This window comes from Barbatula barbatula, assembly GCF_947034865.1.
Source record: "Barbatula barbatula genome assembly, chromosome: 5".
In the NCBI taxonomy this organism is placed as follows: Eukaryota; Metazoa; Chordata; class Actinopteri; order Cypriniformes; family Nemacheilidae; genus Barbatula; species Barbatula barbatula.
Window position 1 is genome coordinate 5,828,506 of NC_136769.1, and position 51,080 is coordinate 5,879,585.

General features: G+C 42.3%; 2 protein-coding genes across 4 annotated transcripts; both read right to left on the bottom strand.

The window, feature by feature from the left end:
• Positions 1-4,971: 4,971 nt before the first annotated feature.
• LOC306893963 (Fc receptor-like protein 2) lies at positions 4,972-32,305 on the bottom strand. Of its 3 annotated transcripts, XM_079456158.1 has the most exons (16): positions 32,170-32,288; positions 23,670-23,705; positions 22,518-22,787; positions 21,292-21,579; positions 20,729-21,004; positions 20,120-20,401; positions 19,899-20,036; positions 19,661-19,819; positions 19,286-19,573; positions 18,949-19,200; positions 18,780-18,881; positions 6,352-6,447; positions 6,161-6,217; positions 6,005-6,073; positions 5,842-5,928; positions 4,972-5,509 (listed from the first exon to the last, which is right to left on the bottom strand). In XM_079456158.1, the coding sequence occupies exons 1-16, from the start codon at positions 32,249-32,251 to the stop codon at positions 5,463-5,465; spliced, it is 2,529 nt and encodes an 842-aa protein (XP_079312284.1). In that variant the 5' UTR covers positions 32,252-32,288; the 3' UTR covers positions 4,972-5,462. The 3 variants fall into 3 exon arrangements, with proteins under 3 accessions (XP_079312284.1, XP_079312285.1, XP_079312286.1); XM_079456159.1 differs by lacking the exon at positions 18,780-18,881 and having other exon boundaries at positions 32,170-32,305; XM_079456160.1 differs by lacking the exons at positions 18,780-18,881; positions 32,170-32,288 and adding an exon at positions 25,454-25,510.
• Positions 32,306-34,362: 2,057 nt separating this feature from the next.
• Positions 34,363-40,302, bottom strand: LOC306894879 (uncharacterized protein; the record flags this gene model as incomplete). Its single annotated transcript, XM_079457716.1, has 11 exons — positions 34,363-34,508; positions 34,591-34,842; positions 34,928-35,215; positions 35,303-35,461; positions 35,541-35,678; positions 35,762-36,043; positions 38,645-38,836; positions 39,363-39,623; positions 39,722-39,796; positions 39,883-39,988; positions 40,126-40,302. The coding sequence occupies 11 exons, from the start codon at positions 40,300-40,302 to the stop codon at positions 34,363-34,365; spliced, it is 2,076 nt and encodes a 691-aa protein (XP_079313842.1).
• Positions 40,303-51,080: the final 10,778 nt, after the last annotated feature.

Genomic DNA, 51,080 nt, shown 5'->3' on the forward strand with positions numbered 1-51,080 from the left:
AGTCACTGCTATTAGATTTATTTGACAAACACAAATCTATTTACACTACAGTTAATATACAACTAAGAGGCAAAGATACAGAAAGAGGAAGTATAAAAAAACTGATGAACATGTCTATAAATATCAAACTGCTGCATCTTTAGTGTGAAATGACGCTCACAACTTGCGGTTAACACGTCTCATCTGAACATCATACGTGTTTTATGCTAAACTTTTGTGGTCTGATATATTTATAGATTTATTGTCAGAACACAAAAGTGGCTTAACACCAATGTCACATTTTCATTTGCAAAGCTCTTTACAAGTTTTCAAACAGCTTTACAGAAGAGTCACATATTTATCTTTCAATGAAACTTTCTTAAAGGGCAAGTATCAGTAAAACTATTGCTGATATGAAGCATTTTCTGAATCTCTAACCTCATGAATGTAGATTTTAATCTTCAGTTTGTGACACTTTTATTTTGCAGAGATGATTGACAGCTGATTGTGGCCTGTTGTGAAGAGATGAGCGGTTACTTTCATATTCTGCCCAACAAGAAAAATAGACAAAGCCATCTCATCAAGCTTTATTAAGAGAGGAACCGAAACCAAATCTTGGACAAAAAAGGAATACTAAAGACTTGACATGGGTTACCAGAAACCATCCACAAAACCATATCACTGACTTCCCCAAAAGATTTGTTTAACTTAGCGATTGTCTTTAACACATTATTTCTGATGAACACGGAGAGAGATATTTGAAAGATGCTTATAACCAAACAGAATTATTTTTCCATTTATTTGTCAGGGACAATGCAGCGCACATTATTACATACATAATTATCATAGACAAAACAATAAAAATATGTGTAAAAGGTTTCTAGCCAATAAGCTAATTTGCAACCCCAGTCCCTGGTCAAACCTTTCTAAAAACATAATCCAAATATATTTATTATAAAAAACTACATAGTGTAAAAATGTACACATTCACACAACAAATAGTTTATAAGCACAAACATTAACATTTTACACAATCACAACCACATTGCGCAAAACAACACATCACTTAGGCACACGGTACAGACAATGCATTACAAACAGAATTCCTCAGTGGCAACATGTTTGATTTTCTTTCAGCCAGTGTTTCACTTTTCTATTAAATGTTTTCAGGTCGGTTTCTGTTTTTAAGTCCGTTGGTAAATCATTCCAAAAATGGGTCCCTATTACAGAAAAACTTGACTGGCCAAAAGTAGTTTTGCGTCCCTCTGCTATGCAGTTGCCACCCACTGCTCTCCTAGTGGCCACTCTTCTTGTGTTTATTTTTGTCACATAAGGACAGAGTACGGCTGGAGCTAAATTATTAATTTAAGAAAAGATAACTTAATAAAACTTACAAAATTTAAAAGCTTATATTTCTGTACAATCAAACAGTGTTGCCACATGATTGGTTTCTGATCCATTATTTTCAGTGCCTGTTTGTATAATGATATGATGGGTTTGACCGATGTCTGGGATGCTTGGCCCCATACAGTAACACAATAAGATAAATGGGAAAGTATCATAGCATGAAAAAACAGCAAAGCTGCCTTGCTAGGCATATGATGCCTAATCAATTTAAAACAATTCAGGTTTGTCCAGACAGTCTTAAAGAGTTTGTTAATGTGTTTATTAAATTTGAGTTGGGAATCCAGAATAATACCTAGAAATGTAAATTCCTCAACTTCCTCTATGGCTTCTTGGTCTAATTTAATAGTACATTTAGCTTTTCCACTAATTGAGAAGCACATAGATACCGTCTTTTTGACGTTAAGCGTCAGATGATTTTCTTTAAGCCACTGGGATACACCCTCCATTTCCTTGGTTAGGGTCTCTGCAGAGGGTCTCTGCTACTTTAGTTGGTGTCCTAGCTGATGCATAAATTACTGTATCGTCAGCATACATTTGGCTGACTGACAGCGATATTTTAAAGAATGCAGGACAGCAAACTGTTCTGAGGCACTTTGACTACCATTACATTTACATTTAGTCATTTAGCAGACGCTTTTATCCAAAGCGACTTTCAAAGAGTTCAGGGAGCAATAAGCGATGTCATAAAAGAGCAACAGTACGATATGTGCTAATACAAAGTGACTAGTTTCAACAAAAGCTAGACCACAACCTGTTGAGAGAAGAGAGGGTTAGTTAGTTATTTTTTTGTTTTGTTTTTTCTACTATGGGAGTCAATGGGTGTTGAGATCTGTTTGGTTATCAGCATCCTTCCAAATATCTTTCTCTGTGTTCTTCAGTCCAAAGAAATTTATAAACATTTGGATCAACTTGAAGTTGAGATTTTTGGGTGAATCCATCCATCCATCCATCCATTTTATTCCGCTTATCCGGGGCCGGGTCGCGGGGGCAGCAGTCTAAGCAGAGATGCCCAGACATCCCTCACCATAGACACTTCCTCCAGCTCTTCCGGGGGGACACCGAGGCGTTCCCAGGCCAGCCGGGAGACATAGTCCCACCAGCGTGTCCTAGGTCTTCCCCGGGGTCTCCTCCCGGTCGGACGGGCCTGGAACACCTTCCGAGGAAGGCGTCCAGTAGGCATCCGTAACAGATGCCCAAGCCACCTCAGCTGACCCCTCTCGATGTGGAGGAGCAGCGGCTCTACTCCGAGCTCCTCGCGGGTGACCGAGCTTCTCACCCTATCTCTAAGGGATCGCCCAGCCACCCTGCGGAGGAAGCTCATTTCAGCCGCCTGTATCCGGGATCTTGTCCTTTCGGTCATGACCCAAAGCTCATGACCATAGGTGAGAGTAGGAACGTAGATTGACCGGTAAATTGAGAGCTTCGCCTTGCGGCTCAGCTCTTTCTTCACCACGACGGACCGGTACATCGACCGCATTACTGCAGAAGCTGCACCGATCCGTCTGTCAATCTCCCGTTCCCTCCTCCCCTCACTCGTGAACAAGACCCCGAGATACTTAAACTCCTCCACTTGAGGAAGGAACTCCCCACCAACCTGAAGTGGGCAAGCCACCCTTTTCCGACTGAGGACCATGGCCTCGGATTTGGAGGTACTGATTTTCATTTTTGGGTGAAGTATCCCTTTAATATAAAGAAGATAAATGATTGAAGAAACCTGGAATATTTTGCCACATCGGCACTTTCACAATTGTTGATTTTGAAACAAAAAACTTTACGTTCCAGAGACAAGGAGGCAAAAGAGCCAAAACAAACCTCTTTGTTCAGAACATTCTCTTCTAACACGATAAGTTCATCTGCATTTCATTTGTGCGGTCCAGGACGCCAGCAGGAAACTATCGGCGGGAGTGACGGGGCAGAGGAGACTACTAATGAAAACAGCTCTACGCGGAGCACAGGAGACGAGGTAAGGTCTTCAGATCTGTGGCTGTGGGCTGTTGGCTGTGGGCTGTTGGCTGTGGGCTGTGGGCTGTTGGCTGTTGGCTGTGGGCTGTTGGCTGTGGGCTGTTGGCTGTGGGCTGTGGGCTGTGGGCTGTGGGCTGTGGCTGTGGCTGTGGCTGTGGGCTGTTGGCTGTGGGCTGTGGGCTGTTGGCTGTGGCAAAGAATGTTTATTTTAGGCTAGACACACTAGACCTAAGGCAGTCTGAGCTGGCACTAACATGCAACGGTCAGACACAGGACGAGAGAAACAAAAAATAGGGAACCGGTGTGAAATGATAACTGGAATGAATAAGCTAAGGGGAAAATGGGCAGCAGGTGCGCGAGTGAAAACAAAGTGAATCACCAGTGAGGGGAAAACCCTAACAGGGAAACACAAGGGAGGGGTGAATGACGTAGACACTGAGCACGTGACCTGCCGTCAAACAACGGCGAGCACGTGCTCGACAAAACATCAACACACCTCTAGTGTCAGACAGCGACCAGACAAGACAGAAGTCACAACAGCTTCTGGAATAAAATTTACAAATTCTAGCCATGTATCGAGATCCCAATACATTTAATTATACGAATGAACCCGTTCAGATCCAACTTTCCCTTCAGAGATATATTTTATATTGGTTTGTCCTTATTTTTCAAAGCTTAGTATATTAAATCACGTGAACCCTTTGAATTGATGACATAGACAAAATGATTAAGACATAATAAATACAAATAAAGTGGCTATGTAATGTACAGTATTTTTATATACTGTAAATATAAATAAATCAGATGAAGTAAAGGAACGCGTGAAGGATTTGATATGCAAGGAATGAACAAAAGTCAGTGTTTTACATTATTAGAAAGCAGCATGTGGATCAATGGACCCAAATCAAAAACCCCATCAGTTCTGAAGAAAATCAAGCACATCATAATCCTTTATTTAACACTTAACATTATAACTGAGAATTCTATCAAACGTTTTCATTTGTCTGTATCAGGATGTTTGTAAGGCACACACTTCACATACAGTAGCTTAATGTTCACACCACACCGTGAACCAAAACTATCAAAAACCAGATATACAAGCTGTGCTGCTGTTTTCTTATTTAATTTCCCTTATTTAATACACCAGATCTGTGTATGAGCTGACATGTTAATATAATCCTTGAATAAATATTAAACTGAACATGACCTGCTGTCCATTAAGGCTTTAATATGACTTCAATATTAAGCGGAGAGTGTAGATGAACACATACCTTTCCAAAAGTTCCTTAAAGTTCAGTAAGTCATCTTGGTTAACATCACTGGACATCGACTCACCATACAGATCATAGTCAACTTCTACTGAAATATCCAAAACCTTTAAACTCTTCAAAACAGTTTCAATAACATATTTCAAGTGATAAATGTTATTAAGAATTGAATGCCAATGTCTTAAATATTGAATTTGTTATATTTACATATTACCTCACTGTTACTGAAATATCAGAACGATCTTTAAAAGTGTTGTAAGATACTTGTATGTAAATGTAAAAGTTGAGCAAATACATGAAACTGTGCATGACTGCAATTCACAGTCACTTAAACACAAAACACAGATACACAGGTGGTGTTTAATTTGATTTATTCTCATAAAAATCCAAGGTGAGAATAACTGCAAGCATCAATATTGGAAGAAACTTGGATGGCAATATGTGCACCAAATGCACAGAACACATACAGTATAGAACTGAACAGAATATGCCGACATGTTTTACATTATTAAAAAAATCTTATAAAACTGTTCACTAATTGTGATTATCACAAAACAAAAATATAACTATTATATAAAAGTATTTTTTTCAAGATTTATACAAACAGATTATAAACTGAAATATTCAAGCATATGATTGATATGATTGACTAAATGTTGTCTTCTGTCTTCACCAGATTACATAGAAAAGTCACTCATACATGTCATACATGTGTCTCCAGCCAATGAACTGAATCCACAGTAAATCACTGCACGAATGGTCATGACAGAAAACATGTGGCTATTAAAAAAGAAAGATTATCAAGCATCTACTGTGATGTATTGATGTCTTTCTCCTCTGGTTGTTTTATTTAATCTGAGCATAAATCACATCATTCAATCCAGAAGAAATATCTGAAACAACAAATGAAAGTAGAAACATCATTAGATACTGAGATTATTTTTATTCAGTTGAGACTTCAGTGTCGCCACTTTCACTCTTATTCCTTAAAACTGACACAAAGTTATGAAACCCCATTAAAAACAAGTTCAGCTCTGAGGAGTGTTGTTTAAACAATAAGAGACTCAATATGAACTTCTTGTTTAGTGTTGTACTATGAAAACATCTGAAATAAACAATCAGAAATTTTATTCCAAGCTGCTCTACAGAGAGCTACAATAAAAGACAAACAAGTGTTAATAAAATACCTAAAAACATTTTGAAAATCGGATGGTTTTTGCTTTACCTTTCTTCTCTTTCTTTTTCTTCACTTCTTTCTTAGGCTTCAATTCAATGTCAGCATAGGTGAGATCAGCTGCTCCAGTCACATTATCTACAATAAAGAATAAAGACGTGATGAAGACTTTTATCTTCACAGTGTTTCATTAAACTCTTCTGGTTCTTTCTACCTTTGCTCTTGTGTTTCTTTTTCTTGATGTCGACCTGTGAATACAGCACATCACCGCTCACAGTCACTGCTAAAGAAACATGATTTCACAATTAAAACCTTTAAAACTGTTTCACTGTCATGAGATGAAATACATTAAATGACATCATGATGTTACCTGTGCTTGAGTTTCTATTATCTGCTGCATCAACCGAGTCATAAATATGAGCATCTTCTGTTAAAAGAGTAAGAAACCATTTGTCAAAGCTTTACATCTTACAAAAGTAACTTTTTAAAGTAATAATGTTTAACAATGTTTCAATTGTTTAAAAGATTTGTGTCAGTGACCATAAGTTGATGTTGACTGACCAGACTGCAGTGGGGTGTCTTCACTTTGTTTCTGATCTGATGTCTGACTGATGTTCTGCTGTGCACTGACACCAGAGGAAGACTCAGAGACTTTACCTACACAAACCCACAGAAGAAGAAAATAAAGTTGTAAAATCACTGTTCCCCTTCAGTCGGTCTCTCGACGTTGTGAGAGACTGACTGGGGTTTGGTCTTGAGAACCTACCTTCTCGGAGATAATTAATTATAAAACGCCAATGGGCTTGGCGAATGGCACGCGCACGCCAGTCTCCGCCCCGTACATACGGGTATAAAGGAAGATGGCGGCGGTTCACTCACCCTTTGTTCTTCGGAACCTGTGTGTTTGCTACACGCGTGTACATGCTACACGCTACAGGCGATACTCGGCTTCGAAACTGATTTTACCTGCTGGATTTACGACGCGGAGCAGCGGACCTCTCCTTTCGGTGAACTTCCCTTGGGCGTTTCGGCAGAAGGCTACAGACCTTAAGAGGTAAGTCCCTCCGGCTACGAGCATGCGATAGACTCATCCCGGAGTCTGACGGCCATGATACCTGCGTCACTTGCTTGGGGCAACCACCCCGTCTGCCTCCCAGGCGTCTTCAGCCGCTGTTTCGGCGTGGCTGACCGCTTTGGCGAGCGGCGGGGGTGATTTGGGGACTCCCATGGATGTCGCTCCGTCAGCTTCATGCTCGCAGACCGTCCATACCCCTGCACGCTCACCTGGTTCGTCCCCTACGAGCGGCAGACGGCCGTCTCATAGTGGAACGACTCCGTATAGGGATGATGACTCCATTTCTGTCGCTGCATCGGACAGCTGCCTGCTGGCATCTGATGCGGAAGACTCCTCTGATCTCCTGTGGTCAGGCAGTCGAGTGCCGGAGGAGACTGACGCTGAGATGTCGGCTATGCTCTCTCGGGCAGCCGCGTACATCGGGTTGCAGTGTATGGCTCCACCCTCCCCGAAACGCTCGCTGCTGGATGCATAGTTTCTGGGAACGGGGCGTGGCCAAAAACCGCGCCCCGCCCCGGTGCCGTTCTTCCCGGAGGTGCATGAAGAGCTCTCCAAGTCTTGGAATGCGCACTTTTCAGCGCGTACCAGGCAGGAGGGCTCGGCGGCTGTGGCTTTCCTGAATGGAGGAGCGGCTAGAGGCTACGTTGACGTCCCCCGGGTGGAGTGTGCAGTCGCGGGCCACTTGTGCCCGCAGACAGCTGCCACTTGGAGGGGTCGACCTAGACTCCCGTCCAGAGCATGTAAGCTCTGTTCGACACTCATGTCGAGGGCTTACAGTGCTGCTGGACAAGCCGCTTCTGCTCTCCATGCTATGGCGGTCCTCCAGGTCTTTCAGGCGAAAGTCCTGAAGCCTTCTGGACGCGCCCATCTCGCAAGCCGGGCTGTTACCTGGTGATACCGTGGAGGACATAGCGCAGCAGTTCTCCGCGGTTCAGAAGCAGACCGAGGCGATCAAACAGATCCTGCCGCGCCGCGACGTGGCCACCAGCCGCGGCGCTACCATTGGGCCCGGGTGGGCCTGGGCCCACCCATTTTAGGTCTGGGCCCGCCCATTTTCACCCAGGCCGAGGAAAGCTTTCAGCGGCTAAGAGAACCTTCTACCCCACGTGTGGACTCTTAAGCCCGCCCACAGGCTGCATCGTCACCAGCTAGTGATCCAATGAAATGAATGACATTAGGCTTGTTTGAGATGCGCCTTGCCTCGCCTGAAATGTAGGTGAGAGTAGGCGGCTGCAGTAAGGGGAGGGGTCAAAAAAGACCTTTGAAGTCGGACACTTCGTGAATCTCGCTGTTTTGTCGCTTGCAAACGTGAACAGTGGAGGAGATCGCGTTCGCGTTTTTTATCGCAGACGAAGTGGATGTAATTGAAATACCACTGTTTTTACATTAAGATGGTTACAATAATAATCACTGAATGTACTGTCAAATGATGTACAAATAAACAGCTCACAAATAAACAACACAACAACATCTAAGACATTTTCAAGGATTGTATAAACAAATGGTAAATGAAGTAAAAAGCAAGTTGCTTTTGAGAGACAGAGGTCATAACAAATGTTTATCATATTTAATAACACGCAGGTTTCTGCCACCATTTCACGTCCATAGTATTTTTCCATACCATGCAAGTCAAAGCTGTATTGTAGCAAACGTTCTTCAGAATTTCTTCCCTTGTTTTAAGACCCTGACACTTCTCAGATGAAATCACACAAAGATGAGGCATAATGACTAAACAGTCCATTTAGATATGTATTTAGATATGTATTGATATGTATTGATTTATTAATTCACACAAACATACAATAGAATAAAGTGAAAATTACAACAAGGAAGAATTCTAATGAAGAGAAATATAAAATAAACGCATGTCCTAATTCTTAACTTCACTAGGCGTGTTTTGTTTTTGTTTAGTTTGCATGTAAATATAAATAAATAGATGCGTAATCTAATTCTTAGAATGAAGAGAAAATGTATCAGTTGACATTCTCAGCCAATGAGCTTGAAGCTGTGTCGTCAGTCAGTCGTTTCCCATCATGCTTTTGAACAGTGAGCAACTGCGCTCGACTGCTCAATCCGACACAGCCGCCTCGCCGTCGCGAGAGTTTTTTGGCACACGTCAGCATGACATCAGAGCAAGGCGGACGTAACTCGGACACTTTTCTAACCGGCATGCAGCTCGCGGTGATCACCGGTGATCGGTTCTGCGCAGATTTTGCTCATCTCAAACAAGCCTATTGGCGCGCAAGCTTTTCAAGCAAGCTCAATGAATGAAAAAGAGTAGAAAAAAAAGAAGAAAAACTAGCCGCTACTTTTTCTTCTTTTTTTTTCTTCTCTCTTTTTTTCTGTAGCCTAGCCAAGTTTTTCTTTGCACACGGTAGCTATGACTGACTACTGAGTCGCTGTCCTCTGTCCAAAGCGCTGAAAGGAGATAAAGGGGAACCCGTTTTTTGGGCTTATTTTAACTGGCCCATCCAGTTTTCTGGAGGCCCACCTACAATCGAAATCCTGGCGCCGCTACTGGTGGCCACCAGCAGGTCGTCACGTTCCCGGCCGCAGTCTGCTTCCCAGCAGCCCCGCCCTCCCGTGGTGGCACCTCCGGTTCCAGGACCCTCCCATAGGACGACCCACCAGAGACGTCGAGCCCCGCGGAAGAAGGCATCTGTCCCCCGTCAGCAGTCCGCCAAGAGTTCTGCTAAGCGGCCCTGACGGGACGAACCTGGGGGAAGTTTCATTGGGTCTGATGCTGGCCTTTCCAACGCTGGATCGGGGAAGGACGCTGCCTGCCGCGTCTCCATCAAGTCCTTTTCAGGGCCCGGCACCCACATACTCACAAAGAGAGAAATTTCCCCTGGGTTTTCCTCCACAGCACTCTCGTCCAGACGGTGTCTTGGATGGATCGGGCCGCCGACCGCAATCTCCCCCGGACGTTGCGTCAGGCCGCCTGAAGCAGGTAAACATACAGAGCCGTCAACCTCCCGGGGGGTCCCCCCTGTGCGAGGTGACCGCACTGTCAGCCACCGAACCAGCCTCCCCCGGCACGGTGAAGCAGATTGTCCCTCTGGTCCCGTTGTCGTGGTTCTTGGGCGCTTGGCAGCGCACCAGCCCGTCACACTGGATTGAGAGGACAGTACTGTACACCTCGGTGCGAGGAGAGAATGCTTCCGTACTTCGGCGGAGGTCGCCGCCCTTCTGGCGAAGGGTGTGGTCGATCCCGTCCCTATAACCGAGATGTCGTCCGGGTTTTACAGCCTGTACTTCATCGTGCCCATAAAGGGCGGCGGGCTGCGGCCCATTTTGGATCTGCGTCGCCTGAACAAGCACCTGCACAAGCTGCCGTTCAGAATGCTGACGCAGAGGCGCATCCTGGGCTCGGTACGTCACCAGGATTGGTTCGTGGCAATCGACCTGAAGGACGCGTACTTTCACGTCTCTATTCTTCCCCGACACCGGCCGTTCCAACGGTTCGGGTTCGAGGGAAGGGCGTATCAGTACAGGGTCCTGCCATTCGGTCTGGCCCTGTCTCCACAGGCCTGTCAGGGAGCCAGGCGTGCGAGTGCTAAACTATCTCGATGATTGGCTTATCTTGGCACACTCGCGAGATGTGTTGTGCACACACAGGGACCTTGTGCTTCGGCACCTAGACCCTGACTGCGGTGTCATATCAACTGCCTAGAGTTGCTAGCAGTCCATCTGGCACTGAGGAGGCTCCAGCCCCTCGTGCAGGACAAACACGTGCTAGTCCGGTCGGACAGCACGACTGCCGTGGCGTACATCAATCACCAGGGCGGCATACGCTCACGGCAGTTGTCGCAACTCGCCCGACGCCTCCTCCTCTGGAGTCAGCAGGTGACCAAGTCCCTGCGGGCCACGTTTCTCCCGGGCTACCTGAACCAGACAGCCGATGAGATCTCTCGTCAAGGCACTCCCCGCGGAGAGTGGCGGCTCCATCCCCGCGCAGTCCAGCTCATATGGGAGCGGTTCGGTCAAGCACAGGTGGACCTGTTTGCCTGCCCGTACTCCACCCATTGCCCGCGGATGCCCTAGCACACAGTTGGCCGCGGGACAAGCGGAAGTACGCCTTCCCCCCAGTGAGCCTCCTTGCACAGGTCCTGTGCAAGGTCAGGGAAGAGGGGCATCAGGTTCTGGTAGTGGCGCCATACTGGCCCAACCAGACCTGGCTCTCGGATCTGGTAGATCTGACGACGGCTCCCCCTGGCCCATTCCCCTGACGAAGGACCTGTTGTCGCAGGGGAAGGGCACGGTTTGGCACCCCAACCCGGGTCTCTGGAATCTCCACGCCTGGCCCCTGGACGGGACGAAGAGACCCTAAGGGGCTTGTCGGTAGCGGTCCGGGAGACTGTTCTGCAGGCTAGAGCCCCTGCCACTAGGCGGTTGTACGCTTATAAGTGGCGCCTCTTCTCGTCCTGGTGTCCTCCCCGGGAGGAGGACCCACGGAGTTGCCCGATCGGGTCGGTGCTGGCCTTTTTACAGCAGAGACTTGAGAGTAATCTCTCCCCTTCCACTCTGAGGGTGTATGTTGCTGCTATTGCCGCACATCACGATCTCGTGGAGGGTAAGTCTCTCGGTCAGCACGACTTGGTCACCAGGTTCCTCAAGGGCGCGAGAAGGGTGAATCCACCTCGACCGCGCTTTGTACCCTCTTGGGACCTTAACGTGGTCCTACTGGGCCTTGGTACGGCCCTGTTTGAGCCCCTCGGAGTTGCCAGTCTCCCTCATCTGTCGATGAAAGCTGCACTCCTGACGGCGCTTGCCTCCATCAAGAGGGTTGGGGGACCTACAGGAATTTCCGTGTCCCAAGGGTGCCTAGAGTTCGGGGCCGGCGATTCTCACGTTGTCTTGAGACCCCGCCCCGGTTACGTGCCCAAGGTTCCCACCACTCCCTTCCGGGACCAGGTGGTGAACCTGCAGGATCGCCCAAGATCGCCCGTGCCCGCTTGCAGTGAGGGCCCACTCCACTCGGAGTGTGGCCTCCTCGTGGGCACTGGCACAGGGCAACTCTTTGGCAGACATCTGCAGTGCTGCGGGTTGGGCTACGCCCAGTACCTTCGCAAGGTTTTACAATCTTCGCGTGGAACCAGTTGCAGCCCATGTCCTCAACGCCCCCGGCGTGTAGGATGGACTCCTGGTTTGGGCGTATGCCTGCGAAAGCGCCTTCTCCCCTCCTCTTGTGAGACTAGTGCGCTATTTTAGCCTCCCTACTTTCCCCTCTCGGGCGAAGTATAGGCATTCCATCCATCACTAAGCATTGCACTTGGTAACAGACTGAGCGGAGCCGTCTGTTAGAACCAGGTCCGTTATAGGTAGAGTCATCCCTGCAGACCCCTGTACTTGGACTAGTGCCCCATACGTAGTGACTCCCCTCTGGGTCGTCCCGTGTGTTGAATTCCTCACTCAGGATTTCCCAACTGGTGAATCTGTGACCTCCCCGCCGGTGGTAATCCCACCTGGATTGTCCCCCTATTCGGGCTAACACCTTTCCGCATGTTGTTCTCCCCGCCGGGGAGACCATGTTAGTGTCTCCACATGTAACCTCCCCTCCGGGTAGGATGTGGCCTCCGTAACACACTCTTCTAAGAGGAGAGCACTGTTTCCCCAGTGTTCGGCTCCGGACAGCTCCTTGCTACTAGAGGCGTACGCACTGTCCGTGAGGCCGTCAGGCTTCTCAGTATGACCAATACTATGTGGCTGGAAGATTACGTCTCGCGGTAGCACTCTTGTGACTCGCTAGCCCAGTCAGGGTCGCTCCGCTAGAGGTCGTTATGTCGGTGCAAGCGCTGTGGCGTTTAAGATAGATCCCCAGTCAGTCTCTCACAACGCCGAGAGACCGACTGAAGGGGAACGTCTCGGTTACATCTGTAACCTCCGTTCCCTGATGGAGGGAACGAGACGTTGTGACTTCATGCCACAACGCTACACCGAATCACTGCAGTGAAGGGGAGTGCCCTCTCAGGTTCCTCAGTACAAAGGGTGAGTGAATGACCGCCGCCATCTTCCTTTATACCCGTATGTACGGGGCGGAGACTGGCGTGCGCGTGCCATTCGCCAAGCCCATTGGCGTTTTATAATTAATTATCTCGGAGAAGGTAGGTTCTCAAGATCAAACCCCAGTCAGTCTCTCACAACGTCTCGTTCCCTCCATCAGGGAACGGAGGTTACAGACGTAACCGAGACGTTATGTCAAACATGTATTCAAAATACACAGAACTTCCTCAAATCAAAGGTGAAGTTTGTATTTGCCAACAAAATGGCGAAGATATTGCTTTAACAAATTACAACAGTCCTTATCTGACACTTGTCCTTGGTTCCCTTTCTGTCGGTCTCTCGACGTTGTGTCGACAGAATGGGGTTTGACTTGAGAACCTACCTTCTCTGACTGACTTGAACAGGCCAATGAAAATTGGCGAATGAAATTTGCATGCCGGACTCCGCCCCCGGATATCCGGGTATAAAAGGGAGCCGGCGTGCCGCATTCATTCACCTTTTGTTCTTCGGAGCCTTCGCATCCTGATGCTGACGACTCTGCTCGTCTGGCCGTCCCGGAATAGGCGGTACGCCGCCTTGTTCCTCCGTCACGTAGTCGGACACGGGGCATGACGACGATGAGATGTCGCTCACAGCATCGGAGGGCGACCTCCTGGCATCCGACATCGACGATTCCTTGGAGCTTCCTCCCCCGGGGGGTCGAGCTCAGGATGAAGCGGACGTCGAGATGTCAGCCATGCTTTCCCGGGCCGCCGCGAGTATTGGGCTGCAGTGCACCGCACCGCCAGGTAAGTCCGCCCAACACTCGCGGTTGGACACGTGGTATCTGGGGACCGGCCGTGACTTTAAGCCACGGTCGGCGCCGGTACCATTCTTCCCGGAAGTGCATGAGGAGCTCAGTCGGACCTGGAACGCCCCCTTCTCGGCGCGTGCACGTCAGACTAGCTCGGTCGCCCTGACTTCCCTCGATGACGGGGCAGCTAAGGGCTACGTCGACATCCCTCAGGTGGAACGTGCAGTCGCGGTGCACTTGTGCCCGCAGACAGCTGCCACCTGGAGAGATCGACCAAGGCTCCCTTCCAAGGCTTGTAAGTTTTCGGCATCGCTGGTGTCGAGGGCTTACAACGCAGCGGGTCAAGCTGCCTCGGCTCTTCACGCCAAGGCGTGGAAAGAGTTGCACGAGGGAAAGTCCGACCCGGGGCTTATGCAGGTCCGCACTGCCACTGACATCGCTCCTCGGGCGACGAAGGTGACGGCGCGAGCCCTGGGTCGTACGATGTCCACACTAGTGGTCCAGGAGAGACACCTTGGGTTTAACCTTGCGCAGATGCGGGACGCTGAGAAGGTTCGCTTTCTCGACGCTCCCATCGCGCAGGGTGGGCTGTTTGGTGTTACGGTCGAGGGCAGCTGTTCTCGACTGTAAAGAAGCAGACGGGGGCGTATCCTGCCCCGCCGCGACCCGGCCGCCTATCGTCCGTCGAGGCCCCGCCCCTCTCCGACTCAGACTCCGGCTCCAGCGCCCCCTGCACAGGCGGCCTCCCGGAGAAGGATGTCGAAGAGGCGAGCACCATCCCGTCACCAACCTCCGCGGAAGCAGAAGTTTTCTGACGGGGTGAACCCAGGGAGATCGAGTTCACCGGGCCCGACCCAAGCAACTACATCGCTAGAGGGTCGGACTGGGACGGTGCCTGCCCCGTCCCAGCAACACCAGCCGGGCCCCTTTCAGGGCCTGGTGCCCACATTCTCGCAGAAAGAGCTTTCTCTCTCCCTGGGTCTTTCTCACAGCCGCTCTCACCCTCCGCAGGACGGTGCTCGGCAACCCCACGTTGTGTTTCGGCGAGACACACGGTTGGGTATACTGTCAGTGGCCACCAGCACCCTCAGTCAGACGGTGCGGTATGCCGCGATATCGCCCGACAGGCACCTCGGCAGAGCCGCTCTCCTCCCCGGGGTCCCCCCGCGTCGAGGGAGCCGTACTGCCAGCCATCGAACCACCCCCCACGGGGGCAATGACTCAGATCGAACCTCTGGTCCCCCTGTCTCGGTACCTGGGAGCCGGGTTGGCTCTTCCCAGACCAGCACGGTGGCTAGAGCGAACGATCCGTCTCGGCTATGCGATTCAGTTCGCCAAACAAGTTTCGGGGCATCCTCTTCACATCAGTGGGAGTAGATGCCCCCGTGCTTCGGGCCGAGGTCGCTACCCTTCTGGCGAAGGGGGCGATCGAGCTCGTCCCTCTGGCCGAGATGTACTCCGGGTTTTACAGCCCGTATTTCATTGTCCCCAAGAAAAGTGGCGGGTTGCGCCCCATCTTGGACCTGCGTACCCTGAACAGGCACCTACACAAGCTGCCGTTCAGGATGCTAACGCAGAAGCGCATTCTGACGTCCGTCAGGCGTCAGGATTGGTTCATGGCGATCGACCTGAAGGACGCGTACTTCCATGTGTCCATCCTCCCTCGTCACCGGCCGTTCCTACGGTTCGCTTTCGAGGGACAGGCATATCAGTACCGCGTCCTCCCATTTGGTCTGTCCCTGTCTCCTCGAGTCTTTACGAAGGTCGTGGAGGCCGCCCTCACTCCCCTCAGGGAGCAGGGGGTGCGCATACTCAACTATCTCGACGACTGGCTCATCTTGGCGCACTCGCGAGATCTGTTGTTTACACACAGGGACCTGGTGCTCCGGCACCTAGACCATTTGGGGTTGCAGGTCAACCGAGAGAAGAGCAAGCTCTCCCCTGTGCAGAGCATCCTTTTCCTCGGTATGGAACTCGACTCTGTCTCCATGACTGCACGTCTTTCTTCCGAGCGTGCCCAGTCGGTGCTGACCTGCCTGAGGAGCTTCAGGCAGCAGCCAGCGGTCCCCCTGAAACGTTTTCAGAGGCTCCTGGGACACATGGCGTCCTCGGCGGGGGTGGTCCCCCTCGGGTTGATGCACATGAGACCGCTACAGCACTGGCTACAGAGCAGAGTTCCTTGGAGTGCGTGGCACACCGGCAGCAGGCGCGTCCCGATCACGCCCTTCTGCCAGCGCACCCTAACCCCATGGTCTTCAATGACCTTTTTTCGGACAGGGGTCCCTCTTGGGCAGGTTTCGAGGCGCGTCGTGGTGACGACCGACGCCTCCCTGCAGGGTTGGGGTGCTGTGTGCAACGGGCACGCAGTGTCGGGTCTCTGGACGGGCCCCCGCCTGCGCTGGCATATCAATCGCCTAGAGTTGTTGGCGGTGCTGCTTGCACTGAGGAGGTTCCTTCCCCTCGTGCAGGACAAGCACGTGCTGGTCCGGTCGGACAGCACGACTGCTGTGGCGTATATCAACCGACAGGGTGGTATTCGTTCACGGCAGCTATCGCAACTCGCCCGACGCCTCCTCCTGTGGAGCCAGCAGGTGACGAAGTGCCTGTTAGCCACTCACATCCGGGGCGACCTGAACCAGACAGCCGATGCGCTCTCTCGTCAGTCGACGCCCCGTGGAGAGTGGCGGCTCCACCCCCGCGCAGTCCAGCTCATTTGGGTGCAGTTCGGGCAGGCACAGGTGGACCTGTTCGCCTCCCTGGACACCACCCATTGCCCGCTTTGGTACTCCCTGACCGAGGCCCCCCTCGGCACGGATGCCTTGGCGCACATCTGGCCGCGGGACAAGCGGAAGTACGCCTTCCCCCCAGTGAGCCTCATTGCACACGTCCTGTGCAAGGTCAGGGAAGAGGAGCATCAAGTGCTACTAGTTGCGCCTTACTGGCCCAACCGGACTTGGTTCTCGGAGCTAATGCTCCTGACGACAACTCCCCCCTGGCAGATTCCCCTGACGAAGGACCTTCTTTCTCAGGGGAAGGGCACGTTGTGGCACCCGAGACCAGACCTCTGGAACCTCCATGTCTGGCCCCTGGACGGGACGAGGAGATCCTGAGTGGTCTACCCCCAGCGGTGGTAGAGACCATTGTTCAGGCTAGGGCCCCAGCCGCGAGGCGGTTATACGCATTGAAGTGGCGCCTCTTCTCGTCCTGGTGTTCTTCTCGTGGAGAAGACCCACGGATATGCTCGATCGGGAGCGTGCGGTCCTTCCTGCAGTCGAGACTCGAGAGCAATCTCTCCCCTTCCACGCTGAAGGTTTATGTAGCCGCTATTGCCGCTCATCACGAACCAGTTAGTGGGAAGTCTCTGGGACAGCACGACCTGGTCATTAGGTTCCTGAGGGCCGCGAGGAGGCTGAAGTCAGCCCGTCCGCGCTCCGTTCCCTCTTGGGACCTCAATGTGGTCCTGGCGGGCCTCCAGAGGCCCCCCGTCGAGCCCCTCGGAGATGCCGCTCTTTCTCATCTCTCGATGAAGACGGCTCTCCTAGTGGCGCTCGCCAAGAGGGTAGGGGACCTACATGCATTTTTCGTGGCCACGGATTGCCTAGAGTTCGGGCCTGGTCAATCTCACGTTATCCTGAGACCCCGGCCTGGCTACGTGCCCAAAGTTCCCACCACACCCTTTCGGGACCAGGTGGTGAACCTGCAGGCGCTCCCTTCTGGGGAGGAAGACCCAATCCCTTCCGTGTTGTGTCCAGTGCGCGCGCTGCGCCTCTGCCTGGACCGCACGCAGAGCTTCAGGAGCTCTGAGCAGCTTTTTGTCTGTTTTGGAGGTCAGCACAAGGGGAGGGCTGTCTCCAAACAGAGGTTGGCGCACTGGATCGTGGACGCCATCACTATGGCTTACCGATCACAGGATCTCCCGTGCCCGCTTGTAGTGAGGGCACACTCCACCAGGGGTGTGGCCTCCTCGTGGGCACTGGCTCAGAGCGCCCCTCTGGCAGACGTATGTAGAGCTGCGGGTTGGGCTACGCCCAGCACCTTCGCGAGGTTCTACAGCCTCCGCGTGGAACCGGTATCAGCCAGAGTCTTACGAGACACCGCCAGGTAAGTCCGGCAGCCGGTGGGCGTACGCCTGCGATAGCACTCCTCCATAGGTGAGACGTGGTGCTATCCAGCCTCCCCTCTTCCCCCCACGTGGGCGAAGAGTAGGCATTCCATCCATCACTAAGCACTCCTCGGCGGCGGGCTCGGCGGAGCAGCCCTGCCTCCCTTGGCCTGTTTCTGAGCTCTAGCAGTGACTCAAACAAGGCCTAGTGCTCCACACGTAGTAACCCCCCCACAGGGCGGTTCCGTCTGTTGTCTTCTCATGAATGGCTCTCAATCGATGGCCCATGACCTCTCCCAGGTGTACTTCACCTTCCGTAGCGTGTTCCCTCAGGGGGGAATGACGCTTCCCAGTGGCCTTACGGTGCCGGGCGGCTTCTCGCTGTTAAGAGAACTAGGCCGCCGTCCGTGACGGCCGGTGGAAGGGGCTCCCATCTTTTTTGAAAGCTCTGGACTCCTTCCCTTCCGCTGGAAGGTTGCAATTCATGCTAAGCGCTCACGTCTGACACGCCCAGGCCAGTCAGCGTCGCTTCGCGAGGAATTGTGACGCGGCACAGCGCTGTGGCGTTTTCCGAGGAACCCCATTCTGTCGACACAACGTCGAGAGACCGACAGAAAGGGAACGTCTCGGTTACGTATGTAACCTCCGTTCCCTGATGGAGGGAACGAGACGTTGTGTCCTTCATGCCACAACACTGGCTGCCCGCTGCAGCAGTCGGGGCAAGATCCTCAGGCTCCTCAGCACAAAAGGTGAATGAATGCGGCACGCCGGCTCCCTTTTATACCCGGATATCCGGGGGCGGAGTCCGGCATGCAAATTTCATTCGCCAATTTTCATTGGCCTGTTCAAGTCAGTCAGAGAAGGTAGGTTCTCAAGTCAAACCCCATTCTGTCGACACAACGTCTCGTTCCCTCCATCAGGGAACGGAGGTTACATACGTAACCGAGACGTTTGTCTGTGCACAACGGCACGTCACAAACATCACATTGAATTTTATGAGTGTAGAAGATTTGAACCTTTTTTGTTTCTGTAGCACCACAGCAGAACCAAGACAATGATGAAAAACATGACGCTCAATCCAACAACCACTCCAACCTTCAGACCACGAGACGAAGAGTCTGGACAGAGGTATTCTTATACAAAGCAGAAATATTTTATGTTTATACTTGTACAGGACAGTATCACCTGTGACTGAGATCCAGCTCTTTGGAGACGCTCCTCTCTCTGGGTGTTTACAGTAGTAGAAACCCTCATGTGACTTTGAGACTGTAGAGATGATCATCGTGTCTCCTGTAGTCTGATTCTGCACCTCTGATCCATCTTTATAGAATTCAGCTCTGAGGTTTGACGGGTTTTTATGTCGATATATACAGTGAAGAGTCAGAGAATCTCCTTCAGTCACAGGATGAACAGGACTGTCCAGAATCACATCACCGTCTACACAACAGAGGAACAAATGTAATGTAATGTAATAATAGTGATATTTTGTGTTAAGCTAATAAATACAGAATTATAAACTCACCGTGTATTGAGATATTAACAGGATGAAGTTTGTGTCCAGATTCAGACTCACACCAGTACACTCCAGTGTCAGACGTGATGAGAGATCTGATTGTACATGTAGATTCTGTTCCTGTAGATCTGACCGATGATGATGATGATGATGGACAAGTTTCCAGTGTGTTTGTGTATCTTCTCACTGTCCATCCAGTAGAGTTCCTGTGATCCTCACAGCTCAGAGAGAGAGATTCAGATGAGAAGTGTTGAGTTCTGTTGGGTCTGATGTTCAGAGACACTGAAGAAGAAACACCTGAGGAGAAAAACACAGCTTATAGATGAATGAATAAATGAAGGATATAAGAGCTTGTTGTTATTTAGTTGTGTGTGTTGAAGTCACCAGTGATCCACAGTGGTTGTGTGTTGCTGTGGTGTGTGTGATAGACTGGATCTCCTCTCTCTGCTCGGCACATATAAACTCCCGTGTGCTTCAGAGCAGCAGAACTCACAGTGTAGTTGCCTTTAGATCCTCCACTGCTGTCTGACACCAGATCATAACCTGGAGAGAGAAATGTGCTTCACATTAAGGTTTAAAGATGGAATATTCAATAGAAAATAACTAACTGAGAGGGTATTACCTGAGGAAAGATTGTGTTTAGTGAACCAGCTGAATGTCCAGCCTGTAGAGGATCTGTTAACCTCACACATCAGAGTCACTGAATCTCCTTCAGTCAGCCACTGCTGTGGAAAAACTCTTAAAACTGTCTTGGGTTGATCTGAAAGTGAGAAATCTCTCATGAATAACATGTGACACTTCAGCTCTTCACAGTAATGATGATGAACAAACATATAAACTCACATGATGATACAGTCAGTGTAACAGCATCACTCTTCTCAGAGTTTTGTCCGTTTACTCTCTTTCCTCCACACGTGTAGTTACCGCTGTGATGATGGTTAACTGTGATTTTACACTCTTGTGTTTTGCATTGGTTGACTGTATTCCGGCTGTTATATTTCTCTACAGTCCAGCTGTATGTCCACTCAGTGTCTTGTTCAGTCTGTATGTCACATCTCACAGTGACAGTTTCTCCTGAGAACAGCTGTTTGTCAGGCTCAACGCTCAAAACTGCTTTAGGTCTCTCTGTACAACATAACAAAATATAATTTATTTATTTGTATGTTTAGGAAGTAAAGCATTTGTCCAGCTGACAAAAAAGTGAGTTATAAAACTGACACATGAACGAGAGTCTAAATCCAAAAAAGCCACAAAAAAGCATAAAAATATATGTCCAACTGATAAATTCCAGTTCGTCTGAAGTCATTCTTTAACATTTCTCCTCTTGTGTTACATGAATGACAGTAAGTCAAATAATGACAGAAAATGTATTCATGGAGTTAAGACACTACAACCCATAGAAAAGATGAAATATCTACACCTGACTGACCTCATGACATCTCAAAATCTCACCTGTAACATTGATCCACAGCACATCACTGTAGTCTGTGTAATAGACTGGATTCCCTCTTCCAGCTCTACACCAGAACTGACCTCCATCTGAAACTTTAGCTTTGTATATTGTGTAGGAGTTTGTATCTGTTGTCGTCTTCTCAGTGTTCTGTGTGTGTTGATACCAGTAAAACTTCCATCCAGTGAAGTGATTCATGAGACACTTCAGAGTCACTGTGTTTCCCATCAGTACAGATCCTTCAGTATCTGATGTGAGTTCAGCTTTTGGTTTTGATCCTGCAGGAGAATAAAACACATTCAGATGCTGAAGAGTCTCAGAGTTCATCTGCTTCATCCTAAATGTACGACTTCCTATCTTTAGTTGAACACAAACAATAATTATATAAAAATGAATGAATATAATGTTCACCCTGAATGGAGTTTGACTGATACAAAAACAAAATAATCATGAAATAGAAGGAAAATGAAACCATATATTTCTGGTCCTCCTAAAACACTGATACAACATGATCACTGACATAATGTTTCTTTAACACACACACATGAGATGATATTAAACTCACCCGTCACAATGAGATAAACAGATGATCTTGATGAAGTCTTTGGTCGTTCATGTATCTCTGTTTCACACGAGTACTGACTCTGATCAGATTGAGTAACTGAACTGATAGTGAGAGTGTTTGTGTTTACAGTGTAATGTTGAGTCTTATAAGCTTCAGTTCTGTCTTTATACCACAGATATATCCAGTTTAATGATCTGTATTGTTCTTCTATCTCACACTTCAGAGTGACTGTCTCTCCAGTGAACACAGATGTGTTTGGTGTTACACTCACTGTAGCTCTGGGTAAAGCTGTAAAGATAATGTCATATTTACTCATAGGGCTTTAATACACACAAACATATTATTATGAATGGAACGTTCCAGTTTGGTGTAAAGCAACGGTATATTCAATATTTGTGTTTATTATATTGTAATTATGTGTTATAAGTGTTTTATAAAAGCTCCAGTACTTTATGTGTCACTCTGTCTGTGAAAAGCTTTTAAAAACTTTGAAAGATAACCTTAAAGTCTTTAATGCTTATATAGCATCAATAAAACTGTTAACTTCAATATACACTCGCTGGCCACTCTATTAGGTACACCTGTCCAACTGGTCATTAATCAGCCAATCACATGGCAGCAACTCAATGCATTTAGGCATGTAGACATGGTCAAGACGATCTGCTGCAGTTCAAACCGTGAACTTAAAGGTGATTTAAGTGACTTTGAACGTGTCATGGTTGTTGGTGCAGACGGGCTGGTCTGAGTATTTCAGAAACTGCTGATCTAATGGGATTTTCACGCACAACCATCTCTAGGGTTCACAGAGAATGGTCTGAAAAGAGAAAATATCCAGTGAGCGTCAGTTCTGTGTGCGCAAATGCCTTGTGGATGCCAGAGGTCAGAGGAGAATGGCCAGACTGGTTGGAGCTGATAGAAAGGCAACAGTAACTGAAATAACCAGTCGTTACAACAGAGGTCTGCAGAAGAGCATCTCTGAACGCACAACACGTCGAACCTTGAGGCCTTGAGCCATGAAGGATTGAGGCAGTTCTGAAGGCAAAAGGGGGTCCAACCCGGTACTACAACTTCATGTTTGTTGAATGTATTGTGTATGTTTTGTTTACATATTATTTTCTATTTTAAAATATGATAATCTCAAGAAACTAACCTGATAAACTAAAGTTTATAATGAATCAAATGTTTCATAATGAGTCAAATATGACTGAATACAGATAAACACTCACCTGATACTGTCAGTGTAACTGCATCACTGGTGTGTGAGGATCCTCTGATCTCTGCTCCTCTACAGGTGTATTTACCTGCATCAGACTCACTAACAGAACTGATTGTGTATTTCTGTTGAGAACTGTAAATGTAATAATAGTTTGAATCTGTATACCATCTGTACCACCAGATAGTGTTTCCTCCTCCAGTGATGACACATGTGAGAGTGACAGTTTCTCCTCTGAATAAACGTCCAACAGGCCGTACAGACAGTTGAGCTTTTGGTCTTTCTGTACAATGACAAACAATTCACACTAAAATTAAAGTCAAATTATGTCTGCGATATTCTATATGAACACAGATTGACTGATGACAAAACTCTTATTGATCCTCTGAAACTACAACTGGCATTCAGTGTCATGTGAAGAAATTTGTTTTGTGTTTGTAATGGGAGTAAAAATACTTACTCTCTACTTTCACTGTTACTGGTTCACTGTAATGTGTCAGAGTTGCTTGTGCACTTTAGATGTGTGTCGCAAACACAAAACTTCTCTAACAGCAAGAACTGAACTGAATTCTCTTTCACGTCACTTCAATCAGTAATAAAACACACAAATGATAAACTTTCATCTGCTGTCCTGAGCATCATTCAGACTGGCCCCGGATCATCTGAGAGTTTTTATTGTCAAAGCCCAGTGTAATGAGATCCATAAAAGGGAAGGAAGGAGGCGGGAACCGGCGAACATAAAATAACTTTTAATTAAATAAAAAAACAATAAACACGGAAGTAAAGACCGGTCAAAAACCATAACCACAAACTTAACACATGTCCGGGCCCGGTCCTCTCTCATCAACAGTCCTGCCGCTCGTCCTTTTAAGCTTTCATTAACATGACTAAATTGAGGGAAAATATTTTGCCTTTCTTTGCAATTTGGCACTAAAAGTATTTTTAAAACACGGAAAACTGAGCAGAATAAATGTATTTTATATATTCTTTTATAATCTTTCTTCCCCATTCATCTGAAAGCATTAATGTTGGCTATGAGAATGGATTTATGAATGATTTCCCTAATGGTGGTCAATCTTGTGCTACACAATAGATAATTTTTATATATCAGCTCTCAGATCATGAATATTGTATGTGATGTGATCAATAAAACAAAGTGACTCACCTTCAGTTTCTTCAGAGTCGATCGCTGAAATCAGCACTGTAAAGAAAAAAGAGAAAAAAACTTGTTTCAGTTTAAACCTAAACATGGAGCTGATACATAATAAAACAAAGTTATTTTATTTGACACACAGAGCTGAAGATTCTTCCTAAAATCACCATGTTGAGAGACACATGAGCAGCTAAATAATAGATTGTTGCTTCAATGACAAAAATAATCCACAATTTCTTCTGTTGTGTGACGCTGCAGCCGCACAGATAGATGTCAGTATAAAGTCAACCATCATCAGCCAGGAAAACAAACACATAGAGCACAATAAAATACTTTCAACAATATAAAACATTTGTCTTTGCTCATGACGACTCATTTTCTTTTGCAGATTGTTGTGCCGATCATCTGAATCTGAATGACTGTAGATTCATTCATCTGAATTTGAGCCATTTAACGGTTTATGAAAAGATGACAGATTCTTGTGACACAAATACAAAAGTAACAGACTCGGTCCACAAGATGGCGCCAGTACACTTTGGGACCCCAGTGGGCATCTTTACTTCCGGTTGTAACGGCAATCTTTTACACATAAAACAGTGTGTGTGTGTCGGGTAAATTTACACAGAGATGAGCAATATATTCACTAACCAGAGACTACGACTAAACTACTGTTATTTCTTTACCTTATGACATGAAACCACAATGATTTAAAACTACATAATAAAAAATATTAAAATTGACTTTTCTATAAGAAGTATGAGCAGTGAATATGAGTTTATTGTGGTTTTACTGAAAGAAGACGGTGATATGGCAACACTTGTTTTTACAGACTGGTATGAAACATCATTACACTTATAAACATGACTATTGTATTGATTCAATACCGTCATCGCGTCACACATTCACGTTGCTTAATCCTAATGTTGTTGGAATAACATTATATATTTACTCTTTTAGTCTGCTCTTGACAGGACTGTATTTACTGTGAGTCTGTGTACAGACGTGAACAGGAAGAATGGATGCCCACACTCGCTTAATCCAACATGGCAACCATATGCAAGTAGACAATTTGAGAAAGCAGATGCATGAAATATGAAGACAAATAGACTTGTAGAAAAATAGACAAATGCAGGATGATGATGAGGATTTGGTCAACAAAGGTCTAGCAGCATGTTATATGTTTATCTGGTTCATTTTTCTCTCCTGCACATCACTTGCTGTTGCACGTATGAACCAGTTCGAGTTGTAGTGTCGTCTTCTGTATTTGTCTCTGAGGTCTTGTCATAATTTCTTTTTACCAATGATCAGCCCTAATGTTTGTGAAAATCTTTACATCTATTTGTAGTTGATATATCCAACAATGACCCCTCTGTATCTGCATTCTTTCATTACGATGTGTGCAACTAAACTTAAACCACTAAACCCGCTAAACTCTAGTTATGAGACAAAATAATATCTCTTGAAACTCTTTTCTTCCTCTTTAGTTAATGTGTGATTATTCTCATCTCACTTCACTGAATTGTGCTTCATCTGCTGTTTAAGGATGTTTTTGACCGGCCAACATGTCCTCACACCACTGGTCTAAAACTTAAATCGGTCCTCATACAAAAAATGTACACGCACACACACAAAACACTATCTGAACACTTACTGATGTCATTCACTCATATATTATGAGATAAAGATTTAAACTCATCATGAAAAATACAGGAACACTAAATGACTTGATGTTGTACATGAATGTGACAGTAAGTGATGATCAGTGAAACACACAGAGAGAAGAAGATAATACTCACAGAGCACTAGAAGAAGAGAACTGAGCTCCATACTGATCTACTGATGACACAGACTTCAACAAACACACTGTTAAACACTCAAACACTTCCTCTATAACACCATGAACCGCATCAATGCCATAGAGAGAAAAAAGATAAACGTCAAAATGACATCCATGTATTTCTACACCAATGTGTGTTTGCAGTGTCAAATGGAGTAAATCATTCATGTGTCATTAACTGCACATAATAATGTTGATAGTAATAATATTAGTAAAGATTTGTGAACAGCTGCTCTCTTGAACACACACAGCTTAATACAACAGAACAGAAATAAAACAAACCAAAACCTCATTCAGTCATGTGAAATACACTGATGGTGCTGAGTGTCAATGATGGGCTACACATGTACCTGTGAAGATGAGCTATATCTGAACATCAGAATAACATCTGGAGTCTTCTACTGACAGACTCAGTGAGCAACAGCTGAGAACATCACAGCAACCAGCTCAACACTTCCAGGAAGTTTCATTCATCTCACATTTTATGAAAGTGAGTTCTGATGCTTTGATGGTTTGTGTGGAGATGATGTCAGATTTGAGTTTTGAATTCTTAACAAAAAGCACATTTCAGAAATCCCTGTTATTATTCAGATGTTTATTTGACAAACACAAATCTATTTATAATACACTTAATATATAACTAAGAGGCAAAGATACAGAAAGAGGAAGTATAAAAAACAGATGAACATGTCTATAAACAGATGAACATGTCTATAAATATCAAACTGCTGCATCTTCAGTGTGAAATGACGCTCACAACTAGCAGTTAACACATATCTCATCTGAACATCATACGTGTTTTATGCTAAACTTTTGTGTTCTGAGAATTAACCTCAAGATACACTGAACAACATTATAAACACAACACTTTAGTATCTGCTGTGACCATTAGCCTCATGCAGTGCAACACATCTCCTTCACATAGAGTTGATCAGGTTGTTGACTGTGGCCGGTGAAATGTTGGTCCGCTCCTCTTCAATGGCTGTGTGAAGTGCCTGGATATTGGCAGGAACTGGAACACACGGTCGTATCCGCCGATCCAGAGCATCCCAAACATGCTCAATGGGTGACATGTCTGGTGAGTTTGCTGGCCATGCAAGAACTGGGATGTTTTCAGCTTCCAGGAATCATGTACAGATCTTTGCACCGTGGGTCTGTGTATTATCATGCTGCATCACGAGGTGATGGCCGTGGATGAATGTCACAACAATGGGCCTCAGGATCTCGTCACAGTATATCTGTTCATTCAAGTCAAGTCATGTCAGCTTTATTTATATAGCGCTTTTTACATTTTCATTGTTACAAAGCAGCTGTACAAGAAAACATTGACTATAAGCAAAACATAAAGGTTATGCAAGTCAAAACACAGGTCAGATATCAGACTGACTATAAATTCCTATATGCAGTGTTGTAGTAGCCCCCCCGGCCAGGCAAACGGTGGCAAAGAACCCAAAACTCCATTGAAGTTCAGCGGGTTTAACTTCTGGTTGCATGATTATATTTTTTTCTCTAATATCTTGGATTTTATTTATGAAATAGTTCATAAATTCATCACTGCTGTGCTGGTAAACAGAATCAGAAGTCGCTGATGATTTATTTTTGGTTCATTTAGCCACAATAAAAACCTTTATGGTTGTGCTGGTTTTCTTCTATTAGTGATGAAAAGTAGGCTATCTAGACGTTTTTAGGGCTTTCCTGTATTTTCGAATACTATCCTTCCATGCTGTATGAAATACCTCGAATTTAGTTTTCTTAAAGTTGGGCTCCATTTTTATGCCGCTTTCTTTAGAGCCTCATTGTGTTTATTATTCTATGGTGTCGGTCTGACATTTTTAATCTTCTTTAAGCGCAGAGGATCCACTGTGTCTAGCGTTTCAGAGAAGGTTGATTTACACTTTTCAATGGTAAAGTCAAGATCTTCAACGCTATTACTCATGCTAGAGATTTGAGACATTTTATTTAGTAAATAATAGTGTGGCCACCATAGAGAGACCTTTTATTTTGACCAGCCTAAGCCCACCTGTGCAATACTTATGCTGTATAAATGTCACACCTGTGAGGTGGATGAATTCTCTCAGTAAAGGAGAAGTGCTCACTAACACACATTTAGACAGATTTGTGAACAATATTTGAGAGAAATTGGCCTTTTGTGTACATAGAGAGTCTTAGATCTTTGAGTTCAAGTCGTGAAAAATGGAGGCAAAAACAAAAGTGTTGTGTTTATAATGTTGTTCAGTGTTTATCAGATCACTGGCTTAACACCAATGTCACGTTTCCGTTTGCAAAGCTCTTTACAAGCACTGTTTTCAAACAGCTTTACAGAAAGAGTCACATATTTATCTTTCAATGAAACTTTCTTAAAGGGCAAGTATCAGTAAAACTATTGCTCGTATGAAGCATTTTCTGAAACTCTAACCTCATGAATGTAGATTTTAACCTGCAGCTTGTGACACATTTATTTTGAAGAGATGATTGACAGCTGAAATCCTGCGGCCTGTTGTGAAGAGATGAGCGGTTACTTTCATATTCTGCCCAACAAGAAAAAAAGACAAAGCCATCTCATCAAGCTTTATTAAGAGAGGAACCGAAACCAAATCTAGGACAAAAAAAGAATACTAAAGACTTGACATGGGTTACCAGAAACCATCCACAAAACCATATCACTGACTTCTCCATAAACGCTTCACTCACACAGTATCTGCACCACCACCACCTTCCACTTTCTGTCTAACTCACTAGTTTGTGTATATTTCATTAAATGAGTCTGACAGATAAAACTCAACTCAACACTCATGTTTTTATTAGGGATGCTCCGATCCACCTTTTTTGCTTCCGATACCGATTCCGATACCTGAGATTCAGTATCGGCCGATACCGAGTACCGATCCGATACTAAGGTAAAAATTTTAAAGAGCACAATTACTTAATAAACTATGTGCATTGCTCTGCAAGACATCAGGCTCGACTTAACATAAATTTCCTGACCCCGTAAAACAAAATAACAAACTAATGATTCACAAATTTAGTAAATAGTTTATTAAACCAGCACCGGTGCAAAACAAATGAAAAATAAAACAAAAGTGTTCACTATCTTTGGACAAAAGACATTCAAAATTAAAGTGCAAATTAAGCAGCTGAATATAACAACAGCTTCACTAGCTTGATAAACGGGTATAAATAAATGGAAACAAAATCTCTTAATAATTTTTAAGAAAGTGCAAAAATAATTAAAAAATCAATTCGCCAAAAAGCTGCTGAAATTGAGCAAAAAAGTAATAGCTTTACTGCTTTAGATATTCAAAATAACATGAATCAGATCTTTTTAATGCTTTAGTCACTAAAGCAAAGTCCACTTAACCAAACTAAAGTTTAGAGAAAATAAAATTTAACATCCAACACAGAAACAGATGAATAAACCGCTAGCTTCCCTAGCTTTGATGCGCGGATGGCGGTTAAATCCGCGGGCGCTGCGGATGATCCGCGGGTCGGGTAATACAAAATATATTCTGATTAATTGCGGGTGGGTCGCGGGTTGATGAGACCATTCGTTAATAATACAATTATTTATAACAACATTTCTTTAAAATACGAATGTGTTTTAATAGCAGTTTCAACCAGGCAACCGGCAATTTTGCACTCATGTAAAAGAAATACGCGGGTGTCGACAGTGGAGGGGGGTCCTTTTCTTAATGCAGAAATGGAGGCGAAACAGATCCGGGAGAAACTTTCTGTTAGATGAGTCCTCAGAGGAAAAAGTGTTATTCTGGGACAAACAAGATCGCTTTTTCCCACGACTGCGGCGCCTTGCTAGGAGAAGATTGTGCATTCCTGCAACAAGCTGTGGAAGCGAACGCTCATTTAGTGCGGGTTTTAGAGGCGAGGCGGAATCGTCTGAATCCAGGCACAGTAGATGCTATTCTGTGTTTGCACAATGCAAAAGAAAAGGCCAAGTAGCTAATGCTGAATTGGCACCGTTTTGCTATCGGACTTTGTTCTGTTTTCTGGAAAGAAAAAAGTTCTTTATTGTTACTTTGAATATCTGTTTTAGGAATGTTCCAGTATAATATTTCAAATTATTTGAGCTGTGTTTGTGTGGCCGAAGCCAAACTTTTTGTTATACAAATAAATGTTCATTTAAAAGCATTTTACGATTCATTTTAATATCGGATATTGACAGACTAGTTCTAACGTCACTGAATCTGATAACATCATGCTTAAAGAAAATAATTAGATGAATTAAAGTGACGATCGGTTGCGGATATCTATATCATAGAAAATTATACGTGCGGGCGGATAATTGATTTGAAGCAGCGGATGCGGGTGACATTTTAGCTCATCCGCGCATCTCTACTAGCTTAGTAAAACTGCACATGTTTGTTGCATTTAACGTGGCATTTTGTGGCACAAAATTCTCATCCAACCAGTGTGCGGTTAAACTTAAAAGCGACACGTCGCAGCTCCAGATATCTGTTGTAAAACTCACCGCATTGACATCTTTAATTTTTTCGGATATGTGTTTGCAGACTTTTCGGTACAGTTCAAGGTAGAGTGAAATATTTACGCTTCGGCGTGTCGTACTGCGGCTCCAGGTGGTTTATAAGAGTCTGAAGCCATTATTCGCAACGACGGACAGCGGTTGCCCATCCATAACAATGAAAGCGGTGGAACTTATTGGCGTAGCTGTTGTAAAATAACTCCAAATGACAGATATTTTGGCTCGCTCCATGCTGTTCGCTGCTATATGTTCACTTGTTCACGTGCACTACGTACAGAGCACGTTGCTAGCGTATGATGTCGCACGTTGCTAGCGTATGATGTCACACGTTGCTAGCGTATGGTGTCACACGTTGCGCAAAGTAGTGATGGGCGATACCACATTTTTTTGATGCGATACGATACCGATATTTTTTCTTTAAATTTAAGCGATACTGATACCGATACTGCTATCATTTTTAAAGTGTATGAGAATTTTTCATTTTTATAATAGAATATAATTACAATTAAAGACAAATTACGACTTGTACTGGCCATTAATAACATATTTATTATAAAAGGTTAATTTAACAAAAAATTTAAATGTTTAAACCACATTCTTCCAAAAATTATGATGAAATAACGTAAATCCTAAAAACATTAACTGTGCATTTTTTCACTGTCATTTTAAACAGGCCATTTTTCTTGAACTGTGTAACGGTCACCAGCTGGAGTGCCCTTGAAAACCACCAGAGGGCACTCCACATCAAACTTATCATTCACTCACAGACTACATTTCCCATAACGCACTACCCGGACTCATCAGCACTGATTTCACACACACCTGCATATCATTCACATTCACTCTATATATACCATGTGCACTTATTCACTCACTGCGAAGTCTTGTTAGCCTGTCTGCATTTCTGAGCGTTACCTGTGTCTATTCCCTGTCTTCTGGATTTGTGCCTTGTTCCCTGATTAGCCTTTTGCCTCTGGTCCCTGCTTGTTTTTGGTTTGTCTCTTTGTTTGGTTTGTTGCTTTGTTTGAACTGCCTGCCTGTGTATGACCCCTGCCCGTTATTTGGATTACGCCTTCGGATTACCCCCTAATAAAGCTGCAAGTGGATCTCACCTCTAAGTCTCGGAGCAGTTTCATGACAAACTGTTACACTTACTGTACAGAACTATTACTGAACTGTACTGAAGTTTCCTATCGCAAACTTTCATTTGTGTGCGCGCACAAACACACTTATTTTTATTTGCCTATTTGTACCAAGTGACAAGGGATTACACGTAATAGGTTAACTAATGACCAGCTCTTTGTACCTGGATACTTTTTGCCTCCCTGGAAAGTCTCCTGTAACGTCTTTTGTCGGACAGATGAAGACTGGGCAGAGGAAGACTGGGCACGGGCAGCTTGGTTTCGTTCAACCTCTTTATAAGTTTCAGGGTGTGTCGTTTGTAAATGTTTAAAAAGGTTGCTAGTATTATTGCTGTGTGCCACTTTTTTATCACATATATTGCATCGTGCAATATTGTAGAAAAATAGCACCACACCACGCTACTTTTCCTCTCTGCCATCGTGCCGCTCTGTTTAAAATGAATGCGTCGTCCACGTGACCACACAACTCGCGCTGCACCATCAAAATACACCCGCAGTGCATGCGGGTATGACATCAATTACGTATGGGTAAAGTCCACTACGTCATCGCGCTACAGACTGCACGCACGCACGCACGCACAGCCGGCTGGAAAGTTTTAACATTATAAACACCGTCACCGATTGACATAAACACTGCACAGCTTTGATAACATTTAGTCATGCCTTAATTAAGATATCGATACTTTATATGAAATATCGATACCTAAACAGTAGCTTTCGAGTATCGATATATCGATACTATAGCATCGATGTGCACATCCCTAGCGCAAAGCACAGCCGCCCACGAGAGAGTTTAAGCGCCGGTGTCTCCATGAACTTTTACATCGTCTAGCACAAATTTTATGTCAGATCGGGTATCGGTGACAAATTGCACCGATACCCGATCTAGAATTTTATTACGTATCGACGCCGATACCCGATACGAATATCGGATCGGAGCATCCCTAGTTTTTATTTAATGACAACAAGTGTGTTATTGAGAAGAACATGCAGATCTAACAAACAAATGTAGAACATGCAGACCTAACATTTACCCACAATTCCTTTGGCTTTGACTTGGAAAAGGGCTCCATACAGACAACACAGAAGTTCCCATCATCTGAGCTCTCTGGATCCTCATCCATTGTCTTTGTAGGCTTTCTCTGCTCTTTCTTTTCTTATCCTTGATAACTATCCGTGTGGATCTGGGAGGAGGCGGGTAAACACTGAAATGATCACATGACTCATATCTTATCCCTGATTGGACGAACTTGTGGCGTTACAACCATACCCGGTCTCCCCCATGTGTATGTGATTTGGGATGCACACATTGAGTTGAACTTACAGTGAGTGATGTTTAATGTCATCTGTGTTACAGGATACAGACTCATGAAGGTCTCAGTGAATCAATAAACAACACAGAGGAATCACAGCGACACCTAGTGTGTAAAAGACTTATAACATCTTCACCACACATTCATTTACTTCCATACGCCTTACAATACAAGAAACAAAATCAACGTTAATGTGGCGAGATGAGAGAATACAAACACAGTGAGTTCAGTGTTGGGTCACAGAGGAAAGTTTATTTAAAGAGAAAGTTGCTTTGGCTACAAGAGTAGCTTATACTTTTACATCTGGGTAAAAATAAAGATCAAAATACTCATAAAATGAATTAAAAGGTTTTTTTTGAAGTACAAGAGTCTTTATACCAATATACAGTATTTCTTCAGAAGGGTTCAATGATTTATTCAGTGATGTTACATCATTACACCTGTAGGTGGCGCTCATGAGTCTCTTTCAGATCATCTTTGGTACTTTGGTAAAGTCTGTGTTAAGGATTCCTTTAGTTTTTACTTCGTAAACTGTTGTGGTCTTTTCTTTAGCACAGCACCATGAGACATGAGGATTCAGGGGATCTGTCTTTTATGACCCTTCAACTACTTTAACTTTTAAAGAAGAACTACGTCATATGAAATGTGTCATTTATTCATGCAGTTATTGCTTCTGCATTATTCCTACAGTTTACTGGTTTTTAAACATTATTACTTTACACACCGGACAGCAACATTGTGTCAACTATGCAACTCATCTATTGGACTGTATTTAATTCTGCTCATCATTTTATTAAAGGAACAGTTCACCCAAAAATGAAAATGTTGTCGTCATTGACTCACCCCAGGTTGCTTTAAATCGGTTTAAATGTATTTGTTCTGCTAAACACAAAGGAAGAATGTCAGTGGCCAAACAGATCTCATCCCCCATTGATTCCCATAATATTTATTTGGGGACATAAATGGGGATGAGATCTGTTTGGTTACTGTTCTTACAAATATCGTCCTTCCTGAAACACAATTGTATTGAAACACATTGACAACTTCAAGTTAATAGGTTAAAGAGAAACTGCATATATTTCTGATGTAAAATTTTACATTTAGTCTCATAAAAATCAAGGTGAGAATAAACTCAAGTAATGTGACCGTAAGAAATGTTCTAGGCTAGAGCTACAGTAAAACATGACATCATCTTAAAATCTGTGACTTAAGAAATATTTGCAAAACACAAACAACTTCTTAGAGAAATACTGTATATACACCTTATACAAACCCACTGACATATTACATCTGAAGAAAAACATCTCTAACTTTCTCTCTCTTTCAATGGCACAAAAAACATGAATTTACAGTACAGACCTTTTACTGCAACACACCAGCGATATAAAAGTATTAACACAAGTTTTTAATTTGACTAAATGTTGCTTCTGTTTTTCTTAAACTTCTCAGATCAATACAGTGAAAATAATCAAACCTGTTTTCTTTACTATCCAGGTTTTGTTACTGAACCTGATATCAGATCTACACATTATCACATGACACTTAAATATATGAGCTGAAAACAAATGTTATGACTGTCATGAATATTACACAGTATGAAAAGTTTACAGTAAAAATATAACTAATAGTAATAATGACACAAAGTCTGTTGCTATAAGAGAACGGAGATTATCGAGCATTTACTGTGATGCACATAAAGCTTTGAGTTGTTAATAGTTAGTTTTAGTAAATGTGCTGTTGTGTTTTTCTCCGCTGGTCTTTGATTAAATCTGAGATCACATCATTACATTTATGTTTATTTAATCACATGTCACATCAATACAACCAGAAGCAACATCTGAAACAAACATATATGTAAACATTTGAATCATTCAATGATGTATTTTATTCTTATATATTAAGATGTTGTTTTTATGTGTTACTGATTTGTTTGATCTGAAAAATCAGATGTTTCATCTCTCAATCTGAAGCATTTGAACACCAGCATGACTGTCACTAACAGATATGGACAAACTGCCAGCAGAAAACTGAACATCTTGAGACCAGACATCTCCTCCTGAAAACCTGAAAAAGTGTGAACATGTTATCATGCAGAATATCTGAACTATAACAAACTCATCTCACATCACACGACAGACTCGCTCACCAGTGACTGGGATCCAGCTCTTTAGAGACGCTCCTCTCTCTGGGTGTTTACAGTAGTAGAAACCCTCATGTGACTTTGAGACTGTAGAGATGATCATCGTGTCTCCTGTAGTCTGATTCTTCACCTCTGATCCATCTTTATAGAATTCAGCTCTGAGGTTTGACGGGTTTTTATATCGATATAAACAGTGAAGAGTCAGAGAATCTCCTTCAGTCACAGGATGAACAGGACTGTCCAGAATCACATCACCGTCTACACAACAGAGGAACAAATGTAATGTAATGTAATAATAGTGATATTTCGTGTTAAGCTAATAAATACAGAATTATAAACTCACCGTGTATTGAGATATTAACAGGATGAAGTTTGTGTCCAGATTCGGACTCACACCAGTACACTGCAGTGTCAGACGTGATGAGAGATCTGATTGTACATGTAGATTCTGTTCCTATAGATCTGACCGATGATGATGAAGATGATGGACAAGTTTCCAGTGTGTTTGTGTATCTTCTCACTGTCCATCCAGTAGAGTTCCTGTGATCCTCACAGCTCAGAGAGAGAGATTCAGATGAGAAGTGTTGAGTTCTGTTGGGTCTGATGTTCAGAGACACTGAAGAAGAAACACCTGAGAAGAAAAACACAGTTTATAGATGAATGAATAAATGAAGGATATAAGAGCTTGTTGTTGTTTAGTTGTGTGTGTTGAAGTCACCAGTGATCCACAGTGGTTGTGTGTTGCTGTGGTGTGTGTGATAGACTGGATCTCCTCTCTCTGCTCGGCACATATAAACTCCTGTGTGCTTCAGAGCAGCAGAACTCACAGTGTAGTTGCCTTTAGATCCTCCACTGCTGTCTGACACCAGATCATAACCTGGAGAGAGAAATGTGCTTCACATTAAGGTTAAAAGATGGAATATTCAATAGAAAATAACTAACTGAGAGGGTATTACCTGAGGAAAGATTGTGTTGAGTGAACCAGCTGAATGTCCAGCCTGTAGACGAACTGTTAACCTCACACATCAGAGTCACTGAATCTCCTTCAGTCAGCCACTGCTGTGAAGAAACTCTTAAAACTGTCTTGGGTTGATCTGAAAGTGAGAAATCTCTCATGAATAACATGTGACACTTCAGCTCTTCACAGTAATGATGATGAACAAACATATAAACTCACATGATGATACAGTCAGTGTAACAGCATCACTCTTCTCAGAGTTTTGTCCGTTTACTCTCTTTCCTTCACACGTGTAGTTACCGCTGTGCTGATGGTTAACTGTGATTTTACACTTTTGTGTTTTGCATTGGTTGACTGTGTTCTGGTGGTTATATTTCTCTACAGTCCAGCTGTATGTCCACTCAGTGTCTTGTTCAGTCTGTATGTCACATCTCACAGTGACAGTTTCTCCTGAGAACAGCTGTTTGTCAGGCTCAACGCTCAAAACTGCTTTAGGACTCTCTGTACAACATAACAAAATATAATTTATTTATTTGTATGTTTAGGAGGAAAAGCATTTGTCCAGCAGACAAAAAGTGAGTTATAAACTGACACATGAACGAGAGTCTAAATGCAAAAATGCCACAAAAAAGCCTAAAAAATATGTCCAACTGATAAATTCCAGTTCATCTGAAGTCATTCTTTAACATTTCTCCTCTTGTGTTACATGGATGACAGTAAGTTTGGAACAGCGTAAGGGGACATCAAATAATGACAGAAAATGTATTCATGGAGTTAAGACACTACAACCCATAGAAAAGATGAAATATCTACACCTGATTGACCTCACATGTATTGCAGGTATAAAGGGTTTTATATACTATGATCATCTTATTACTGCAAAGAAACAACATTTATTTATAAAAGTACAGGACAGTGGATTTCATCTCTCAAAACAGGATTTCTATATGAATTTTTAAAGATACAAACAGCTCTGAAAATATGAAAGATCCAACTTTGGTCATCTCAACACATTTGTCATTTTCAGTCTCTGGTTTTGTGTTTGTTGAATGTATTGTGCATGTTTTGTTTTTGACCATATTTTCCTCAAAAAAGCTTTTAATCTCAAGAAACTGATCTGGTGTCCTATAAAATGAAATTAATCTATCATATCAAGTCATGTCAGCTTTATTTATAGAGCGCTTTTTACAATTTTCATTGTTACAAAGTCGCTGTACAAGAAAACATACTGACTGTAAGCAAAACATATAAGGTTATGCAAGTCAAAACACAGGTCAGATATCAGACAGACAAACGAATAATAAAACAAATGAATCTATAAGAACACAATAAATGTTGTTTCAGTCACTGGAGCTCTGGGTAAATAAGGTTTAATAACTATTTTATCATAGACTGCTTATATCCATAAATCTGAATGATTCATGAAAATGAAACCATATATTTCTGGTCCTCCTAAAACACTGATAAACATGATCACTGACATAATGTTTCTTTAACACACACACATGAGATGATATTAAACTCACCCATCACAATGAGATCAACAGATGATCTTGATGAAGTCTTTGGTCGTTCATGTCTCTCTGTTTCACACGAGTACTGACTCTGATCAGATTGAGAAACTGAACTGATAGTGAGAGTGTTTGTGTTTACAGTGTAATGTTGAGTCTTATAAACTTCAGTTCTGTCTTTATACCACAGATATCTCCAGTTTAATGATCTGTATTGTTCTTCTATCTCACACTTCAGAGTGACTGTCTCTCCAGTGAACACAGATGTGTCTGGTGTTACACTCACTGTAGCTCTGGGTAAAGCTGTAAAGATAATGTCATATTTACTCATAGGGCTTTAATACACACAAACATATTATTATCAATGGAACGTTCCAGTTTGGTCTAAAGCAACGGTATTAAATATTTGTGTTTATTATATTGTAATTATGTGTTATAAGTGTTTTATAAAAGCTCCAGTACTTTATGTGTCAATCTGTCTGTGAAAAGCCATTAAAAACATTTGAAAGATAACCTTAAAGTCTTTAATGCTTATATAGCATCAATAAAACTGTTAACTTCAATATACACTCGCTGGCCACTCTATTAGGTACACCTGTCCAACTGGTCGTTAATCAGCCAATCACATGGCAGCAACTCAATGCATTTAGGCATGTAGACATGGTCAAGACGATCTGCTGCAGTTCAAACCGTGAACTTAAAGGTGATTTAAGTGACTTTGAACGTGTCATGGTTGTTGGTGCAGACGGGCTGGTCTGAGTATTTCAGAAACTGCTGATCTAATGGGATTTTCACGCACAACCATCTCTAGGGTTCACAGAGAATGGTCTGAAAAAGAGAAAATATCCAGTGAGCGTCAGTTCTGTGTGCGCAAATGCCTTGTGGATGCCAGAGGTCAGAGGAGAATGGCCAGACTGGTTGGAGCTGATAGAAAGGCAACAGTAACTGAAATAAGCACTTGTTACAACAGAGGTCTGCAGAAGAGCATCTCTGAACTCACAACACGTCGAACCTTGAGGCCTTGAGCCATGAAGGATTGAGGCAGATCTGAAGGCAAAAGGGGGTCCAACCCGGTACTAGTAAGGTGTACCTAATAAAGTGGCCAGTGAGTCTATAATATTATAAATGAAATTACTAGAGTACTTTGATTTGAGGTTTTATTTTATTTACTACTATGATCTTCTTCCCAGTGTGACAGTAATGATTTTAATCTGAAATAGAGAACACTACTGTACATTTCATTTATCTACACAGAATGACGCCTTTCTCTTTTCAATAAAAAAACAATAGCTGTGGAGATATTATAAATCCAACACTGTTCATCACTATACATTTGTGTTTTTCACATCTGTCTGTTATTTCATGTTTGTTGAATTTATTGTTTATGTTTTGTTTACATATTATTTTCTATTTTAAAAGATTATAATCTCAAGAAACTAACCTGATAAACTAAAGTTATAATGAATAAAATGTTTCACGATGAGCAAAATATGACTGAATACAGATAAACACTCACCTGATACTGTCAGTGTAACTGCATCACTGATGTGTGAGAATCCTCTGATCTCTGCTCCTATACAGATGTATTTACCCGCATGATGCTCACTAACAGAACTGATTGTGTATTTCTGTTTATAACTGACGGTGTAATAATGTGAATCTTTATACCATCTGTACTGCCAGCTAGTGTTTCCTCCTCCAGTGATGACACATGTGAGAGTGACAGTTTCTCCTCTGAATAAACGTTCACCAGGCCGTACAGACACTTGAGCTTTTGGTCTTTCTGTACAATGAAAAACAAATCACACTGTAAATCTTGTCAAATAATGTCCTGCTGTATCTGCTGCACATCTGTGGATTTCAGTCTGGTGATGATGGATATGCAACTACTTTTTATTAGAAAGGCTTCATTTAATCTGAGGTATTTCTGAAAGGCACAGAATTCTTGTGTACTTTCTAGTCTTAAACAGCATAATACAAGTCTCAATGATCATTAAATGGTCCAATTAAAGTAAGTGTCAATACACAATTTTAATATAAACATATTCCAGATATTATTGTACAAACTATGCTATATTAATATAGTATGCAGAACAGAATACAGTGTGACTGTTGTTTAGTGTTTAAAGGTGAACGCCATTCGTGAACACTTTATGAATGAAACACGATTCAATCTATATTAACAGATTGCAAAACACACATTCTGTATTAGACTACAGGTTTTGACCTCTATGACTGCAATTGCCATTTCAGTGTGAAATATTGAATGTGTTTTCAGAACAGTGTATTATGTGAGTAATAATACTTGCCCTCTACTGTCACTCTTATTGGATCACTGTATAGTGTGTAATAGTTTCCTCTTCTGGCTCTGCACTTGTATTCTCCTCCATCAGAGACTTTCACAGAACTGATTCTTTTAGTTCCTGAAGCTTCACTGTATTCATAGTTTGAGGGTGTGAGAAAGAGAATCTCCCATCCAGTGAACTGATCCACCGCACAGGTCACAGTAACTGTGTCTCCAGTGAACACAGAACTCTGTCGCTTTACAGTCAGAGTTGGTTTGGGTTTATCTGTCAATATAAAACCATTGAGAATCATTTTTTAAACACCTGATATATCAAATGTTATTGGATAGTATTTTGCAGATAATAATGATGAACACACTCACCTGATACTGTCAGTGTAACTGCATCACTGGTGTGTGAGGATCCTCTGGTGTCTGATCCTCTACAGGTGTATTTACCTGCGTCAGACTCACTAACAGAACTGATAATGTAATAATACTGTTGTTTATTCTGCTGGGTGACTGAATCTTTATTCCATCTGTACTGCCAGCTAGTGTCTCCTCCTCCAGTGATGTCACATGTGAGAGTGACAGTTTCTCCTCTGAATACATGTTCACCAGGCCGTACAGACACTTGAGCTTTTGGTCTTTCTGTACAATAACAAACAATTCACTCAAAATAAAGTCAAATTATGTCAGCGATATTCTAGATGAACACAGATTGACAGATCACAAAACTGAAACAAACAATGTTCAATGTAAATAATGTAATAATACTTGCCCTCTACTGTCACTCTTATTGGATCACTGTATAGTGTGAGATAGTTTCCTCTTCTGGCTCTGCACTTGTATTCTCCTCCATCAGACACTTTCACAGAACTGATTCTTTTAGTTCCTGAAGCTTCACTGGATTCATGGTTTGAGGGTGTGAGAAAGAAAATCTCGCATCCAGTGAACTGATCCATCGCACAGGTCAGAATAACTGTGTCTCCAGTGAACACAGAACTCTGTGGCTGTACAGTCAGAGTTGGTTTTATATCTGTCAATATTAAATTATTGGGAATTGTGAACATATTCCACCAAGTTTGTGTTGCTCTAACTGTCAGATCAGTAATGTATTTGATTTCATAAACAATTAAAAACGAATTCTGAACATAAAGGGCTGATGTGATCTGCAAATAACTTGCTCATATATTACAGTTACTCCACACAGATAGATGTCACTATAAAGTCAGAAAAGCCCTTTTAAGTTTTTAACTCATCATGTAAGCACTGTGTGATGTGGCTTTCTGAGTAAACACTTTAGATAAACTTCTCTAACAGCAAGAACTGAGCTGAATTCTCTTTCACGTCACTTGAATCAGTAATAAAACACACAAATGATAAACTTTCATCTGCTGTCCTGAGCATCATTCAGACTGGCCCCGGATCATCTGAGAGTTTTTATTGTCAAAGCACATATAATAATAAACACACTCAGCTGAAGATATCTTTGTATCTGCATCATTGATGTCTGAGGATTGTGATCCGCCGGCCTTTCCTGATTCTAACACATGATTTTAAACGTTTACATCACTGAGATGTGAGCAAGTGTTTCAAAAAGATCTTGTTGCTCTCATTGGTAAATCACAAGTAAACTTAAGGCTGGAATACACTACATGACTAGAAAAAACTAGACATCACACACTTGAATGTTTGGGCATCACACTACACGCTAAAATCTGCAGACTAGCGCAGACTTTGTGCAACAAGTCCAGACTGAACATCTGGTCAGAATCTGAGCGAAAGTCTTGTAGTGTATTACAGATTTAAATCAGTATAAAACGTACTTTGGTGTTCCTTATTTAAGTTAAGGGAAAATATTTTGCCTTTCTTTGCAATTTGGCACTAAAAGTAGATTTAAAACATGGAAAACTGAGCAGAATAATGTATTTCATATATTCTTTTATAATCGTTCTTCCACATTCATCTGAAAGCATTAATGTTGGCTATGAGAATAGATTTATGAATGATTTCCCTAATGGTGGTCAATCTTGTGCTTCACAAAAGATCATTTTTATATATCTGCTCTCAGATCATGAATATTGTATGTGATGTGATCAATAAAACAAAGTGACTCACCTTCAGTTTCTTCAGAGTCGATCGCTGAAATCAGCACTGTAAAGAAAAAAGAGAAAAAACTTGTTGCAGCTTAAACCTAAACATGGAGCTGATACATAATAAAACAAAGTTATTTTATTTGACACACAGAGCTGAAGATTCTTCCTAAAATCACCATGTTGAGAGACACATGAGCAGCTAAATAATAGATTGTTGCTTCAATGACAAAAATAATCCACAATTTTTTCTGTTGTGTGACGCTGCAGCCGCACAGATAGATGTCAGTATAAAGTCAAACATCATCAGCCAGGAAAACAAACACATAGAGCACAATAAAATACTTTCAACAATATAAAACATTTGTCTTTGCTCATGACGACTCATTTTCTTTTGCAGATTGTTGTGTCAATCATCTGAATCTGAATGACTGTAGATTCATTCATCTGAATTTGAGTCATTTAACGGTTTATGAAAAGATGACAGATTCTTGTGACACAAATACAAAAGTAACAGACTTGGTCCACAAGATGGCGTCAGTAAACTTTTGGGACCCCAGTGGGCATCTTTACTTCCGGTTGTAACGGCAATCTTTTATACATAAAACAGTGTTTGTGTGTTGAGTAAATCTACACAGAGATGAGCAATATATTCACTAACCAGAGACTACGACTAAACTACTGTTATTTCTTTACCTTATGACATGAAACCACACTGATTTAAAACTACATAATTACAAATATTAAAATGGACTTTTCTATAAGAAGTATGAGCAGTGAATATGAGTTTATTGTGGTTTCACTGAAAGAAGACGGTGATATGGCAACACTTGTTTTTACAGACTGGTATGAAACATCATTACACTTATAAACATGACTATTGTATTGATTCAATACCGTCATCGCGTCACACATTCACGTTGCTTAATCCTAATGTTGTTGGAATAACATTATATATTTACTCTTTTAGTCTGCTCTTGACAGGACTGTATTTACTGTGAGTCTGTGTATAGACGTGAACAGGAAGAATGGATGCCCACACTCGCTTAATCCAACATGGCAACCATATGCAAGTAGACAATTTGAGAAATCAGATGCATGAAATATGAAGACAAATAGACTTGTAGAAAAATAGACAAATGCAGGATGACAATGAGGATTTGGTCAACAAAGGTCTAGCTTGAAATATCTCTTGAAACTCTCTTCTTCCTCTTTAGTTAATGTGCGATTTATTCTCATCTCACTTCACTGAATTGTGCTGCATCTGCTGTTTAAGGATGTTTTAATACAGTTAAAGGACACTGAAGGTTTCTGTCATGTACACTTGTGGTTGTGCATCACAGACGTTCTGTAACATGTATAAATCTGACAAATGTTTGATGGACAACATGAATGAATAAAAATACAAACATCATCAAACTGAAGTAACACACCAGTCTCCCTCATTCAGCTACAACACAACAGATGCTTTTCTGTTTCACACACACCACCAAACCATTAGAACTAAGTGTCTGACCTTTACCCCAAACCAGACCTAGTTTTGACCCTCAAACAGCCCTTTAAAGGGTCTCAGAAAGTGAGGACCGGCCGAAATGTCCTCAATTTACTCTCTTAGTCCTCATGAAGATAAATGTACAAACACACACAACATCTGAACTCTTACTGATGTCATTCACTCATATATTATGAGATAAAGTTTAAACTCATCATGAAAAATACAGGAACACTAAATGACTTGATGTTGTACATGAATGTGACAGTAAGTGATGATCAGTGAAACACACAGAATGAAGAAGATAATACTTACAGAGCACTAGAAGAAGAGAACTGAGCTCCATACTGATCTACTGATGACACAGACTTCAACAAACACACTGTTAAACACTCAAACACTTCCTCTATAACACCATGAACCACATCAATGCCATAGAGAGAAAAAATCTAGGCTACAAATGAAACGTCAAACTGACATACATGTATTTCTACACCAATGTGTGTTTGCAGTGTCAAATGGAGTAAATCATTCATGTGTCATTAACTGCACATAATAATGTTGATAGTAATAATATTAGTAAAGATTTGTGAACAGCTGCTCTCTTGAACACACACAGATTAATACAACAGAACAGAAATAAAACAAACCAAACCTCATTCAGTCATGTGAAATACACTGATGGTGCTGAGTGTCAATGATGGGCTACACATGTACCTGTGAAGATGAGCTATATCTGAACATCAGAATAACATCTGGAGTCTTCTACTGACAGACTCAGTGAGCAACAGCTGAGAACATCACAGCAACCAGCTCAACACTTCCAGGAAGTTTCATTCATCTCACATTTTATGAAAGTGAGTTCTGATGCTTTGATGGGTTGTGTGGAGATGATGTCAGATTTGAGTTTTGAATACTTAACAAAAAGCACATTTCAGAAGTCACTGTTATTAGATTATTTTGAACAGTGAATATATAATATATAACTAAGAGCCAAAGATACAGAAAGAGGAAGTACAAAAAAACAGATGAATCTTTAAATATCAAACTGCTGCATCTTCAGTGTGAAGAGACGCTCACATGGTTAATACATCTCATCTGAACATCATACATGTTTTATGCTAAACTTTTGTGCTCTGACAAGAAACCTCAAGATACACTGAACAAAATTATAAACGCATCACTTTTGTTTTGCCCCCATTTTCCATGAGCTGAACTCAAAGATCTAAGACTATTTCTATGTACACAAAAGGCCAATTTCTCTCAAATATTGTTCACAAATCTGTCTAAACATGTGTTAGTGAGCACTTCTCCTTTACTGAGAGAATCCATCCACCTCACAGGTGTGACATATCAAGATGCTGATCATACAGCATGAGTATTTCATATGCTGGTCACAATAAAAGATCTCTCTAAACTGTGCAGTTTTACTGTCTCGGGGGGTCCGAAAACCAGTCAGTATTTGCTGTGACCACCATTTGCCTCATGCAGTGCAACACATCTCCTTCGCAGTTGATCAGGTGGTTGATTGTGGCCTGTGAAATGTTGGTCCGCTCCTCTTCAATGGCTGTGCGAACATGCTGGATGGGTGACATGTCTGGTAAGTATGCTGACCATGCAAGAACTGGGATGCTTTCAGCTTCCAGGAATTGTGTAGCATCCTTGACACTTTTAAGGTGACATTTTTATTTACTTTTACACAAGTATGGGTCAACACAATGTGTCTGAAGTTCATGAATCTTTTTTTACAATGCCTTAAAAGTCTGTTTCTGCATGGAAGGAAAAACACGCTGGTTTGTTGTGTGTCTCTTTAAATCCATCTGAGCTGCCAATCTCCCTCTTTCCAGCAGAAAGGGCTAAAGGGATATGAAAATGAAAATACTTGTTCAGAATGGTTTATTGACTTTTTTCAATGATGTTACATCATTACACCCTAGGTGGCTCTCAGTGTCTTTCAGATCATCAGTGCTGATCTCCTGAGGTATAATGCTCATGTGGCATTTATTGAGATCATTTTCAAAAGATCATAGAAACATTTTAAAATTTTCAAAAACACCCCATGGGGACACAAGATGGTGCGCAGGTTTAAGTCCCCAACGGGCCACAAACACACAAACATACAAAACGAGTCCTGTATAACCGTTGTGAATCCAGTTTAAATAAGGAGGTAGTGCAGAACACAGATTTATTTGCGCAATAAACAATTTTTGAACCAGAAATGTTATAGGTTGCAAAAAATCATTTTACAGAGATCAGTTTACAGTATCAAAGTTTGGAACAATAAAAGCAACACAAGACATTAACATTCAGGCATTTAGCAGATGCTATAAGAAAACACGACTTCAAGAATTTTTTATGAGCACACTTTTATATTTTCGGGAAATAATTAAATACCCATTTTTTCTGTCTCTCTGCCCTTGTGCATGTCACTAGATATACTGTACATATGAAAACACACACAGTATGAATAATGAAAAAATCACTTTGAGAAAATGTTTGTTAAACAGAGGAAAGCAGATTGTGGTTTTTACAAATTCCCATTTATAAAATCAGACATTCTTCCTTTTGTCTGATACTGGTGAATTATGTTGCTGTCCTTTCTTTGTTGAACATGCATCTTTTGGAGTCTTCTTTCTTATTAATCGCCATGTTTACTTTTCACTCAAAACTCTTTTGCGGGTCGGATTAAAATGCCTGGTGGGCTTTAATTCTCCCCCCACTGTTATAATGGCGAGTGAGAAATGGTTATTTGTGGTATTTCTGGGAATCGACCGAAGCCACCGCACAGTTTAAGTCGCTTCTTATTTCAGAGCTGTTCCTGTACCTGTACACAGTCTTACACCTTTCTGACCATTCCTGATAGCAGTGATGATAAATTTATCATACGGGGGAATCAGGACCTCTTTCTCACGAGGATGCTCAGAGTATTTTGACACATCAGCACCATGACAAGTATAGATTTCAAAACGAGTAAGATTTCCAAATCTCTTTGCTACATTTTGATCACGAGAAGAGGATGCAAACAAACCAAATCGAATCTCCTTTTTCGGATCTTTCACATTAAACGCAACATTGGTACCACGATATGTTGATTTACATTCCTGTTGTCTTTTCTTTAATATCTGTAATGCTTCCGTCAACCAAAAGTGAAGCGAGTCAGTTTTTGGTATTTTCGTCTACAAGTAATAACATCTTGATTGAATTGACTATATACCTGACGACTAGTGTACACAGAAATGGCAGTTAAATGACTCAGTTTCAGGTTATTTTGTGGACCAAAGTGTTTGTTTTCAACGTCTCTCCAAGCTTTTCCAAAGCCAGATATGTTAGCAGAGATTTCTTTGATAAGATATTTTGTCTCCACTTGACGTGTCATGTTTTTTGAACAACCATCATACTGGTCATCCACTGAATCTGGTGCCATATCCAATGGAAATTTTGGTACTACAACAGCCGGCCTGTGATCCTGTGAGAAAAATAAACTTATCATCAGTAATCCTTGTACAGTAATATAGAAATCCATAGTTTAAGCTCACCTGTCCTAGAGCAACTTCACTGCTGACAATGAGAAAAAGAGCTGCAGTGGCCAACATCATGATAGTCTGAGTCCTCATTCATGGAAATTCTGTCTGAATGCTGAACAGTGAAAAAAAAGGAAAACAAATACAATATTTTTACAAATTGCACATCAAAAATCTTTCTACAATAGAACACTGCAGGTAGTTACATACAGTACTCATCCTAAACCATTTCATTTATTTTATATTTTCATAATAACAAACGTTAAAGTAAAAACATCTTTAGAAATGTTGGTACACTAAAGACCCTAATAAGTTGACTGCACTGACATGATCTTGTAAAGCGGTTTACATTCAAGTACACTTGATGCTTATTTACATGGAACCGAAATTGTGAAATTGACTTTGTGCTTGTTTAATGTACTTAATGATATTATTTCTCAGCGGTTGAATAAACTCGATTCGCCACAGAATTAAACTTGAAAATCCATTTTTGAGATAAATTTTCTATTGTGGAAAGAAATGTGATGTTTGGAACAGGTGAAATTTTACAAAAGCATAAAAATCACCTAAACTGTGACATGACTGTGAAACAAAATCAATGATACTTATACTAATAATGGCCCGACTGGGGGGCAATCGTATATTTTGGTTGAAAGATAAATACAGTATCATAGTTCATTGCATGCATAATCTGGTAACAGACCATTATTGAATAGATCAGACATTCTGGCACAAGCACTGAACACCTGAATTTTTAAAAGTATGGTTTTTGTTTGTTAAAACGTTACACAAGCTGTAATCTTTACTAAAACGGTCCAAAACCTCAAAGTTTAGTCATGATTACTTGATTATTTAAGTACAAACAACATTAGAGATGAATGTCACCGCCAAAGCTCAGTTTACATTCAGCATTTTGTCATAAGAGCCAGTTTGCTGAGCTATTGTGTGAATCATATTTCTTAATACCAAATGAATAAGTCAAATCTTTATGAGACAAAATGAGACATACATTTACAGTAACTGACCTTTTCAGATGTCTTCAGCCATTTTTTGTTCCAGGATTTGAAAAAAAAATAACAACAAGTAGCAACGTATCAAAGTGAGAGTTCAATTGACTAAGTACAAGCACAAGTTAAGATCATGAACAAAGAGCAGCAATGAGGAACAAACTTTAGTTTTTACCATGTGAAATGTTTACTATGTTACACAGCAAATTTCTGAGTGTTAAATTCTCACCTGCAGTGTGAAAATCAACACTTTTTCTGGGTTTATATAGGTCCACACTAAATTGTGTCATGATTCTGCCTGCTCTTGTCTTGATTTTCTGGTCTAGGGGCAGAATCATGACAGACCCACGTGTTTTATGTGGAGAGAAACATATTATTGTCAATCAGGACATAATATGCGTTCTCTCCTGTCTCGTCATTTGGCCCCGCCCCTCTCGTTCCTAGTATAGCTTTCCTCCTGTGTCGCATTACCCACTCCTGCCCATCGTTATCTCCTTTGTTAGTCTCCCTATATAATACCCTCTTGTCCATTGTCTTGTGCTGGTTCGTTGCTCTTGTATGCTGTACATGTGTCCTGCCTTGTTTCCACGTTTCATGCCATGTATGTAGTGTTCCTAGTTCATGTATGGTTTCAGAGTTCCTTGTTTGTTAGTCCTAGTTGTTTCTTTTTGCCCCCCTTGTGGGAAGTCTTTGTTTTCAGTTTTGTATCTTAGTTTTGGTTAGCGTTTTCCCCCATCGAGGGTGTTTTTGTTCTTGTTTATATATTAAAGTCTTGTTAACCCCTTCATCGTCCGTGTCTGCCTGCACTTGGGTTCTTCTCCTCACACATCACGACAAAATTGAGTTAAATATACACTTTTAAAAGTTATTTTTAATACTTACAGTGTTATAAAAACTCTCAGAGTGTTCTAATTTAACACCACTAGTGTAATTTGTACTATCTCAAAAGGCACATTTTACACCAAAATAGTGCTGGAATTTCAATCTTAGTGTCAATAGTTTAACACTGTGTTAGGTAATTGTACACTAATTTAGTGTTTAAACATGTCCTGATTAAGGTAATTTACATCTAGATCGAATTTATCTATAATTATGATACATGTACAAAAAGAAAAGCCAACATAGTTTCAGTTTGATCTTTTATTTTTAACAAATAACATCTCAAACTAACAGAAATGAAGGTACCATCTGACCCATATGGACACTGTAGATCAACTAACAGAAATGAAGGTACCATCTGACCCATATGGACACTGTAGATCAAAAGACCTGTAGAACCTCAGAGCATTTGCTTTAATAAGTTCACTCATAGTTTCTATGTACTTTAAATGCATGATGATGCTCTGAGTAGAATTTCTCGATTCTGCCCTTGAATCTTCCAAATCCAAGTAGGTATGGCTGGCACCCCTCCCTTTCACTGAGATGGCCTTCAATACTGGTGCAGTAACATAAAAAGATACTTCACTTATTCACAAAGTTTAATAAAAAAAATAGTATAAAAAGTTCAAACCTCTTTCATTTATTGTAAAAAGTAAACATTTGATCACCCACCATTTCACCCCAAGTCTACCCAAGATAAATATGACTTACATCATCAGAAAACAACTATCCAAGCTTACATGGCAAATTTACCATTTGGAAATACATACCTGTTTTGCCTTTTCAGCATTCAAGGCTTCTTTACTGCTGGCCCTTGTTGATTGAATGTGCACTGTTGGTTCTCTCTCCTCATAGTCAGTGCAAGTGCTTTGGGTTGAGGATCTTGTTGGCGAAATCACTGAAACAAAAAGTAAAAACAATTTTCCAAACACAATAACAACGGTAAAATTAAGAAAACCACATATGACATTGTGTCTCTATAGTTTTGTGTATTGTTAAAATTGACAAAAAAGCTTTCTCATTCTCTTAGGGCTTTGTCAGCGCCTGATGACCATAGAGCGCCACCGCAGTGGCGTAATTGAGTAGCTGCAGTTAACGTTACAGATGATACTTTATAAAAGTACAGCAATTGTTCGTTTATAATAAAACGCCTCACAAAGTTTTGTTATTAGATAATTATCTGTCAGGGAAAAGCCTTGAAAGTACATTATACTACCAATCAATTTTTTTAACAACGCGTTTTGTCTTCGCCAATGCACCACAAAAAAGGCTTAAAAGTGCGTATCAGCCCTGTACGAAAACATGTTAGGTCTCAGTTAATGTGAACGGAAGAATAGCAGATCAACTGTGCGCTCGTCAGAACACACGAGAGTTAAATATCATAACAAGGAAATATATAAAATAACAGTGCGCTTTTTCAAAGCTGTTTCCTGTTATATTAGCTTTTAAAAATAGCACTGTTGGGGAAGGGGCGGGAAACCCGATGATATTTGCGTAAATAACATTAACTAGGACCAAGAAAAGTCACGTTATGTGCACGTTTAAACAAGCCTCATGTGTTTACAGAGTTTGGTATATATAAGTATAGATATCTGTGAAAACGCTGCACGACATAATATTAGACGTATGCGTTTCTTGGCCATGGCAACGCACATGAGATCTGGCGTAAACGGGTTGCGTCTCATTTCATTAAAACCAGACATCTCAACCTGCAAAAAAGCATTTCAGGGAGGTATCCCGAAAGCACATCCCACAACCCCCCCAACCTACTAAATAAATGCATGATCTCCCACTAACAATTAATAAATATTACTAACCCTAGGTTATGTTGAAACTGATCATGATAAACTTTAAAAAACGTTATTGTTACCTTTGCGCTGCTCTCGGTCGGTTGTCTGCGGATTGAAAATAACAATAGCGAGCTGAAAATGTACATAAAAAATGTTGAGAACATTAAATAAACAAAAACAAAAAATTAAGTTATTAAAAATGTATTATAGCCTACCTATTTTTGCACTGCCGTCACCTCGTGGTTGTCCGCCATCAGTCAAAAAGGAAGTGATCCACAATGACCGGAAATTGGATGTACTCGGCTAAAGTGTATACTGACTCTTACCTTTTATTTATACCGTGAGTGCTGTTATCATTCAAATTAACACCTAAATCAACACTTTTTAACTCTGGTAAAGTAACCCTAAAAAAACAACTCAAAACAACACTGGAAATTTTGCTGTGTAAGAGGTGGGACTTATGCACCCAACTTTATGAATACGTCATCGGTTCTTAAGAACGTTTACATCCTCCTGCAGAATCTGCAAAATGTTAGTGTAGTGATATGCTCCTTTAAGCTTGTCCCTACCCAATGATTAATTAGGGGCCTTATTGGGACTATATAAAGGGCATCCCCAGAATGGTAGGATGTTGTGTCATCTGGGTGTTGGTTGCCGGTGCTCGTTGGCTCTGTGAGAGAGGTATTTGGTTGTTTGCCATAAGTATGGTGTGGCGTCTAGATAGTAGTGGTGGGCAGATTGAGGCTTCGTGAAGCAATGAAACAGTTGAAGCAAATGTGTCATATTGTGTCGGGACTTCGCATCAATCCGACACCCGTCTCAACGGTGACACCTAGTGGTCACTTGCAGGTGTTTATCTGAAACAACCGTGACAACGAGCCATTCAATTTTTTGTATTTTTCTTATATGTGAAGCTTGTAACCTGTAGGCTTCTCACTCTGCATAATGTTATTTTGGT

Excerpts from the sequence above, each read along its gene's own strand:
- LOC306893963 (XM_079456158.1), bottom strand. The coding sequence starts at position 32,251 with ATGAGGATCCAGAGAGCTCAGATGATGGGAACTTCTGTGTTGTCTGTA. Across the intron at positions 18,882-18,948 it reads GAGCTGGATCTCAGTCACAG|ACTCTTCGTCTCGTGGTCTG; the intron begins GTGATACTGTCC and ends ACCTCTGTCCAG. Across the intron at positions 6,448-18,779 it reads GTGCTACAGAAACAAAAAAG|GTAAAGTCTCTGAGTCTTCC; the intron begins GTTCAAATCTTC and ends GGGTTTGTGTAG.